The sequence below is a fragment of the Pseudopipra pipra genome, chromosome 3 (assembly GCF_036250125.1).
Source record: "Pseudopipra pipra isolate bDixPip1 chromosome 3, bDixPip1.hap1, whole genome shotgun sequence".
In the NCBI taxonomy this organism is placed as follows: Eukaryota; Metazoa; Chordata; class Aves; order Passeriformes; family Pipridae; genus Pseudopipra; species Pseudopipra pipra.
This window is the reverse complement of record NC_087551.1, coordinates 17,362,308-17,434,396: the sequence shown is the minus strand read 5'-3', so window position 1 is coordinate 17,434,396 and position 72,089 is coordinate 17,362,308. Positions and strand designations below refer to the sequence as shown.

Below are 72,089 nucleotides of genomic sequence, written 5' to 3'. Positions count from 1 at the left end.
TGAGGGAGACACTGAAAGGATAAAGACATTAAGGACTCAATCCTATCTCTCATTCTATATTAAAAAAAGGTTTTTCATTCCTGTGTCAATAAAAGAAGTAATTTTAAAAAGGCAGACAGATGCTATTGTAGGTCTGCTTAATTGCAGAAGCAGTTATTTATCAAATAATTTGCTACCTTTGTTAATTGCTTTACTGCAGTCAAATGCAATTTAAACATTTTCTGTGGAAGTCATACAGTTATATATTGATTACTGATCAATAAGAAATTCTATTTTATGAGGTTATTTTAGAAGACACTGTCAACTCAACTCCTCTGCTCGTTTCCCCTTCTACATTGCAAATTATTTTCTGATTTAAATCCCTTTAAGATCTTCCTCAGTTATTTCCCACTTAGTACTAAGCAGTCAGCTCCTATTTTCAAGTCTGCTTATTATATACTGAAACAAACATCCTCATGTTTTCTTCTGTGTACCCCTCAGTGGGAGAGTTCCACAAAGCCACAGTTTCTCTTGCAGTGTGTATCAGACGATTGTAGAACACTAAGCCACCAGGATCGTGGGACCATTTTCTTTCATACTGGCCAGCAGTTTCACACTATATGCAGACATCAATTGCCTTTTATCTTATACATGTTTTCTAAGTTATAAGCTGCACAGGCCATCTGTTTTGTCCAGAGTGTCCAGTGTTAATGCAATGAGATCCTAGTCCTAAGCAAGACATGGAAAAAAAATAAGCAAGAATGAATTGAAGCTGTGAGGTCCTTTTGTCAGGTACATGCAGTAATGCACTGAAGGTTCCTGTACCAGGCTTTCCAATCACAATCACCACAAAAGTCATCACAGTCTTTGTATAGCCTGGAAACTGTGTTGTAGATTGAGCAACCATAGGTGCATGTCCCACTCACCAGTTCACCACTGAAGAGCAGAATGTGTTTACCTGGAATTGTGTATTGCCTACTGGTCCTCATCAGGAATTTAAAATATCTAGAAAGGGATATGGTAGAGAGAGAGAGAGAGGGATGGTGGTTGGGAGACTTATGCAGAGCTTACTTGGATATTCTCACTTAACAATGCTATTTGCTTCATATTTACCACTGGGGAGGAAGAGGTGTGAAATAATGCTTGCTGTGGGCTGTGAGTATCAAGTTGCAAAATACAGGTCAGAGCTTTTCAATTCCATTGGCTAACTACAGCAAGACTACAAAAAAGGCAAAAAAAAAGAAGGTAACATAGACTTTAATATTAGTCCTTCTAATCACATCCAGTGTCTTGTATCAGAAACATCAGATGTTGTTTGACCCATGCTCTTAGAAATACAAATTCAAATGTTGATACTAATCACTGACCTTGGAAGGTCCCTACAACAGCAACTACTGTTTTGCTGCTAGCTCAGATGTTCTTAAAAAGTCTCTGTTCCAAATGCTGTAGATTATGGATGTAGAAAGTATTTGCAATGTATTTCTGGCTTCTCTTAAAGGAAACCTCCAACCCCACATTCCCCAAATGCATTTAATAAAGGTTACCCCATCTTTATGCCATCCTATGAAAAAATGAAGATTAAAACTACGGTACAGATCAAAACTGCAATCTCATTAATCTTCTGTAGAGACTTTCTAAGAGGTTGAACATTCTTCTCAGTTTTTACTTTGGTCGTGAGAATTTGAACCAACAGAGGAATCATCACGTAGTGGCAGGACAAGCATATCTGAGCTTCATTCATACCCATCGCTATTTCACAAGCCCAATTAAGTTTAAACAGAGTACACAAGACTAACTATTACCTCTTCCTTTTCTTGGAGCATATCTTTCCCCACAGTCTACTGGAATCTTACAAGCTTTGCAGGCTCTCATGATGAATACTGCTGTGTCAATCAAACACACTGTTGATGTGTGATAGGACATTTAAAGTAGTAGCAGACAGAAGAAAATATTACAATATATTTAAACAAAACTTAAAAAAAAAGAGGACAACCACGTGGACAGCTATCACAGAGACACTATTATCCTCTGCCATCAACGCTGTGGATGCAAAATGTCTTAATTTTTTTTATCCCTCATGGGGAGATATCAGTATTGACATGGTATTTACTTTACCTCCATATGATGAGTACAGACAGAAGAAATTTCTAACGTCATAATAATGTAAAAAAATCTTTGCTCTAGAGGTAGATGAAAATTGTCTTGAAAAAGGATTCAAACTATTTAGAATAATTCAAATCTTTCAAAACTAAAGCCAAAGACCAGTCATGACATCTTAAAAATGACTCCCAGTAAGGTTTTTTTTCAATTAGTAAAGAAATAAAAAGCAAACAGGAATGCTTATTTTATGTTGCTAAAAAGCAAGAACTCATGAAGTTTGATTGTTAACAAACAATCATAGAATCATAGAATCAGACGGATTGGAAAGGACCTCTGAGATCATCAAGTCCAACCCTTGATCCAATCAAACTCTTCATCCAGTCAAATACTCCTACTTCAAAATTCAGACAAAACACCTTCCTGCCCATTTAGATCTGTGGTTCCTTCAGCATGAGTCTCGCTTTTTAAAGAACTAACTGTATGACATCTAAGCAAAAAAAAAAAAAACCAAATCAAAACATAAAACACTCTGCCCCAAGGCAAAAAAAAAAAAAAAAAAAAAAGGCAAAAAAAAAACCAACCAAGCAACAAAAAAAACCCCCACAACAAAACAAACTCAAAACCAGAAGGAAGTTTTCAACCTAATCATGTCAGATGGGGCTTTGAGCAATCGGATCTAGTGGAAGGTGTCCCTTCCCATGACGCTTCCTGCCCCCAGCCCTTGTTGGAACTACACTATCTTTAAGGTCCCTTCCAACCCAAACCATTCTAAGATTCTATGAAGTTTTATCAGTGATCCAACAGACTGCTGAATGAGGTGAGCTGATCTATTACAGAGGTACCCATTTTTGGCAAAAGAAAATTGCTTAAAAATTACTCAAATGAGTAAGCGATGATTTAACCTCTAAATACACAATTTCCCTCTCAGAAGGAAGAATGACAATAGAAGAATGAAACGCTATCTCAGTTAAGCTCAAATGACATGAACATCTTTCCAAGAGGAGCTGTTTTTAAGTTGGCTCTGCTGCCTTCCCGTGACTGACAATTTTTACTTATGTCAAGTTGTTTATAGGTGCAGATGATGAAATGGTCTTCATCAGGCAAAATATAATCTGATTCAGTACAATGCTCTATGAAATGGATTCAGTGCCTTAGTGTTTGCAAATAAAAGGATGGTTTATTTATGAAACACTACTTACACATTTTTCTCCTGATCTTACACAATGACAGGGATGATTGAGTTTGGAAGGACTTCTGGAGGTCACCTGCTCCAATCCCTCCACCAGAATCATTTACAGGAGGCTAGAAGGCTAGAAAGCCTTGGAGTACCTCTAAGGACGGAGATCTTACCACCTCACTTGTGCCCATTGCCTCTTGTGCTGTCTCCAGATAATGCTGAAAATAGCCTGGCCCTGTCTTCTCTATGCCTTCCCTTTAGACATTCACTCACAAAGATGAGATCCTCCCTTAGCCTTCTCTTCTCTAGGCTAAATCGCATAGATTCTGTGAAAAGGCTGAACTGAATCACCGGGTTTCAGAATTAAAAATTCTAAACTATAGAAAAAACTATGCCCTTCAGTCAATTCTAGCTTCTTCTCTACAATGTCCAATATTTTATGTGTGACTTTACCCTCTCTCTGTTTTGCTAACCAAGCCAGGAAAAGCTGAGGATCTACAAAACAGTTTAAAAATAAAATCACTGAGATGAAAACGTGCAGTTGTTTTCCCTATGAAGAGCTAGTCATAGGCAGAATAAAACCTTAGTGAAAAATTGGCTGGTCTTCCATGCCAGGAAGCACTGCAGCATAGAAGATACAATAACAACTTCAACACATCCTAGCTTGGGCACTCAGTTATCTAGAGTGTGAAGAGAACATTTCAAGTATGGGCTCCTGAGAACTTCATGGACTGGACATGTGCCTATAAGGAATGGGGCAGGGGAGAGGGGGGTGCTCAGAAAACATTTCAATAAAATGAGTATGTTTTAATACTCTTAAGCTATTGTTTTGTTTTATCACTTGAATGCAAAATTACTTTAAAAAGAACAATTCCACAAAACTACATGTAGTAAGTCAAAAAGAAAGAAAGAAAAAGTTACCTCCGTGGTTTTCCCATTAATCGTCTGATTTTCCCCCACTCCACTCTTGTCAATTTTCTGGTTTTCAAAGTTGGAAAAGATTCTTTCAGGCATATACAGAAGTCATTATCTCCTTCAAATAGTGGCCTGTTGAAACATAATTGGTCCTATCTTAACTGCACTTAGTAAACTTTTGTCACGAGATTCCAAAAAACATCCATCATAAGAAATACATTGAAAACAAATAGTATAAATTAGTTCCATACACAAGACACTCCTAATTCGAAGAACAATTTTAACCTGAAATAAATTCAACTGAAAACAAAACCAGAAAGTTTCCAGGACAATTGGTCTCTTTGAGCATTATCACTGATGTTTAAAAATGTTCCTATCTCGTTACCAAAAGGAAACACATGTATTCATCCTGCTTTGTAACATCCATAAAGGCACCAAAGGAAACTTTAGCAAAGCCAGTGCAGTGTGAGGAGGATACTGCAACACACTGAAGGAAACCATACAGATATAGTGAGGTACTGAGAATAAAGGGGAGAACAATGTGACACTGAGAAAGACCGTACCTTTTTTCATCAATTCATTCAATTGTAACCCAGATTCTCAACAGCTGGTTCCAAAATACAGGAAATAGAACCAACTCTTCATTCTCTGGGGCTGTACAGGTGAGACTTTTATTGTATCATACCATGACTCCACGATGAAGCAGAGGATCGGTATTAGAGAAGTGACAGTTCAGAGAACATACCTACACAACTTACGAATTTCTCTTTGATGCTATGACCTGCCTGTATCTCTGTTTTATGACTGCCTTTTCCTTTGTAGTACCACATCCTTCTTAGGCTGAAGAGACAAGGGAGCAGCAACAGATATGCCCATCTAATAGAAGGTTAATCATTAAAGACTACGTGCAACTGAAATAGATCTCACCCAGAGAGAACAAAAGAATAACTGAATCCTAGATAAAGCCACTTTTCTCCACTCTCTGCTGGGCGCAGGGGTTTGGAGGGGAATATTCCCAAGCACAGAACAAAGAGGATCTTGGAAGCAACACTGCTTTCAAGTGAGTGTCTGGGGTGGCAAGAGAGAGGAAAAGCTCATGGAGATAAGGAGACTTGGGCAAGAATGGAAGAGAATAGTTTTGCAATAGAAGGATCTGCAGCTGTGGCATGAAGTAAAAAGGAAATCACAAAGAATGATCAATGAGACTCAGGAAACAGACAAGGAAGCATATACAAGGGTTTCATTTGATCCATATTTACTGTTGCTACTATAAGATATCTGTATAAAAAACAACTGCTTTGAGTTTTTTCTTCTTTGAGAAACATAATCTTATTTGATTGTTTTTACTATCACTTGTCCCTAAGGAGGCAAACCCACAGCATCCACAAGATTGGAAGCTCCGGAAAATGTGGTGTAAGCAAGGTGTAGGTGCATCTGCTTCCGAGGGCCTATGATCTCACTGCAGTAGTAAGTATGTCCTAAGAAGTCTCTGCATGTCTGAAGTCAATGGAACTTTACAGAAAACAGTCCTTTGCAGCAGTATAGAGAGAATCCTACTGAAACAGCTTGAATAATCTAATACCCACTGATGATAGATGTAGAGATATTATATTTTAAAAACTTACAGTAGACATGGCACTTAAATTGATTATTTCAATTTTGGATTAGACAATTCGATTAAAATATTCTGAGACTTGTACAGTGAGCCATATTTTGTCAGCTGACAGCTCTACGGTTTAAACTTTAAGTTTTTCATTAAGTCTGGATCATATCACTCAAAACAACATATATCAAAGTTTTTCTTCCAAAGATATGAAGTCTCTTAGTAAACAATATTATAATATCTTAACATGGTCATATCTTACAAGTACTACAAGCTGTATTTGGTTTGTGTAGCAAGGTTTTGATACAGGGACACTGCAGGGGTGGCATCTGCCAGAAGCTTCTCCTATATCCAAAAGAACCAATGCCAGCTGGCTCACAGATGGACCCACTGCTGGCCAGGGCTGAACCAATCCGTGATGGTGGTAGAACCTCTGGGATAACAGTTAGGAAGGGGAAAAAAAACCCTGAACAATTGCAGCAGGACAGAGGAGTAAGAATATCTGAGAGAAACAGCTCTGCAGACACCAAGCCAAAGTCAGTGAAGGTGGTGTTCCAGGTGCTGGAGCAGAGAAGACCATGGTGAGGCAGCTGTGCCCCTGCAGCCCATGGAGGTCCACTATGGAGCCACCTGCAGCCCCTGGAGGGCCCCACATCGGAGCAGGTGGATGCCTTAAGGAGGCTGTGAACCCCTGGGAAGCCCACACTAGAGCAGGCTCCTGGCAAAACCTGTGGACCCATGGAGAGGAGCCCACATTGGAGTAGTCCATTACTGAAGAAGTGCACCTCACAGAAGGGGCCTACACTGGAGCAGTTTGTGAAAAACTGCAGCTCGTGGAAAGGACTCACACTGAAGAAGTTTATGAAGAACTGTGAACCATGTGAGGGATGCCACACTGGAACAGGAGAAGAGTGTGAACATTCCTCCCTCTGAGCAGGAAGGAGCAGCAGAGACAGCATGTGATCAACCGCCCACAACCCCCATTCCGTGTTCCCCTGTGCTTCTGGGGGATAGGAGGTAGAGAACTGGGAACAGAGCTTAAGAAGAAGGGAGGAATGGGGGTAAAGTGTTTTAAGATTTGGTTTTATTTCTCATTATCCGACTCTGATTTTATTGGTAATAAACTAATTTCCCCAAGTCGAGTCCACTTTTTACATGACAGTAACTGGTGAGCAATCTCTCCCTGTCCTTATCTCAACCTACGACCTTCCTGTTACAGCTTCTCTCCCCTGTCCACCTGAGGAGGGGAGTGACAGAGCAGCTTTGATGAGCACCTGGCATCCAGCCAAGGTCAACCCACCACACAAGCACGCATTGATAACTCTCAAAGAGGTTTTCAGAATTACCTGCTAAACTCAAATTCTAGTCTACCGACAGGCCTGAAGTTTCACAGACAATTATTTAAGAATAAACTAAAAGTTCTTGGACCGTTGTAAAAATCATAATTAAAAATGTCACATATTAAAATTACTACTAGAAATAAGTAAGGTTTGGGGTTTTTGTTTATTTTTTTCAAATAAGGAGGGAAAATGGCATGCAAAGACTACTTCTTTCAAAGGAATTAAACTCTACAGATGATGAATTTAAAACTAACTAAAATGGACGTGTAATTTTTCCACTTCTGATGAATATATGCCAGAATGTTTTTCTGTTGCTATGACTGCCTTCCCAGTTAAGGAAAACAGCTACAGCAATTGTGATTAAAATAGGAAGGAAAAACAGTAATTATTTTGTTTGTACATTCTGGAAAATAATGCTTGTTAACTCCAAAGCCATTCTTTAGAATATTAATTACTAGTTTTTCATCCATTAGTCAATAAGTGTAAATTTTAAGATTCCATTTAATAATGATTTTTACATTTCAGAATTTTTAGTTTTACTATAATAAATTAAAATGGTTCTTTTAAACAATTTACACCACTGTGCTAGTGCTGTTAAGGTTAAAAATGCCACAGATTCTGATGCACAAATTGCAGAAACAGTCCAGGAAATATATTGAGAGATCCAAGAAGGATGCTGATATCTAGAGAAAAGCTGAATAGTCACAGCCTGGAGCTTTGTTAGTGATCACGGTAAAAACAGGATGATGGGGAAGAAATATCCAATATCAACATTTACCCCTTCTAGGGAAGCAGCACCTTATGAAGAAGCAGACACCTTCCTATCTCCCCTGTATAACACTGATCCAATGGTTCAAAGAAGTCTAAGTGTTCTGATAACTTCGTGCTTCAGATGCTAAAAACATTATGAATAAAATCTTGTATCAGGTAGAGGCAGATGTGACAAAAAAGAAAATTATATCCATGAAGGAAGACTTTCCACAGACAACTTCCCAAAGTTGGTAGTTCCAAAGAACTACCCACATACATTGTTCATGATAAAAAAGATTAAAAAAACCCAACACCAAAACAATGAAATAATTTTCAGTAACTAATAATTTAGAATAAACTTTGAAGTATTTAACCAATATATGGAACTATGCAGCTCAATTTCAGAAAGTGACTTTTTTCTATACTAATAAGAGAGAATTATATAAAGCAGACATACTTATCTATATTTGAATAGAACCATTCATATATGCACCACTTGTGAGCTTTGGGAAGTTTGAGCAGGTTGCGAAGCCGTAAACCAATCTTCTGTGATACTTTCTTTTCTGGTGTTGACATTGTTGTACTAAACTTCTAGGTAGGGGAAAAAAAAAGGAAACGGTTAAACACAGCCTAATATTTTTCAGTATTCAAATAATCAAGCCAGATTTTCTTGATAAAATTTTGCACATTAATAATTGCTACATTTTAATAGCACATATTGTTTCGTGGCAATTTTTCTGTTGCAGATCTATAACAACCCTTACTGCCTTATATCAGCAATGCAATTAAACAGAGCAGAAGCAGACAGCAAACTTCGGCAGGATCAATACAATCAATGATACCTATACAAGGCTCTTTTAATGGAAACATTTTCCAGCACTGAAAACTACATTATTGCTAACAATAGCATGGCACTAAAATACCAGCAGGCTTCCAAACCTTCAGGCACCACTGAACACTGTCTCAGGTGAGCATACATGATGTTGCTCAGATGCCAGCAACAGCAACTGCCTCATTTGCACTGGGGCTTCTACTCTTGTTCGCTCTTCTTAAGCCGAGGGTGAAGCTAGCACAGGAATATAATACAGCCGAAGCTAGCACAGGAATATAATGCAGCCAAAGCTTTGAGTGGAATGTCTGCTTTTTAAAAAACTGCAAGAGAAACTAGCATGGACATAAGAAATCCAGTTCAAACTACATTTGGAAGCTATTTCACAGACTGCAGAAAAGACGCTGTCTTAGATTGCATGCATAATACATAGGTCTGCGTTTAAACAAGACCATAGAAAAATAATTCTGTAGTTTTGTTCCAGCAATGGTTGTCTTAACTGACAGAAAGAAAAACTTATTTGCAAAAAATAACAGCTTTTTGAGACTATCAGTTTAACTGGGTCCCCATGCCAACATCAGTTGTTATTCTTCCCCAAACACTCAAAAGTATTTTGGCCTTTAGTAGCAGCAATGATAGGATAAAGCATAAGGTAGGCACCTTGCTGGCTCCTGCTACACTACATACAGGTCCCCTTTCTCCCACTGGAACTCCAGGAAACAAAGCCTAGTGGGACAGCAAGATCTGCAAACTACGGCAGCTGCAGTCCCTCGCAAATATTTATCCAGCAATCACTGGATCTCCTGAACCAGACATTTAAGCACAAACCAAGTGGGTTTAGAACATTATCCAAGTCCTCCTACTCTTACAAAGTCATGGTAACGAAGAGAAATGTCGTGGTCCTCCTCTATGGTCAAATGGACCCAGCAAAATGGCGAGTGCTAAGTCTTCCCCATTCGACACTGCACACGCAGTCCAGAAGGCAAATAAAACCAGTGTTCAAACAGTGCTTTCTCAGTGAGGTAAATTCAGGCTCATAAGGTGATGGTATAGAGAAGTGATTTGGATGACAAAGGTATTACAGAGCCAATTAATTGAGACTAAGAGATGTTGCCCTGTCTAACATAGCGAATAAAGGCTGAAAGATATTAACAGCTGTTCTTTCATGCTATATCAAGGAGTAGACAATCAAGTGGAGAAGTAGTACAACAAACTGTTTGAACTGGAGTACGTTACCATTACAGGATCCAGAAGGTATAGTAGTATAGACGGCCATAAATACACTTAAGCCATAAATCTACAGCAAGTTCCTAACTGCTGAGATGCATTAAGTCCTACAGCAGCCTTCTAAATGATGTAGTCAGTGCAAGACACATGGTCAGTTTTTAACTGAAGCTGAATAAATTTATGTTGACTACAGGATACGATTGTTTGCAGGAGCATGATGGGCAATTAGTCTGGAATCCTTTCTAGCCCTGCATGTTCATATCCAGGATCACAAAGAACAGGTACTCCCATAAACAAACTGAGGAAACCAGTTGTAAGGAAGAAAAATATCTGTTTTGAATTGCGGCTTACTCCCAGCAATAGCTTTCCTCACAAGAACATTTGTAAGCCAAAAATGTAACTTAAAAAGCAAATCTATTCTAATTTTCAACTAACACAGATAGGCTTGTTCCCTTTTTTGGTAAAAATATCTCCATACATGTAGGTACCTGTGGAACCATCGCAACCTTCTGATTTCTTTTGGGTGACCTTGTGTTTATTTGTCTGTCATCTTCTTCGCAGAAGAGTCGACTCCGTTTTGAATTTCTGAAGGGCTGTATGTATCAAAATTAAGAAAGAATTACAAGGAAGAAAACTTGATTTCTCTGTTCATGCACAGAATTCACAGTGAGGGAGACAAAATGCCTTTTCTCTTGCCACCTATTGGTTTTAAGGCACATGGTACACAACGAATAGTGCCTCCCAGCAGTTAGAGATCTCAGGATTGAGAGAAGGAGTTCAAGACCCCAAGCTTTCCAATGCTAACTATAACCCATTACTATACTGCTGGCCCAGTTTCACAGAAGTATTTAGAACTTAACTCCCACTTGTTTCCATTAGAGTTAGGTGTCTAAACACTTGTGTATACAGGATTGCTTTGGTTATAAGTACATCTGTTTGTTCTAAATTTCAGGTCAAAACCATGGTTTATTCAAACAGTGGATTTGGTTTATATGTTCTCAGTAAAAACATTAGCTGCATGTAACTTTTTGCAAGGATTTCTAATGAGCCTAATAAATTGCTGTGGGTTTCTTGTATTTTTAATTCATTGAAGGTCCCTACACTGCAAAATGTTAAGAAGCTGAAGTCTGAAGAAACCAAAGCTTGAATAAGTTATGTGAAAATATCAGAAAAGAGAAGAATTTAGAATTTAAATTTTGCTAACTGAAATTAACTTGTGTGCTAAGATGTTACAACTCAGAGAGAACTAGAAGGCTGAGTGAAAACAAGAAACCATATTGTAAATGTGCCATAAAAAATATGTTTAGTTATTCCTCAACATTTTACCCTATGACAAAAATCTTGTGCCTTCAGTGAGGACAAAAGAGTAACCTATGACTGGCTGTTAGTGCTGAGGGGAAGCAGCTTTTCCTTCCAGGAGACAGCCACCACTGAAATGGATCTCCTTTACAGAATCCCAAAACTGCACTCTGTGGCATTCCTTGCACTTCAAACTACTTAAAAAGGTGACAAGTAAAGGCAGAACAAATGTAGATTTGACTTCTTTCAATACAGAGGGTGAAAGTGCTGCAAATTGATATGGGGTATGAAAACTGTAACACCAACAAAGTGAAGAATACTGATAACAAATATAAGTCCCTCACAGGAGTCAGAAACAAAATAAATCAACAAAGTGAAATAAAACTTCACTATTAAGCATTTACACTTAAGAAAGATATTTAGTAAGTTTGTAACCAAATCATTATGATCCAGATCAAGCAAACCGTTTTACAACCCTCAACAGGAATTGCCAAATTCTATTCCAATAAACTATCCAAAATGGTAAGAGTGTTTCATCATTCTGGACTGTCAGTGTCTCACACAAGAACATCATTAATGCACTACTAGATGCCACTCAGATATTTTGATTATTTGCAGAGCAGGCAAGCATGACAGTTTTCAAATAAACAAACTGTTAAAAAAATAATTTTAATAAAAACCAGGTGATAGTTAGCAAGTGGGTCTCAAATACTGTAGTAGAAGGTGGCACCAGGAGTATGGGAGAACAATCTGCCTAGCAATTGAGATGGTATTTCATATACTCTCCAGAGTGTAGAAATGAAAGCACGCAGTGTTACACATGTAGACAAACCAGGTGCAATAAAGCTGGTGGCAAAACCAAACCAAAATCCCATAATTTTCTAAGGCAGAGGAGGTTGAGAACAGTCAAGAAAAGCTTGATTGTGATACAGGGAAAGAATATTTCAAAATATTTCAAGAAGAGAGAGGGAAACTGTCAACACAAACACCAGATATGTCCTTGGCAGCTGCAGGTTCATTTCATATCCCCACCCCAAGGCTGTTCTTTAATGTAAGGCCTCCTATGAGACTTCTCAGAACGCCACACACCTCACTGACATTCCTCTACTTTTATTAAAATCTACTCCCCAGAAGGCACAATGATGGAAGTGTATTATGATGTTTCCCCTTCCTTTCCTTTATGTGTCAGTTCCCAGCCGTAATTAGAAGTGAGGTATTTACTGAGACACAAAAATAGTTGATCAGAATTGGTGATTCCTAAGCTCAAGGTGGTACACACGGTACAAATAACTTCACACAGCACTTGCTTTACAAAAAACACAGAAAAGATTATTACGAGCTATCTTGAACAAGGTCAGCAATTTAACTTGTTCAATTATTCATTTATAAAATACGTTTGTCTCTCATATTCAAACTGTGCAGAGTGCTTGTGAAGGACGTAGTGTAACACTTGGACATTATGAAACGATAAATCTCAGCCAAATTTTGTGATTCTTAAATTTCATTCATTCTATGGTATTTTACTAATTCTGAATCTGCCTTTTTTTTACTTCTTACCATTTCCACTGCAGAACCAGCATTCTTGCTTCTCCAAATGTGCATTTTCTGCAGAGGATTGTACTTTTCATTCCACGAACTTGATAAGCTTCCCTCTGTTGTGAAGAAAGTTTGTCATTAATATATGTATAGGTAAGTGTACCTTTCAACATAATCACTATCCAAAAGCTCATATAACATCGACTAATAAAATACTTTTTTTTACTTGCAACATCTTCTTTGAATTCAATTACAAATGGATTCTAGATTTCAATATTTTCATTAAACTGTTCTGAACAATAATTAAAAAAAATGAAGGAGGTTTTCAGTACAAGGAGAAATATGAACAAAACATTTTTTACTTGTGTCTGTGTTTAGATTTGTTGAAACCTCCCTTGCTGGAATCAGTTACTTCCACTGTCAGGTTGACACACATTTAGACAGCTGAATTGTGGCTGTAACAAACCTGCAGAAGGTACAGCTCTACAAGATTTAGCCACCTTCTGGTTCTAGAAATGTATGAAGTGGGTGCAGATCAACAAGTAAAACAAATTTTATTACAACAAACCTATATTACAACATATTCAACAGATCATGCCTTCTTCCTTATGTAACAGAGGTCTTGTAATACATAAAGAAGCTTCTATGATTGGGCAAACTAAAAGTATTCAAAATTTGTATGAATGCTCCTGAAGACAATATCAAAGAAAAAATATAAGCAGCAGTAGATTTTTGATTTAGCCCACAACCTGCTGACAGAGAATACAATGAAATTGTGAAATGCCTTCCTAATGTAAATTCTGTCACATACACAGGTCTTGCTAAGAATCCTTCTCACATCTTGTCCTCAAGAGAGGAAAGATTATCCCAATCTTCTCATCAAACCTGACACCTTGGCAGTACTTAAAAAGAAAAAAACACATTTCAGGAATTTCATCCAGAAGAGCAGTGTCTAAATACACCACAACATATGTAGTTTCAACTGCCAAGGAGTATTAGTCTGGAGAACTAACAAATATCTACAATAAACCAAATCATATTTCAACAAAAAACTTTCTTCAGAGGTATGTTCTCGAACTTTGTGAAGCCAGAAACTAACTACACCTGAAAGTCAGACTGGATACAAGTAAATAACACATTCATTTCTTACCTTTCAAGCTCACAAGTGCTTTTGCTGAAGAACCTGCAATATATCAAGAAGTCAACATAAATCATAAGCTGTTTCAAGCCATACAACCTATGCAGAGTCTACTCATTCTTAATTAATTCTTAGGCAGAAAGTGGAATTTATTTAATCTTTCACAGCTGAATAAGTGAACCCAGTGCGCCTTCCATGGCACTAAGTACAGCATTATATGTTTATTATCACTAAATCTTGAAAGCATATTCATGCTTTGTTTTTTCCTTTAGTTTTACATCAAGAAAAAAACTTGAGATGTTAAGCACTTATATTTAACACAGCAAATTCTGAAAAAGCTTTATGTCCACACTACATACCTCCATTTGGCTGCTTGTCTGCTGCAGTTGCAAATATATTTTACAGCTGACAAGGAAACTACTGAACACTTTTTTACCAATTCAAAATTCTTCAATGCCCAAAATTTCCCCAAAAGGAGTAGCTTATGCTCAGAAGGAGGAAGATGGATAGTTAGTTGCCCCCTGGTGGTACCACTTCATTAAGAAAAGCAACACATTCAGATCTCAAATGCAGACAGGACTGTTAGTTTGCTCAAACTGTTCAAATGGTGCAATAAATACACCATTTATTAAGGGGAATTTCACTATTCCCCTTTCACTGCATCTCTAGGACCTCTGCAATGCTCCTGGGCCAGGAAAAACAAAACTGGGCCTGACAACACTGGCCATTCATGACCTGGAATTTTCAAATCTCTCTCTAGGAATGAGATGTTTGAAGCAGCTGCATTAGCAGAGGGGAAAGATATTTCTGCACGACAATGCAGATTCATGCTTTTCCCTCAAGTCAACTTTACCTTTCCAGTTATGTTCCAGTATGGCAAATGTTTTTTCCTCTCACTTTCTCCACTCCCTCTTTCAGCTCCTGTTTGCTGTTCCAACAACTTTCTGACTTCAAAGGTCCAGAAATTCCTTTTCTTGTGGCTGCCCTTTATCTAGCTCCTAACCCCACTAGTGTCAGAGATATTTGCCTCTTAGAGGATCCCTTCCAGGGAATATCACAGAGCCAAAAGAAGAAATATTGTCCCTTTCCAGGGAACCAAGCATTTTAGGTTGGGCTGGACTGTTGAAGAGAATACAGGAGCAGCAACAGCAAAAAACTCCTCTACATTCCTTATTTCTTCATCATAGTATTTTGTTTGCTGCTATTTTATTATGCCATGTGATACCAAAAAACCCCAAACCAAACTTCAGTTGAAAAAAGAAAGTTTCTATTTTTTTTTCCCCAAAAGATTAAAAAAAGAGTTTAAGATATGAAAGTTTTGACTCCCTGGTGGTTTAGAGGGCCTCCACCCCAGTATCTCCCAAGCTGTTCAAATCTACAGCTAACACATATGGGGTTACACGTCAAAACCAAGATGACACACCTGGGCTATACTGTTGCTCTTCTTGCACATTTCTTTTCTGATGTATCACCTTTGTTGGGCTGGGGACCTATCAGCCACAGGTATGGGAACATGCTTCTATGATGATCTGATTCACAGTGAATTCAGCTCTTGAAACTAAGCTGTATGTTAAAGGTATCACAAGATTTTTTTTTTTAAAAATTTCATGCTAGAAATCCAATACTGTACACCATGCTTGCACATGGGTACTCTGCTATCAACCAAGAATAACGAGCCCTGAACTGTAACAGTAAGAACAATAAAGAACTACTGTGTTCCCCAAATTTATATAGGGGATGGTGGGAAATGTGTGCAGAGATAAGTAAGTACATGCAGTATATGCAGTTTAAGAACAAGGGAAAAGTGCATGCCATTGAGGATGAAGAGGCAGGAGAAGGGTCATCAGGACTGTCAAATGGAGGAGATGTTGCCTTTCCAGAACAGATCACCACTCTGAAAGATCTCAGGCACTTCATTTGTAAGACCAAACATACAGTCATTTTCCTCTTTTTCTCACTATCTTCCTCATGTGAATCAAGTTCAACGAATTCAGTCCAGGGTGAGTATGTCAACAATGCAAAAGAAAAACCTCAGCAACAGGCAGCAAAGCTTTATTTGGGGGTGGTGTCAATCTCACAGCTTTGCTAACCCTGATGCTTCACCTGTGAGGCTGCTGATGGGCCAGCAGAGCAGGGCATGAGACCACTGGCATCAGAAACAACATGTAAAGAGGTGATGAACACAGAAGGTTATGTGCCACTTTAGAGCTTTACAAGATTACCACTCCAAAACAGCTTTAGTTGCCAAGGAGTTTTCCACACACGACCGTTAATCTTCAACAGCCATGCTAGAACAGGGCTGCTCATCTGTTTTCACTTAACCTGCAATTAAAGTAATGTAACCAGGGCATATCTACTTAGGAATACAAGTGTCCAAAAAAGAAATTCCTGATCTATGGAAGTTCAGAAGTTAAACTAAGCTATTTTAATGTAAGAAGGTGCAGAAAATTAACACCAACACTTTTGTAGCTTAAAGCTTTAGGACATCAAAATGACAATGGAGATGTCCAAAAGCTTAATTTTACCAGAAAGGCAATAATATGATACAACATGGCTTTTCTTGTCAAGTTCTTCTACACTGATTTTAGGGGGTATCTGCAACAACACCAAACTTCTAGGAATAGAGTACATCTCCCTACTTTTTCCATTTAGTTTGGCAGTACTGTACATACTACCAGGGCCACAAAACCAGCAAGTAGGATGATGATCTAAGCAATACTGTGTTACAATAAAAAACAACCAATGTTTAATACAGATAGAAGCATTTCAGGAAGTATAAAAGTTGTGATGTGATGCAGGATAGATTTATTAAGCTTACTAAGTTTTATTGTTTATTAAAACTATCCCATATTTTAGTTTAAATAAGGATTACATTTATAATATCTCAGTCTCACATTAAATGCCAATAGTCATGTATACTCCTGTTCTGAATAACAAATATATAATCACAGGCAGTCTTTTTAACCTGCATTTTAATTATAAACAGAGATTAAATTAGAATACAACACGCACACTTGAATGTAAATATCTATTATGACAATGACACAGATTTCATTTCCAGAAACACTTCAAAAAACAAATGGGTGGAAAGGAAGAAATCAGGCCTATAAATCATTTAGGGTATTACAACCAAAATCTAATTCCAGCTCCTCCTGGTTCAAAGGATCTCGGAGGTGACTTTATTAACACTGAGAGTAAAAAAGCCCCTCAACCTAGGGAGGAAGTACAGCCAGCTCAGCACAGCAGTGGCTCAGGAATTAGAAGGCCTGTTTTCAGTAGGCTACACCAGCACACTATTCCAGTGTGAACTGTACAATTGACTTAGTCTCATCTCAGTACCCTACTGAGTATTGCTTGGCATATGTTGTTAGAAAATTAATTACCTGAATACAGTATTCACACTTGACTAAGTCTGAAAAATTAGGAAAGGATTCAGAAGAGATATAAGAAAAAAATTTCAATATCTAAAAACTTGCCCTATTGCAAGACAGTTAAGACGCTCCAATCTTGTTCTTCCCAAAGAAGGTCAAGATTGTCACTGATCAGAAGCATCCACAAAGAAGATAATTCAGATGGGTAAACAGCTCTACACCCTACAGGAAAGGCACAACTAGACCTATTTTTTAAAAAAATCACACTGGATAAGTTCAGGTTAGCAATGAATGCAAAGTTTAACAGATTTCACGTAACTATACCAAGGAAGGGCATGTTGAGCTCCCTATAATTCGAAATCCTAAACACCAATTTCACATATATTTTTAAAGAGAAAACTATAGCTAAAAAGGAAGCGTGGAACTGGTGCACAGAAATTTCAAACAAGTATCGTAGCATGCTTAATGAAGAATCTAAGATGATTATAATGGCCTTTCCTGGCCATTATAAACCCCCCAATGATTCTGTAAAATATGTGCACCACAGATGTGGTGCAATAAAAATAACTGTGCTAGATTATGAGATATTAAATAGTATGATAACAGGAAGCTCATCAGTAAGTAAGAGTCAGGAACAAGTGTATTTATGTGTTTTATAACACTTGCAAGAAGTGATTTTCATGAAGTCCACATAAAACCAAATTGGGGAAAAAAAAAAAATCAACATTAAAATAACCCCAGCTTTGCCAAGCCTAGTGTGAAAAGGGCCCTGATGTTTTCACACTTGGCTAGTTAGAAACCAATGGGCTTCAGCAGCAGCCAGCGTGGGTTCCTGCAGGTGGACAGCTCCTCCAGTCCTGAACCGCCGCTCCCTCCAGCACACACAGTCACCAGGAATCCTTCCTCCAGCCCCAGCCTCCTTCTCCCAGCACAGGGGAGGACGTTCAGAGCATTGCAATGAACAGAACTTAAAAAAACCTAACTGCTCTAGAAGCCTTATGAACAGACTTTAAAAGGATCTCTGATATTTTGCCCTCCAAAAGTATTTCTGATGTGGACATAGACTTGGAGACACGGGAGAAAAGCACAAAAGCTGTTACCTTAAAAGATTAAAGCCAGGTTTAAGTTTAAAAACAAGTACCTATTGCTGTTCATTTGAAAACACCATAACTGAACCACAGAGGAGGAGTTGAACCACAATTCAATATGGGCAGTTGCAGATGCCCTGATGTTTATTTTCAATACTAACATGAAGCAAAGGAATTTAAATACGGCTTCTCAACTGCTGATCTTAAAATCTAAACAGGAACACAGACAAACATATTACATTTTTGAAAATGTTTTCATATTTTTTAATAAGGAACTTGTAACAATTATTATAATTTTGATAATAAATGTTACAAGTAACCACAGGGATATTCCATAGCTACTGATTTTACTAATGTGTGGGGACAAATCTGTATCTAAATCAATACAGAAAATTCTAGGATCCAGATAAGCAATTACATAATGTAAAGCCTTTCCTCTCCAGACCATTACGCTCCTTTGTCTAAATTTGCACAGGTGAGCAGTTATTTTAGCCCTGGTTGCATGACTACCTCAAAACCCTATGTAATTAAAGTACACTGACAGCACGAAAAATGGTGTGACAGAGGAAACTCATGGAGAAGAAGGGAAAAACATGAGTCTTTACTATAGACTGAGTCATTAACCCTCCAAGAGATCATTCATCTACACAAGCACAGCACAAGCTGTTTCAAAAGAGGAAGCATCTCAAATGATTGGGCACTACTAGGATAGCTTATTCAGGAAAACTTAGAAAATAAAAAGCACACATCAGAGGGAAAAGGGGCTTAGGGGAGCTTTAAAAGCTTCCCTGAAACTTTGTGTTTGTTGAAGAGGTAAATAAATGAATAATTTAAATGAATATAACTTTTTGCTTCAAGCATGAGTCAGAATTTCCCTCACATTATGAGCCCACTAATAAACTGACATATGTGTATTTCCAAACCCTGATTTAACAACCGGATGGAAGTAAATTTTTCAACCACACAAACCCTTCTACAGGACTTGTGGAGACAATAACCACAATAACAAAGCCCTCTTTTTGAAACACTGTTCTCATAAGGGACAATCCGCTGATACCATGGTAACATACAATTTTAAAGGTATGCAGCACTGTAAAATATTTGTTTTGGGTACTATATAGGAGTCTCAAAACTAATCTGGAGCCTTCTCCCAAATGTTGGGATCTCACACAGTTCTGCTGACTTTTTACCTCAAACATCCAGAGCACACCAGTGTTAGGCTCATGGCACCTTGGGACTGGAAAACCAAAGTGGCAAGAGGTGTGCCATATCCTTCCTGCAGCTATCCAGGAATGCATCAGAACACAGCCAGAGCACCTGGTTATGTAGGGGCAGGGTGCCTGTGAACCACAGCATAACGTTGTACTGGGGCTAAAGAGAACAACTTCTGCATGAAGTGCCGCTCTTATGCTGCAGTCCCTGCCCATGGGATAAAAGGTCCCCTTCCCTTCTGTCCTAAAACACAGATCCCTAGAACCAGTGATGTCTTAATGGTATTTGGCAATATCCTACTGTTTGCAGTATTTGTACTGTAAAAGTTGAACACTTTGACACCAATCACCTCTGCGGTCTGGCTCCTTTCTCCGATTCACCTGCCGATCGTTGGTGTTTGCCCACACACAGCGCAGACACATTGTACTCCAGTGGTTCACTGCTGGCCCCGTGCTCCTGATCCCTGAGCTGGCTAAGCATCCTTTCATTTCTGTCAAAAATGGTAGCTCATCCTCACTTTCACAGAGCCAATTCCAGGCATCCTCCTCCCTGAGACCAGCTCATGGTGCCAAAGGATGCACCACGACGCAGCTTTGCCTGTGCTGTGTCTGCAGAGCTCGGCCTCCACCGGCACCAGGACAATCTTCCAGTCACATCTGCTTTATCAGAGCCCCACCTCAGCTCCCCTGTGTGAACTTTATAACCAAGTAACCCACAAATAAGATTGCTATTACGAGGAGCAAGAGACAGGGCAATATTATGTACACTCCAATACAATCAACTGTTTCCCTCTTCTGACACAGAGAGAAAAAGCCATCTGGTCTGCAGCAGTAAGGCTGCCCACCATTTACCTCCGCTGAAAAGTTACCAGGAGATAAGAAGAGGGGAAAAAAATGCATTGACTAAAATTAGTCACTCGTTGGGCACCAACCCAACAGTCTGCAGAATCAAATTTTGTCTTCAAAATATGAATCCAATTATTAGTATTGGAAGTACTTCTGCAATTGAGACCTTTAATACAGAGGATTTGCCACAGCATTGTTCTTTCTTCACAGCACTTTGTTGCATCCTGAGTTACTACATCCCTCTTCCTTGGCAGCCCTACTAAGAAAAGGCCTCAACTACAAGAAATGCATGTAAAAATATGCACTGCCATCTTCATTTTTTTAGGCTGTCAGTGTGAACCCTCTTATCATTTCAAAAGGTCAGAATATCAGCTTTAGAGAAGAATGAGACAACAGTAAAGTTGAACACGTTGACACCCATCACCTCTGCAATCTGGCAGAGACAACTATGTGCATTACATTCATCTCCTTCCTCAGTTAAGGAATAGTCACTGCCCAGCTGCATTACAGAACCTGACAAGAGGGCAAGTAGGTGCTATTAAAATACTCTGGGACAAATTCCACTTCATCAGATATCCAATCTGAAAGTGAAACTGCATGGTTCTTACCATAACAGCAAAATTTCAGTTTTCTTATCGCTGAGCATGCTGTGTTTACTTATAATTCTTTTTACATGAAAACTCAGTTATGGTCTACTATAAACTATGCTGGAGAAATTCACAAGTCTGATACGTAAATCTGAAAGTCTGTTAGCTATGAACTATTCTGACTTTTTCAGGAACTTATTTTTACACCACTATAGAAGAGCCCAAAATCAATTTTGCCATGCTTACTGTTACTATCCTGTATAAATTAAGCTGCAGATAGAAGTCAGTGTTAAATCAGTGAGGATTAAGTTTACATCCTCACTTTAAGTATAGGACTGGAAATGAAAGAACTATGTGTGGCAACAGTGTAATCTGAAAACATCCAGATCACCAAAACTGGATAGAATAGGATTGAAATCACGAGGCAAACACATTTCAAAACTTTCACATTTCTAGCAGTTCACTACACTATAGAAAACATGAAGCTCCCTATCTGACAGAAAACATCCCTTACTTGCACCAAACTTGGGTAAATACAAACCTTAGGGCCAAGTCAACACAGCGGAAGCTTATTACCTTCACAAATACACACACTGTCTGCTTCACCTGCCGAGCAGAGACTGTACCAGTGATACTGCTGGCAAGAGTCTCCAGGATAGCCCAATCCTAAGGGAAACTGAGTCACACTATTACAGGATCTACTATAGGTGAAGCAACAGACCTGTCAAATCTTCCTGGTGCCACTGTAGGCAATATAAAGGTGGCAGAGACAAAAAAGTTATTTTTCCTACTTCATGTTAACTTCTTGAAGCAGACAGTGCCTTCCCTGGAAAGCAGGTGGAACAGTAACTTAAACACTGCTCATTCTAGTGAAGAAGGAAACTTCAATAAGCAACAAACTGCTGCTAATTACTATGATCTTGTCAACTGGTCCTTGACTTGTATGCTGTATCACATTTAAAGTCTGATTGATATGTGACTGAGCTACACTAAGTTGAGTGTGTCAGTTCTATCCTTAATTTATTATGATCCTTCATAAATCTGTTCTGTTAACACAACTGCACCAGCCACGTGGGCACACTAACCAATTTTTCTCCTGACAGTTGTTGGAGTTGTAACAAAGACCGCACAGAGTAGCCAGAAGCAAGATTTCCACTCTGAGTCACCTCCCTCTGAGAATCTTTGGATATGGAAAGAGTTGGTATGTTCATGAACTCGCACGGTGATCCACAGAACAGCATCACCAAAAATATGTCTACTCCACTGTGTGCAGTTATTGAAGCTACAAATGCCCTAGTTTTAGCTTGGCACGAGTTGACAGTTTGTAAGAGCACATATCAAGGTAGCACGCACACACATTTTACATTTAATAATTTCCTCTTCTGTAACACTTAAGTGTTATGTGCATGAATCCATATATGCAGCAACACATGTGGTTTTCACCTACACTAAGTTTTTATCTAATCCTCATGCTCATTGAAAACAACATCCACACAAACCCTATGGAGATGATAGAATCAATAAGGTCGTAAAACACCTCTGAGATCACTGAGTCCAACCTATGACTGAACACCACCATGTCAACTAGACCATGGCACCAAGTACCAACTCCAGTCTTTCCTTATACATCTCCAGAGATGGTGACTCCATCACCTCCCTGGGCAGTACATTCCAATGTTCAATCACCCCTTCAGTGAAGAAATTCCTCATAGTGTCCAACCTAAACCTCCCCTGGTGCAGCTTGAGACTGTGTCCTCTCCATCCAGTTGCTGGCTGCCTGGGAGAAGAGACTGACCCCCACCTTGCTACAACCTCCTTTCAGGTAGTTGTGGAGAACAATAAGGACTCCCCTAAGCCTCCTCTGCTCCAGGCTAAAAACCCCCAGTTCCCTCAGCTCCTCCTCATAGGACTTTTGCTCCAGACCCTTCGCCAGCTTCGCTACCCTTCTCTGGACCTGCTCCAGCACCTCCACGTCCCTCCTGAACTGAGGGGCCCAGAACTGGACACAGCACTCGAGGTGCAGATGTACAGATCTGCATGTATGAAAACAAATGTCTATATACCGTCTTCCTATACAGCCAGCTTTCATGTGCTGACACACAACACAGGGTCTCCGAGCTCTTCCCTGCGCATTTATCGGTGACCCCCAGACGCACGCCCGGACCCCCCGCCCCGCGGAGCTGCTCGCACCGTGCACAGCACGGGCTATGAACACAGGAGCCCTCTTGCCCCCGAGGGCGACAGCAGGGGCAGGAGCGGGGGGCCGCTCACCCCTTCCCCGGGGCAGGACGCCCCTTCCCCCGCAGTGCCCCGACCCCCGCGGGCAGGGCGGGCTGTCACCGCGCCCCGCCCGGCTCCCGCTGCCCGCCCCGCACGCCCGGCAGGTGCCGCCCGGGCGGGGCGGGAGGCCCAGCCCCGGCACCCCCGGGGGCAGCGGGGGTCGCACCCTCAGGACGGAGCTCCCCGCCCGCCGCCCGGGCCGGGGCCTCGCCCGGGAGGGGCGGCGGCGGCGGCGGCGGGGGGGCCGGGCCGGCCCGATTTCCAGGGAGGAGGCTCGGGCTCCGGCCCCGCACGGCGCCCGCGGCGGGAGGGAGGGAAGGAGGAGGGCGGGCGGGCGGCGGGGGCGCAGCGCGGGTGTCCCGGCGGGGCGAGGGGGCGGCGGGAGCGGGGGCACCGGTCCCTACTCACTCTCGTCAGGCAGCTGATCCAGCTCCGCCATCTTGAACGAGCCGCGCCGCTTTTTCAAAGGCTGCCTGGCGCGGGGCATTCTGGGGGAGGAGACGGGGCCGGGCGCGCGGCGGGCGCGCGCGCGGGGCGGGGCGGGCAGAGCCGCGCGCTCTGAGGGGAAGGGGCGGCGGGTCCCGCTCGTCCCGCGGCCCCGTCCCGGGGAGCGCTGGGCGGGCGGGAAAGGGGCACAGCGCTTGTCACGGGAACCGTGCGGTACCCCCGCGGGCCGCCTGGAGCCTGGCGGGACCATCGTAGTGAAGGAGTTGGAAATGGACCTTAAGAGATCACCTGACCCCAGCCCCTCCTGCCATGGGCAGGGACACCAGCCAGTAGACCGGGTTGCTCAGAGGCCATCGAACCTGGCTTGAACCCTTCCAGGAATTAGGCATCCACAACCTCTCTGGGCAACGTGTGCCAGTGTGTCTCACCACCCTCACAGTAAAGAATTTCTTCCTCATATCTAACCTAAATTTCCCCTTTCAGTTTTGTACCCATTACTCCTTGTCCTGTCACTAGAGTTCCTGATGACGAGTCCCTCTCCAGCTTCCCTGCAGGCCCCCTTCAGATACTGGAAGCCTGAATATGAGGTCTTCACACAGCCTTCTCTTCTGCAGGCTGAACAACCCCAGCTTTCTCATGGCCTTCCTCTGGACTTGCGCCAACAATTCCATGTCCGTGTTATGATGAAAGATGAAGGGCAATAGGTGACTGGCAGTTCAGGGAGGGTGGGGAGCTAGGCTGTCACAAAGGGTCACCCCAAAGTAGCCATCTTAGCTACATGTCTTTAAGCAATCCCTGTGTTATATCCATCCTCCTTCATTAATAACTTTTTGCTAAACTCTGCCTCTTTTCCTTGTCTATGCTTTTCATAAATGACTGCAAAGCTGAGGTTCCGGGAGGAGTAAGGGATAACAAACCCAGCACAGCCAGCCCTGGCCCTGCTGTCACAGTCTGTGTCACTCTTCCTCCTGGGAGGCAGCTGAAACGCTCACTGAGCCCAAGGCCTGAAGGTCAAGGTCTCACTTGTTCTCACCCAGTGCCAGGGAGAGCCAACAAACCCCTGACTGTGGGTGGCTGTTGCCCAACAAGCTCCTTGTCTTGGCCTGCCCTCTTATCTCACACCCTTGAAAGTTTCCTTTGAGAGGTACCAATTTTTTTTTTGTGCAGCCTCCTTAGATCTCTGCACCACAGTGAATTTTAAAGCTTATCCATCAAGAAATATAAACATGGAGATACTATCATGAACCACAAGTGCCTTAAATGGACCAGATTCTCCATATGTTGAGCTTTGACAACACTACCTACTATTACTTATACCAACCAAATTTCCTTTTTTTTAAAATATATGAAAATGCAAATTGAGCTTCAAAATAAATCAACAGTACATCTTAGTGTCAAGGCTAAGCCTCTGTCACCTCTTAAACATATTGCCAACAGCACAATGGTGTAATGCAAAATGGATGCTATGCCTGTTTGCACCTCTTTAGAAGCACCTAAATGAAACCAAATATTCTACAAAACATAAAAAATATGTATCTTGGGACAAGGAATAGAGTTTAATTTGTGTTTTTAATTTGCTAACGAACTCACTCTGGCAGGTTGAGAGGGGTAGGATATAGGTCATGTTACTAAACAATTTTAAATACATAAATAAATAAAATCCATTGTGCTCAAGAGGGAAAAAGCGAGTTTCTAAGCAAAGAAACAAATTGAGTAAAATCCTTTAGAAATTCCCCCCAGGGCTTTCCATGTACATTGTAGCAGAGTTAAAAAAAAAAAAAAAGAGTAAAAAGAAAAGACAAAGCCTAGCTTGCATTTCAGCCCCTTTTTCAGGTCATTCCGAAAGGCTGTTAAAACAGCCTTCCCTCCCCTTAGCCCCCAAAGGGCTTAAGACATTTCAGTGAGAGCTTTACATACTGCACAGCTCAAAAGAAAGCTGCTACACCAGACAAATGCAAAGCAGCGTAAGCATAAAAATAATTAAACTAATAACAAAAAGCAACAAAAGTAATCTGTGCTACTTCAAACACAAAAAATTACAAAACATTAAACCCTGCACAATTTTCCCCTTTAATAAAACACCTCCACCACCCAAAAGGCCTGACATGGACCAGACCTTCCAGGCTCAGCTAAACAATAACGTGTTAACAACACTAATATTTTTCTGTATTTCAGCTATGCTTGCCTTGTTCCAAGAGTTGTATGTTAATGCTCAGCCAAGAGTGGCGACACTGAGTCTTCCACAGTTGACAGAAGACACTGATCACCAGCAAGGTTTTTACTGCTGTGCTTTGTAAACCTTGTCATCAGGTCTGGCTGGGCTGAAAGCAGCGTTGCCCAGTGCCACCCCGATGCTAGAGCTTTCACTGAGGCTAGGGATTTTCAGGGGAGGGATGAAAAGTTTTCTACAACACAATCGCATTTTGCAAAAAAGTCCTCAAGAGCCTGAATTTCTGAAAGGGAAAGGAAAAAGGAAACCAAAAAATCCAATGCCTTCAGGCATCTCTATAGATGGTGATAAAACCAGAAAACAGATTAAAAAACTAAGAGACATTTCGCCTTGCCCCAAATACCTCCTGCTGATCATCTTAAAATTACCAGGTGAGATGGTAGAATTCAGCTTTCAACAGCATGATGCTGGGTATTCCTCCATTTCATTTCATTCCAACAGCTGCATTTGGAAAATATTTAACAGAAGCTATTGCCATTCACTGTGCTGAAAGGGCAACAATCAACACTGCATTATGACTCCTGCTATAAAGGACCTTTTACATCTTGGCCTTTTATAAATGCTGCGGTATCTCTATGTTCTGGTTTTTAATTTTTCATGTGCAGCCTATTTCTAAGTCACACAAACACGACCCTGTTTGACAAAGCCCTGGCCAGGGCCATTTGACAGTGTGCACACAAATACACCGTGTTTTCAGTGCAGCCTTCTACCATTCTGGCAAATTTGTGGTTTGCACTTGGGTGAGGTGGAAATGGCACAACTCTTCTGACAAACAGGCAGGGTGACCAAAAACACCTGAGCTCATTGCCAACAACCTGCCATTAGGTGCTGCTGACTCACCTGCTTAGCACAGCTGTAGGGAGATCTTTAAACTGGCTTCACTGATGCCATTTGCTTTCACTGAGGGTCATGTTGGGCAACTGCTCCTAATGGTGTGCGCCGAAATGCTGCAGAAAGCACTTCCACACTCCCATTTACCCTTAATTGCTGCAGATGATATTAAGACATGGGTTACACCACCTACTAACCAATGCATTCAGAGTCTTGTCAGCACAGAGCAGGTAGTGCTGCATCCTGGGGATAGGAGACAGATGCTAGGGTGTCATTTTCTCATCTGCCCTAGGCAGGCCCTGGCAGTAGGAAGAAAAGCACAGACAGCTGGTAGAAGAGTGTGCTCTTTAGTCACTGAGGCACCTTCTTCTTGTGAAGTCTGAATCCTGCTGCATTAATCATGTTATGAAATTAGACTTTGTAATGAGGGGGCGGGGGAAGAGCAGTAGTTCCCCCATTCAGTTGTTGGGAAGCCATTCCTTCTTGCCTTCAGATTGTACCTGTGTATCTCACTTTCTGTGGAAGGGACCTGCAATGCCTACATGTCTGCAAGGTACCTTCACACAAATGAAACTCATCACAGCAACTCACCTTGGCTGGGACCTACATCTGCATTGCTTCTCATTGGTGCTGCTGCATCTCCAAAATGACCATTTCTGGAGAAGCAGCCTGGCGTTAATTTGAAAGCAAAACCACACACAAGCTCTTGTTCAGATGCACGTACTCCACAACACTGGAAACTATTTTTCTGTGGGCATAACAGAAGGAGTATGAGTATAATGTACTAAGTTAGGGGCCTCACCACATATTATATAAAAGCAAATTAAGCAAAACACTGAGTGGGATTTAAATTGATTACAATAACACTTCAGTAGACAATTATGCCATTATGTCCCCAGAATTCATAGAGGGAGGTCTGTAACAGTCTTACAGAAAGAAAGCTGAAGCAGAGACCTCAGTAGTTACAAACACTGCATGCCTCATTTAAGAACATAAGTACAACTCTTTATGGTATTGAAAAAGTTTGATCTGTCCAGAGGTCTTTTTGGTATCAAAATTATTTGTTTGGGGTTTTTTCCCCCCACTTCTCTCTAATTAGAATCCAAAGGGGGGTGAGGGCAGAATGTCATTGTTTTATGGCTAAAATACTAGGTTGGGTGACTTAAGCTTTTTTTTTTCTCAGCCACTTCTTTCCTGCATAAGCTCAGGCAAGTCACAAAGAATTTACACTGACTGCCAATCAGTAAGCCTAGGTTGGCTTCCTTCAATTAACTGCATTCATATAAACTGCATGGACTATCTAAATGTTTATGAGCCACTGTACAACAGATCCTCCAGCCATGCTGAATAATGATAAAAAGGTTAAATATTTATAGATTGCTGCTTTTGGTAGTTTAATATTTAGATCAGAAGCCATTCCTTAACATGCCTTCCCTGAAAAAAGAAGGGGATGTCATGGGACCTCATGTCTTGACAACTCCTTCCTTTCAAGTGCTTTTGACAGAAATGGGACTACCTATTCATCCAGCTCCACTCAGTGCAAGTACTCCAAAAGCAACGCCTTCAGTGGTTGTCATTATGCTGCTCTTCTCAGCCTGGCCCTGGGGACAGGCTCCCTGTATGCTGGTTCCAGAAGCACCAGTGCCTTTCAGGAGAGCAGATCCTACTCTGTGGTTGGACAAACTGGCAGGAGAAGCAGTGCCTGAATTCACATTAGATTTCACTGCAGGACAGCCACACCAGGGCTCTCCTACAGACCCCAAAGGGCACCTGCTGCCTCTTCAGAAAGTCCTGTCCCTCTGTATCTTCCCCTGCCATATCTGCGAGGTTAGAGGCAGCTTGGGATGTACTTGCTTGTGCTGCATAACTGAGGACTACATACACAGTGTAAAGCACTCCTTGTGATGTTTGGGTTGGATCAAAAGGCAACTTTGAGCCACCTCCAGTACAGGTAACAGAGGGAGCAACAAAAGCAGCTATCTTTAACTCCTGGTCCCAAACTGAACTGCAAGCTGGTTTTTTTTTTTTTGGGGAAAAAAATAATTATCTACCTCACAACTAAACTCAACCAGTTCTCATGTTCTCCTTCAGAGACTGACAAAATCATACTTTAAGTGCCTGGCCAGAATTTTTTTTTTGGAAGCAAACCAATGATTAGCCACTGGTTAAGCTACTTAAGAGCCAGAAGACATGGGCCACTCTCTTCACTTCCTCTCAAAATCCATTAGCAGCAACCTCAATCAATTCTTTTCTATCGAGCTATCCTCAAGCCATACGACTTACCCAGTCCTTCCACATTTTCTTCTTTCTCTGACAGCATCTTTGTTTTCTATCTATCACTCCTCATCCTCCTCTCCTTCAGGGGGTCCTGGAAAGATCTGTGCCATCAGCAACCACTTTGGATTTGAACTCCTTCTGCAAAAGGTACTGGGACCTGACAATATTTTAGGAAATAGATCTCCTGCTTCCACGCAGGTTACTAAAGACTGAAGCCACAACCATCAGAATGAGTTTGAAGTGTCCCCTTCTTAGGAATTAGGCAACTCTCCCCTCAGGGAAATCAGTAATTTTTGAAGAGAAAGATCTGATGTTGCTCTATAGTTAAGTGCTCCCATATTGCTCAATGACTTACTGAAAGTGAGAAGTAAAAAAAACATTAAACATGGAAATTATCAGTTTATATTGCTGTTTCAAGACTACCCACAGCGTAGCAACAGACCTCACTCCAGGTCTCGATGAATGAAGCTGGAGCCCAAACTCAACTTACAGCTTTGTTAGGACGTCTACAACAACCAACTTACATCATGTTAAAGGTAGGTATTTAAAGGAGGTTTATTGGGGCTAATACTAAATTCAAACAGCCACAAGCTCATTTTCCATGTTTACCACACCAACTGTTGACAGATGAAGTCTCAGCAGAAAGTTCAAATTTTCATTTCACCGTGACTTCCTGAAATGTGACTACAGATTTCAATATTTGGCATTTGATCTTTGAGAGAGATATCACGTTTAGGAACATTCTACGAAATACATTTAAATCATGACTCAAAACCAAAACAATTTGGAAGTTTTGAAACGTAAAGCTGTTAGTATGAAATTAGCTTTTATTTTTTTTTTTTTACCTCAAAATAAATGCACATTTATCGTTTATTCAAATGAAAACTGAAAAAGTGTATCTTAAACAAGGGGGAACCCTAACAGAGCAAATATCATAAACACCATCAAATGCCTTCTCCTGCCGTTGCCCAGCTCTGTTTGGCTAAAAACATCAGCTTAATTTATTTTTCTTTTTTCTTTCTCAGTATGATCAATTAAAAGAAACACTTGAAAGCACCGAAATTAGAAGTGGTATAAAACAAAACCAGATACTCTGTTCCCATCAGAATTCACGTCCATGTATTGCCACACTTTTATATAAAACTTTCACCTAAGTGTTGTACTAAATGGGATTTAGTAACCTCTTCTGCAGTTTAGCTCTTGATATCTTGGTAAGAGAAGTCAATGCATAAGCATGTCAGAAGTCAACGCTATAGTGTAACTACAGTATAACTCTAACAGGGCTTCTAAATACTGTTCACCAGAGTGATGTCTTATAGTTGAATTTCAGTTTCAGCAGGTACTTCAGATTTACCTGAGCAACATCATACACAATATATCTGGGAAGAGTGTTAAGGAATAATTACAGTAATTGATATTAATAACACAGAAAAAACTCAAAACACAGTCGAACTTCACCTTTCAATTTACGTTACTACAGAGATGCCTGTGTGATTAACCAGCTCTAACAGCTCAAATCACAACATTTTAAATCTGACTACTCTTTTAATCTGAAGTGTTTTACACTATAGTTATAAACAAGCAATTAACAGTCGCAAGGAGAACTGACGATGGTGCAGCAGAATCCTGAGTGACAGGCAGGTGAATCGACTTAGATACGGGGCTGTAGTTCTTGCAGATTATTTTTTGTCAGACAGTAACACACATCTCTCTCGCTATCTAAACAGCAGAGTGACGTAGCCTAGATGAGATCTTCAGTTACAGACCCGGCATTTACAATTATAATTGCAGCTCTGTTGCTATTTTCCAGCACCAAGTCATTAATGCCCTCTTAATTTCCCACTAAAAACCCCAAACTGGAATCACAGAGAAGAGCTCTACAATTGTTGGCAGTGCTTGCACATCCTTATTTTTTCACAGAAAGTCTCAGCTCACCTATTTGTTTCTCAGAGCTTTAGGCCTCAAACTTACCTCTGATCCCAAAGTGTAAAACAAAATGAATGCACATTATTTTACCTCAATTAGCAAATATTAATTGTATTATAGTTTATTGTCTGACCAAGACAGATACTATATTTAAGAAAACTCAAGATAAATACAGTATTGCCCTGAGTTGTGTTGCCAAGACTGCTTGTCAGAGGAAAACAGCTCACCAAGAGAGAAGACGGTTTCTACAACCCTGAGGTTGCATTAATGGTTTTCCTGCTTCACTGGCAGTGAAGAGATTGACTCAGGACCTCAGACACCACTTATACATACTCTTATTACCTCCTGTGAACGTTAAGCACACATTTGGAATGAATACCCACTCAAAACCTGCAAAGGGTCTGTGGAACACATGCGATGTGATGACGAACTCCCTAAAGCACAGAGCTGGCTCCCCCTACCCTCCTGGCCATGCTGGCCAGCCACAGCACCATGAGGAAGAAACCAGACTGGATCAATGTGAAACCATAGGCTGCATTCCTTTCTCCTTGTCCTGGCACATCTCTGGGCAAGACACTACTTGGCAGTGTTGCCTGGCCACTCCAACGCCTTCAGGTATTGAGTCCTGTTGGAGCAACAGCTATTGCTACATGTATAGTTTTCTACTTTTACAGAATGACAACTCAAATGCAACAACCATAAAATCACCTCCCTTTCAGAAGGGATTGTCTTCAAATGGTCTCCAAAGCAAATGTGAAAGAAAGTAAACACAGTGCCAAAACTCCTGGCCTGCCTCAGCAAGGTCCTGCTAAACTCACCAACACTCAGACACTGTGTGCAGCCAACATAACAGCAAAGGATACTCATTATACAGGAGACATGTATCATTAATTCCCGTTGAGATCCCATTCCCTAGGGGAACCTCTACACCACCAAGGGTGGTAGTGGCTGTGGGATCAGGTGCAGTTTTGCCCAAGCCTAGAAAGGGAAAAAAACATCAGTTACAAATCTAGAAGGCAAATACAGACTTTGCACATAAAATGACTTAGCCAGCCAAATACTACTTCACATGTACTTTCAAATCAAGTGTAGAAGTACCTTAAAAAGAACACAAGGAATACAGTCTGTTCATTCAATTTAGCATCACCATACTTATGGCAGTTGTGCTCTGCTACATTAGAAGTGACAATTTTAGACTTTTGACTTAATTGTCTAATCTGTATGATCAAAGCTAAAACAAAGATTTATAGCTCTCATATCCCAGCTCCATTAATGAAAACATGCACATTGCAGCATTTTTAGACAAGTATAACAAACCAATTCTTATTCTCTTTAAACTTTTCAATACAAATCTGATTTGACATCATAATAACGTGTGTAGCATGTATTGAAAAAGATGCTAAATCACATTTTATTCTATTTTAGGCAATTGATGTTTTAAGCCTCTCAAAATGAATAGTTTAAGAAAAGCCACTCATTACTGAATGTTACTGTTCTTCAGTCTCCCATCTCGGTACAGAAGGCAGTCATGATTACCATTTCTTTCCCTTGAATTAAAGAGATAAGTCTTTTCTCTCATCTTCTTTTTCAGTGCAATATACTTTTTGCAGATAGAAGTGTAATGAGAACAGCTGTTCCATCTGAACTTTTATTCTTAGCTTTTCCCTTCTCTCCAAGCTTCTAAGGCATTTTGAAAGCTAAACAATTATTCTTGTGATCTATCAAACCTCGCATCTTTCTTCTAAAATACACAGTATTGTTACAATGAAAGCGAGCAAGAAGTTTGAGAATGCACCCTATATTTTTTTTCCTGGGTAATATCAAATAAAAGTTTCCTCCTAAACTTCAGGCACCTTCAATCTTAACACTCCAAGTGTACTAGCTTCCATCTTGAAACAACACATACATATATACTGATGCAACTATAGGGGAACATTATGCAACTTCTTAAAGAAGTCCAGCTCTGAAATGACTACAGTGCCCTTCACTAAGCAGAGCGCCACAACCCAAGTTTGCCACCAATTACAGATTACCAATGACAACTGCTAATGCTCTGCTAATGCTTACCTTTCACACTGTGTTTTCCCTTGGGCAATTTTGTGATGTGAGAAGCGTTCTTTAGCTCATACCTGGACAGCACAAAGAACACACGATAGCATTTTACATTCATCTTAAACTATACTGGTGAAAAAAAAATCATAAATTTTTCAGGCTTCAGTTTATGGTGAGTTAATATAAAGTTAATCTAGTCTTCTGGAACTCAACAGCCTTCCTTGTCTCGGTTACTAATTTTGATGATGTTGGCATTTTGTACAAGATTCTAGCTAGAACAGCAACAATGATTTTCCCCCCCCATCAAATAGCTCTCGTTTTAAGAAAAAACAAATCTTGTTCCTAAAGAAATACCATGTGCTCTCTCCTCACACTGAAGAGAAGGCTTGCAATTTTAGCATCACCTTCTACAAGGATATATTAAGCACACTTGGCAAATACTCTTCATAAGTTACTTACATATTCCCAAGGGCAACTTCTCCCAGTAGTACTAAACCTATGGGATCAGCTTGAGATGTGTGACAGTAGTTGGCACTCTTGGATACCATGTCTGCAAAATAGATGCCCTTCCCAAACATGTAGCCAGTCTGCAAGCAGAAAATAAATAAATAAATAAATAAAACTGGGACAATAACACAAAGGCAGCATTGAATCCACCTGGCTGGGCTCCCAGGAGAGCAAAGCTGCAACTCCAGCTCTTGTGGACACCAGTCAGCAACTCACTTGAGACACACATTGGTGTGTGAATGCTGACAGATAACACAAGGCCCACCCCACACAGAAATTCTCTGATTTAGGTTGCCTGACTGTGGTCATCCCCGGGCACAGGGACGTAGGCAGCCAGAGAAGCTGTTTCACATATGTCCTAGTTAGGACAGCTGAAGACCAGTTCATCATGGTGGGTGTAACCCAAAACTGTGTATTCTATAGCCTTCCATGCCATTTCCCAGAAACTAGACTATTGTTGTCAATAGACTATTCGCACCCTCTGCCCATAGAGCCTGACTCCTCAGGCTATAAACTGGGTGTTAAGAGGCCTGTGAGATAGGAGGATGCTCTTGTCCTCACACCCTTTGTGGAACTCCCCGCCCTGAGGGGAGCACTGAACATTCCTGCCTGAACTGGAGGATATATAATCTTGGAGTCTTGGAACATTTTTTCAACCCCTCGTGGGATCCAGAGGAAGGCTGCAGCTCATCGCTCTCAACCAGACTTAGACCACCACTGGACTGCAATCACTACTTTTGCCCAGACTGCAGCAGCTCTCCCACCAGCAGGTTCTTCCCCTCTCCCTTTACTTTGGACTCAAGCGGGGCCCAAGGAACACCACTTTGTTCATGCCCCAGGGTACTGGGTTATACATTTGGGTTTTGTGGGTTGAGACCAATTGTTTGTTTGTATGATTGTACTTACTGTATTATTTTAATAAATTGTTATTCTGACTTATAATCTCTCCTTTGAATTGAGTTCATTTCCCCTGCTGGTTAACTCTTAAACCAGCACAACATACCACAGGAGCTTCAGGCGGAGCTATCCGGAGACCCTGCGAGAGGATCCCGGCGAAGTTGGTGGTGCGGGAGCCGTGCCACAGCAGCTGGCGGTTGTGAAGCTGCTTAAATGGCTTGTAACGCTGACTCTCCCCTTCACGCTCAATCCTGAAGATCTTCCGTTCACAAAGGGATAGGAGAAAAAGAACAACAAAGCAAGCCAATCGTTACCTTCATGCAACTAATGGGGGGGGGAATCATCCCATCTGAAATACACATTAATCTGCTATGAAAATTGATCTGGATGGTTTTCAGTATTTGTAATTTGCTGTGTCATGCTAGCAAAAAAGATTGGTAGCGTCGATCACATGGTTCTTATTGATTACTTCTCCACCTTTTCTTCTGCATTTTCATGAGGCCCTATTTTCCTGAAAAAATCATTCAATGAACTACAGCTCAATTTCAGATGATTGCTCCTCCACCTCCCCTTTGAGTCCAATTAAATTAAAATAAAAACACAAACACAAAGACACCTCTTTAAGCTTAGATTCATCTCTGCCTACACTTCTGCTGTTCTATTAAATAGGAATTTTTCTACCAAACCACCCCTTCAACAAAAGAAACTGGGCAAGCTACTCAAAAGTAAAAGGAAACTGTGAACAAGTCAACTAAGAAGAGTCCATCTTCACAAAGTTAAACCCCAGTATAGCCCAGCTTACATCCACGACTTTGAGGTCATATGCATTGTGCGTAGCAGCATGAGTATTCTTCACATATTGTTTAATAATCTTGGCTTCTTCTGAGTCTTTGTCAACAACCTGCAGAGAGGCAAACAAGAAGTTTCTTTAGCATCCAAACCACAAGGCTTCTTATAACACAACGACATCTGCCCTATGCTTGCAGCTGCTCAGTTTAAGCCTCCTTTACCATTTAGGTGGAAATATATTCCCATATACAGTTATATAGATAGCACTCAGTCACAGAATGTCTGAGACAGGAAGGCACTGCTTGAAATTGAGATGATTTTTAACTCCACTACTCAGAGCAGGGTAAGCTGGAGGAGGTAGCCAAGGGCTGAGTCCAGTCAAGCTTTGAACACCTCCAAGAATGGAGCCTCCACAGCCTCTCTGGGCAACTTTTTCCAGCGTTTGACCACTGTCAGAGCAAACAAAGAAAAAACCCAAAACCTAACACCATCAACAACAAAATCTTTTTCTTTCGTTTACATATGAATTACAAATTGTATTTCAATTTGTGCCCATTGCCTCTTGTCACTGGGAGCCACTGAGAAAAGTCTGACTGCCTTCTTTCCTCCCTTCCCCCATCAGGTATTCATAAGCATTGATAAAATATCCCTTGAGCCTTCTTTCCTCCATGTCAAAAAGGCCCAGCTCTCTTAGCATGTCCTCATACAACCCATGGCCCAGTCCCCTAACCATCTCAGTAGCAATACATCTGTCCAGTTACAGTTTAGTTGATTTGTTGTACTCCAAAATATTCACAGTCACTCGTTTCCTTTTATTTCCTTTACCTTAATATCAGTTCGAAGTTTTTCATAGTTGATGTCAATTGGGTCTTTATCTCCATCTTCATTTCCACCTCTGAGAAGGCTGTAAGCAACCTCAATGTCAAGCAAGTTGTCCAACATCTGCACTTTAGCCTGAAGAATTCAAATAGGTTTTGTTATGTTAGCTGGGCCTTTGACATGTTCAGAGTAAATCTGGAATACCCCAAATTATAGAAGTATATGACAGTCACTGGCCACATGGTGACATCTAACAACACTGTCTTTTAAATATATATACTTAAATATATTAAAATATACCCAAACCTGTATATATAACATCTCTATCTTCTAATATATCATACATATAATTATTTACACAGACACATGGACATAAACAAAATTGTATTCTTAAAAATACAAGTTTAACCTCATGCTTTCATAAGGTTAAAGTAAGTTAAACTTGTTTTTCTTCAGAATATCTTTCTGTTTGTGAGGTTTGAACGTTTACTTTAACCTCGTGCTTTTAAGAGGTTACAGTAAGTGTTACAACCTCACATATTCTCTGTGTAAGATGTCTGATATCAGACCTACTGCCTGCAAAAAACATACTGTTTCCAGTCAATACCTGAATGTATTCTAAGTTATTTAGGAGAGGTGGTTTCTTCATCCCGAAGTCATGAGGAATCAGAGTATAGAAGCGGTTGGAGAGGTCCAAGATCTGGGATTCTGAACCACTGTCAGAAACTGCCTAGACAAGACAACAAGCACCAAAAAAAAATTACTGAGTAAGACTAAGTCTCCATAGCAATGAACACACAAAAGATACTATAGGACTAACACAGAAGCAGCAATACAAATAGTGCTTATGCTGAAACTCTCACAGGACTAAAAAGTGCAATTCTACTTAATTGTCTTGCATGTAGTAAGTCACAGTATTTGCACAGAGATACACAGAATTTCTCATGTGAGAAAAATCTAATGGGGATTATGGTTCTGGAGGGCAAAATAAAGTCTTCTGGATATGGAAAGGGTGCATATCCTTGTCAAGGCTCTGGTCTGTTCTCGCAACTGAAGTTCTGTTCCTGTACCTATGCTTTGCCAGGGAGCCTACGACAAAAAAATGGGTTATATGCTGGTACACTTTTGCAAGTTGTTCAGGCAATACTATGTAGTGACTCTGGAATGGTTCAGATCACGATGTGTAAATACAATAACGTTATCAAATCAGACCCTTTCCTGTGTCAACTTAACCTTTATGCTCATCCTCTAATAGAATTCTCTGGGGTAGGAACACCAGCTCACTATTAGAACAAGACAATGGCTTCATTTGCTCAACTGCCATTCATGTCTGGCTCAGCCTAAAGTTTGTGCTACCAAAGGGTGAAAGACAGAAGTACTGCCCAAACTGGTACAACAGTGAAGAGACTACCCATGGAAGCCACATCCTCTTCTCCAGAAAGAGTGAAAGTAAGCACAGATTTTTATACGCACGAGTCAACATTCACCCCACTCCAAGCCTAGAACAAATTCAGAATTCCCCTTTTTTTATAACATCTTCCATGCTCACCTGCTGAACCTCATTCAGGATGGAGTACGCACTCTGGATCTGTCGTTTGCTCAGTTTTCCCAATGGCATCTTCTGCAGGTCAATCTGATGAAAATATAAGTGATTAAAACCAAATCTCACTACATTTAAACCACTGCAGCATTCCCTCTCTGGTTTCTAGGGAAACTAATCCCTCCATGTGAGTAGGACTGACCCCTTAAGAATGGAGACATTGGACTGAGGACTCTGTGGACTGAGGAATTATGACAGAAGGACACACCATTGAGAAGACATCCTACAACCAAAGGAATACTTAGCAATAGGAAGCTAAGCACACATGCTAGGGCAATGCCAAATTAGGGTACTAAGTGTCTGGCATGAAGTTTAATATTAACCTGGTGTCAGATGCATTCCTCAATCACTTCAGTAACCCCACACTTCAGCCTGGCAAAGAAGCAAACCGAATGAAGGAATTCTTGTTCATAAGAAATCTGTGACTCTAGGTACAACCCAGACAACCTCTTCCAACTTTACAATTATCAAGGGTCAAATGCAAAGAAGTTATAAGGTGCTTCATATTAATTCATGAAAAATGAACCAAAAAACTCCAACAAAGTTAAAAATGATGTCTTGGTTGCCTGCATTTATCCACTGATTCAACTCAGATGTTGGTTTTCTTTGTGTATTGACGGATTTTGGGAGAGTTTCGGAAATCCTTCATTGTTAAGAACCATCTGAATGCAAAAACATTCAACAAAAATCAAGCCCAATGGAGTCTTTTAGAAAGATCATACATACACCTTCTGGACTCTTGACAATACTCAAGATACACTCTGCAGGTCAAACTAGCTTTTACTTAACTCGATGGGTTTAAGATTTAGCTCATGGACAGAAGATACTATGAAATCATGACTATCACATACCATCTGGCTAAGTTCCACATTATTTATTCCCCATGGAGCTAGGATAGCCAGTTGCATGCAAATCTTCTCTGCAAGCTGAACTCGGAAGACTCTTCCAAGCCACAGAGACTGGTGTGAAAGAAATGGTTTTGCATGGAGATTCCCAGCCTGTACTGGGTTTAGGAGAACTTTACTTTTAGTGACAGCTAAGCATACATAAAGCCAGATACCAAGAAAAGCCAAGATGGGCTGCAGGAGGGAAGACAGGCTTCAAAACCAATCATGTTTTGAGGATGTGAGAGGCACAAAGCCAAGATTAATAATCTAACAAAAAACAACCTGCAATAGATTTTTAGCTCCCAAACTCTTGGGGCCAATACTCTCTTGCTGAGTACCATCTGTACCAACTTGTATTATCTAATTATCAGTTGAAAAATCATTCAGAACATGTAAAAGTAAAATGGGCTATTTAACTGGGATGTGCAGAATAGCTGCAGAAACCTATACCAACCATAAGTTCAATAAATGTATAAAATAACATATATAAGCACTAAAACACTAACACCTATAAAACATCCCCCAGTCATGTGATTTAGGAGTACAACTCTGACAGAGACCACAAACTGCCAAAGGGCTGGAGTTTGTGCCTCCTGCAACTCATGGGAGGTAGTCAGAGCCCTGCAGAGCTAAGCTCTGATATAAAGCTCACCTGCATCCAAAGCTTCATTGTTCGATGTGTCAAAAGAATACAGCAGCCAAGGCAAGGGGCTTGGTCTAAAACAACAGCAGCACTGCAATTACCACCAGATGTACTGAGGTTAACAAGAAGAATTAGCTCCACATCACAGATGTGTGCACCAAGACTGCCATGAGAGGCAAGGAAGATGTTTTGCCTTCCACTCAGGCAAAGGAAGACACAGCATTAGAGTAGACTCAGTCCTCTAACAAGCCCTTTCATGTAAGGCAATGACACAGATAATTGTAATAAACTCCTGTATGCTCGGTCAGGTAAAATTCTTGAAGGCTAAATTAGAAGCAGGAACATAAATGCATCAGATAAACCCATTGTCATGTAACAAACTAAGAATTTGCTGCAGTTTTGGCAGAGCGAGAGCGCCTGGATGGAATGAAATACTCAAGATCAGGCTGATTAAAGGAACCAAGCAGCCATTTCTGGACGATGCACAGAAACCTCTCACTAGGAAAAATATTATTTCCTCTAATGGAACACAGCTGTTCGGCAGCATCAGTACAGGAAGATAAATCTAATAGGAAGACAGGCCCATCTGGAGTCCCAGTTCTACTATAGATCTGCAGATGGTGTGAGTTAACATTGTTTCAACAGAGTTCTACAAAGCCAAATGACATGAGATGATGATCAGTTCAGAGTCTTTAGCCAGTTACACTTACAGAGAATTATTAATATTATTAATATTAAACAAGATTTGGATGTAAAGCACCTCTGAAGATACAGGAGAACACAATTAACTGAAGGTGCTACCAAATGTTGTGCAAAGCTTTCTGCAGAAAACAGTGCAAAGCTTTTCTGAAAGGCAGATACACAAAATACCGCTACAGAGAAAAAAACAGCAACTGCTTAAATAAGAAGTCTTAGGGCAGGATAACTAAGCTGGCTGAAGAAAATCAGAATTTGTTATTTAGAATCAATTCAGTTTGAATGGCTGCATTAAAACAAACAGCAGGATCTCTGAACACCAGTAAAACTGTGTAAGGAGAGACAGATGAAGAGAGAGAACTCTCTGAGAGCTTATTAGAAAGATGGATCAAGAAGTATGGACAAAAGAATGATGGATGAAAATAGAGTATTATTAGAACAAATGAGAAATACAACAATCTCAAGTTTTGCCCTGTTCAGAAGAGGATGTGGACTTTGTCAAGGCACTTAATAAGTTTGTATTAACTGGCAGCATTTCTCAAGTCTGAGCTGTATCTCAATTGCTACCTAAACCAGCGGTAGTTCTGCACCCCCCGAGCCCCAAATGTGGTTCACCACTTAGCAAAAAAAGACGTGTCTCCAGCCTCACATCACCAGCAAATTGCTAATCTGTGTTACTATTTTAAGAGCATTCAGCAAACAGTGGTCACTATGCATGTGTCACTGGAAAAAAAACACAAACAAACAAAAAGACAGAATGATTACTGATCCCAGGACCGGCAGACGACTTTCTCACAGGCTTGTTAAATTGAAGACACTGATAGGCAAAGAATGTATCTGTGTTTTAAGAACTGCATGTATCATAACTAAGTCACTACTTCCAGTGCTTGGCAAATTCCAGCGGGACTCTTGCCTTTATTTTAAGGTTGATCTAAAACTTACACTGACTTTTGGGAAGTATGATGCCCCCCAGATTGCAAAGAACTTGCAAATTCTGTCTGTGCAAGTATGATGGTTAGAAGGGAGAAGTCACCTCAAATTCCACCATCGCTTTCTTCATGCTCTCCACATCAAAGATCATCTTAATAAGATCTTGGATTGGCTTAGCAAGTTTTGATTTTGTCCCAGCACCTACTGTCAGTTTCCTGACAGCTTCTTCATCCTAGGAGGTAAAAATAGTATCAGAATTAGCAAAATCACAAAGGATAAAAGTAACAGGCTGGCTGCCATGGCAACAACTCAAAACCAATTTAGTGTATGCATCCTATGACTAGCCTGAAGTTCATGGGGAGCGTGGGACATTGCTCTGACATTTTGGAACAAAGTGGGCTTAAAAAACCACCTATTCAGTAATTTGGCAGATGTTATTTCAAGAGTTAGCACAGTAAAAAGTAAGCAGAAAAGTAGAACTAGGGGAATAGAAACTCTCTTTGCATCTCTGCTTCACCTCAAGCAACAGTATTAATTACTTTTTCTGCAAGCCTTCTGCTGCACAGAGACTTTGATATGAAAAATAACTGTTTACTTTACTGCTTTTATGACAAAACAGACGTAATAACTAGTTTCACCAAGTTTTTGTAATAAAAATTGTCACAGATGTGTACAAGAATCATCAATTACCCAAAATACCATCTCGATGCCTTCTTGGAGAGAGCATTGTACAAATAAAGCATCTGCCAGGTGCTTTGAGTAACACTGTACATTGCAGTGAAACAGACACTTTGCCACTGAAATATTCAAATTTCCAGAATTCAAGCACCAAAAGATGACATCCATTAATTTGGCCACACAAAAACTCAACAGCTTGAAAACATGTTTTCTGGTAACTTTATAGCTTACTAACAGCATTCAACTACTTCATCCAAAAATAGTTTAAGTTACAGGTATGTCTTTAAATAAACACATAAACCCTCACTGGGCAGAAAGAAGAGAATTCTTATTTGGCTTAGCTGTCTAAATAGCCAAACCTTACTGGCAGCAATAATTTCTCTTTCTCAGACTGCTCAAAATGTGCACTAAGCAGAATGCTGCATAGGAGTTGCTCCTGCATTTGGGAGGATTTTGGAAGCAGAGGACAGATGAGAAGTATCTATTTTAAATAAAAGAAAATCTGGTTTTCAGACAATATGTATGTGAACTGACTGCTGACTTAGGTTCAAATTAACACCCTTGAAACTACAGAGTAAACAAGAACGAGCACTAAAGGGACTTCAGACTTGATAACAGAAAACTCCATAGTTTCCCAACAGTCTGTTTTAATAGATGGCACTCCCTGATCTACAGTTCTCTCCTGTAGCACAGAGATGCAATAGCTGCACTTCATTCCTCTGGTTTGTTAAGTGTAAGCGATCCAACAGTGAGCACAGAACAGAACAGCTGTAGCAAGGCAGCTAAGCAATACTCCACCTGGTACTTGGACATTTCACAGTTACCTGTCCATAATCTATTTCCAGGGGGTAGAATTTTTTTGGATATTTAGTGAAGTTCTTTGAATGCCAAGAATTGCCAGTTTTCTCTTCATACAAATTCAGGAAGTGTTCAACAGCATCTTCTTTTGACGGCATCTGCTCCAGCTTGTTACTCCCAATCACAGTGCCCACACGGCCCCAAGATCTGAACACCCAGTATCTATAGAAATGAAATGTGAGAAGAGAACAGACATAAGACACTCCGGTGCTGGATCTCAGTCCAAATGAGACTGACCCTGCAACACCCAGCACAAACGATGCAATCAGCCCTTTGCATACCATTAATTTTATGGAAGACACTGTCTATCAGTAATTGTTGGAAATCAACAGAGGAGTCACCACAGAGTGTATGTCCAAGAACTGGCAAGAAAAATGCCCAGTGTTAACACACCAGAACTACAGCCCTGAGAATAAACAGGTGCACAGCAGGAAAAGAGAGCCTAGCACCTCTTCAGTCTTAATGGTTTGTAAATAAAAATCTTCAGGCTATTGAGATCATATATTTGAAAAACTAAGACAATGCACCTTTAAGCCTCGAGCCCCAGAGTTCAGTATTTTAGAGAAACCAGAAGCAAATCAAGTATTTGTACTATCTCCACCACCTTGGGTGAGCTCCCATGGTATTTATGGGGATACAATCAGTCAGCCTTTCCAGTGCATCAGGTATGAAATGCAGGCACAGAGATCCCTCCATGTACTGAACCACAGATCTGATACAACCTCACACACAAGCTTATTATGAACATGGTAAAGTGCAATAAATCTGGAGCTGAACCATGGTTACTGATGACAGACATCAGCTACTCTGGATTTCTGTGATACTTTGTTTGGCAGGGGCAGTTTCATATTAAAGCACTCTCACAATTTCTTTATCTCATCAGCAATGCAACCACTGGACAGCTCCGCCATGCACCCAATGGGACTGAAAAGCTAAACACGTGATCAGCCCTGACTATTTCAGTGCATTTTGTTAAGCCTCAGGGCTTAATTCAGGACTACACTGTGGTAGAACAGCCAGAATCTCGTTTTGTTTCCCCAGGTACAACTCTGCAATTAGAAGACAAGATTAAGTTGGAGAATATGGAGAAACCACCCCCCCCTTAGGTTTTGTCAACATCACAAAGAAATGTCTCCATGCAGAGCAGAGATTTCTCCATGGGTGGCTTGTTGTTTGGCAGGTTTGGAGGAGTTCTTTTAGTTTTGGGGTTTTTTTTTGTTTGGGTTGCAGTGGAGTTTTTTAAAAGTATCTCCTCAAAGACATTTAACTCACAAGTGGCTTTCGGAGATGTCAAAAATCCAGAATGTATCAGGGAAAATGTGAACGAAAGTATTTCAAGGGAAAGCTAAACTCACCTGTTCTCTCTGTCATCCTCTAGCAGCTGCAATTTATAGTAGGAATTGGTTCCTTTCACAATATCTACTAGTCCCAGGGTTGCACTGAAAATTTTTCCACCTTTTTCAAAGACATGAGCAGAATCCTCCAAACCTGTAGAGAAGAAACAAATTAAAACACAGAGGAGGTTACTGTTTTAGCTCTCCTTCCTGCATTTGTGCTCACCCAAATGTTTCATGTAGTGTGATTTAACAAAAATACTGCAAAAACAGTGACCATATGCTCATTCAAAACTACCTGAAGCATGTTTTCCTTCTAATGAATTGTGAGCACGCATCTTTAGATAACTGGAGTGAACATCAATCCTAACAAGAGGGGAAAAAATTGTAACCTTTGACAGAGGATGACCTAAAATCTCTTATCTAACACTGCATGACTGGCTGAAGGAATTCTCAAGAGGTGCAGCTCTGCAGGTGTCACATTAGCAAATGGACTGGAAAGCAAAGCTTGGCCTTGGATGCAGTAGGAATTCTCAGAACAACATCCATGCACCATAGGTTTGGAGAGTGGCATCAGCTGCTCCCCAAAAATTCTGGGGGCAGATGTTCATGCCAGACCTGTGGCCTCTGCCGACTGGGCTTTTATTCACCACACTGACAGATGCTCCTGAAGCTGAACAAGCTTTCGTTTAAAAGGTCCTTCTGAAAGCTCCACTAAAAAATCCTACAATATCCAGCTTCAGATGTCAGTCAACATCCTTCCTTTAATAGCAACGAAAAAGGTTTAAAATTCGTGTTCCTTTTATGGAACCCCTATCCTTTCACCAAAACAACACTTTGCAAACAATCACGCATCCTGAAGACTGTGGGTAGTGCAGTTATCACTCACCAGAATCAGGATCTACTGCTGCTCCACCCTTCACTGTTAGCTTCATTTTCTTTTCAGACTTGCTAGGTCCTGCAGTGAAAGACAGTTAATTTCTTTCCTAAGTGAGCAACAGTCTGACTTGAATCAACACTTAAATTTCTCAATTTGCATAATTATCACCCTAAAGTGAATCAGATTACCAATATATGAGCACAATGACTTCAATGGCTTTTTTTTACCTAGCTTTAGCAGTCAAATTACAGCCTCCATCCCACCAAGTAAATGAAAAATAAGATTTCCCAGATTCTCTCTCTCTCCTTCTGGCTCCAAGGGGTGGACCATACCATTTTTTCACCTGCACAGCAGATAAGCACAACCAAGCCTGACAGAGTTCAAGAACTGTTTGGACAATACTCTAGGGCATATGGTGTGATTCTTGGGGATTGTCCTGTGCAGGGTCAGGAGCTGGACTCAATGATCCTTGTGGGTCCCTTCCAACTTGGCATATTCTGTAACCACAAATCCCAAAATGGGATTTAAAAAACTCACAGGGCATGGGGGGTGTTCAGATTCCCTGGAGATGCTACTGCTGTGAGATAGTCTGGCAATCACACACCCAACTGTATGACAGAAACCTCTGCCTTGGAGGATACGGAGGACAGGTTCCAAAGATAAGGGAGCAGACCTGATGTTTTTGTTCACGATCCAAAGTTAATAATGCAAGCTCTCTCTGGCATTGGTGAGCAATGCCACCAGTGGTGGATATTTTTCCTCCTCTGTTAAAACAACGTTATGTTCTTAATCAAGTAGCAGAGACCCAGTGCTCTGGATTCCAATATTTTCTCACTTGCTAACACCCCTCGGGGGTCATGGTAGTCTCTGTCATCTTGATGCCCCAGGACCTCCCTGGAGCTGCAATATTGACCAAAACTGGCAAAGAAGCTGATTTCTTATGAGGAAGAGACTAGACTGATGTCAGGGAAACCTAGGCACGTACAGCACAGATCTCTGAAGCAAGACTGACCTAGGGAAAACAAAAGCCAGCTCAGGAGACAGCTTCACATTTACTTAAAGCCAGTTTTGCCCTAAGGTCTCATTATTTAAACTTATTACAAGAAAGAGGGCAGAGAACTCAAGAAAAGGCCAAGGACAGACCACACCCAGGTTTGCTTTGTGCATGCACAGAATTGAACAGGCCTGTGGATAAACAACTGCTTTGTTCGTCACCTTGTTCTTCTTTGACCTTGCCAGCACTCTTCATACTTGGGGGCTTGCTGCTCTTTCCATCCACAGCCATTTCCTCATGCTCCATTTTCACCTCTGCACCCCAAGGGGAAAGCGCATGGAGAGACACAAGCTCCTGGAAGTCCTTGCTGGAGGATTTCACATCCTGAAGAAACGCCTCTGAGACCACACGGACTTTGGCCTCCTTCACTTCTTCCATCTTCTTGCTCATTTTCTCTACATCCTCTGCAGAGGCAAGGGTAGGAAAAGGGAGGGAAAAAAAAAAACCAACAGTGAGGATTTAGAACTCAGCCTCTCCCTTTGGCCACGACTCAGGGCTCTGTAACACTTTGTGGAAACACAGTTCCACTACATTTTGGATTCAACATGTTCTTTGGGAAGGAAAATTGCCTTCGGCTCAAATCTGCAGCTTGGACTAGAGCAGGAACACTCCTGCTTTACCGGACTGGTCCAGCTCTCACCTTCCCAGAGCTGGGCTGGGGCTGTACAGTTCTTTGGGGACCTCCTGGCAGGTGGGAGAAGATCTATCTCAGCAGTCAGTTTGCACCCCAACTCCAACAGGGAGCAAGAGCAGACCCTAACTTGCCAGTAGAGAAAACAACTGCCCTCAGGCACCCACAGTCAGCTCTGTAGCTTCTCCAAGGCAAGCACAGACACAGCCCCCAGCACCTCTCATCCCAACAAGGGTGGCTTGCATGGCACCACAGTCTGCACACAGATCCCAGCTCCAGCTGCCAGACCCAATAGAGCCTTAAGGCACAACCCACAGGGTTAACCCGCTAAGCAAGTGAAGTCAAACACCACACAGCTGTCTTTAGTTTTCCAAGCACACTAAGGCCATGTGTGCACACAAAACACTCCCCCTAATCCAAACACTGATCCCCAGACGGTTCTGAGGACACATGCCCTCTGTAATCTGCTCAGCTACCAGTACAGTGCTACCAGTAACCGAGGCAGGGCTGCTCACTCTGTGTGCTGATGCACAGGGTGGCCTTGTTAGCTGTTGTGGTCATCTTTCCTCCCAGGTCCTCCACAATGCTCTTCACCTCCTCCTTGTTCTTTGACAGCTTTCCAACAACCAGGATCTTCATGTTGGTCAGTGGTTTGTCTAAGGGGTTTGGAAACAACACAGCATGGTAGCAACAGGCGTAGAGTTCCCCACACAACAAGCACAAAGGGACAGCATCCCCCCCACTCCGTACAATCAGCCCAGCTGGCAGGGGGACAAGGGGCCAAGCAGGTCCCAGCTGTGCTAAGCAAGTGGGAGGAAGTTCCCCTTCACATAGGAAAAGCTACAAAGCCCAGCAGCTGCCAACAAAGAGAAGGGACGGAACACAGGGAAGTGGATATGTAGGCATATTAGTTGCCCTTTTTTTGTTTTGTTAAACAAAAAAAAAAAAAAATCACTCTGCTTCAGTACTGTGCTACTAGAGACTGTGTTCTGCTTCCCTCTTTTTTGATGCCTGAACAGGATGGGAGAAACTCACTGTCACACGAAAGCTCCTGCCTCTTCAAAAGGAAATCTGCTTTTGAGGGGCTGCAGAGAGGATTATCTCTCAAGCAACAGTGTTCCTACATTACAGTATATTTGAGTCTTGATCTTATAGACAGTACAGGGCTGTACCATGCAAACCCCATAACAAGTCAGGAGTAGACTGGTAACCATCTGAGGCACCATCACATTGTGTTAACACTCTGCAGGCGGGTCCATTCAGGACACAGCAAGTATCTAAGAGCATATTTGCACTGCTGAAGATAAAAGCTATCAACTCTGATTGACCAACCGAGGGTTGTGTTTCCTCTGCTCCTCTCAACTCAGATTTGTTTGGTTGCCAGCAAACAAAGCAACCTGGCTTTAAAATCTGGTCAAATTTTTTGAGTTTACTGTCAGGGGGCACTGGGGCTGGAATCAATTTGCTAATCAGAATCAAGACCTGGGTTATTTTGTCTTCATTGCTAAAATAACATGATCTGGCTGAAGTTATCCGTGCAGAATTACTTTCACCCTTTTCACCAAGTAACAATAATGCCTTGCTCCCAAAACTATGATCAGAGCTAGAAAGGCTGAATAAGAAAGAATTCAGCATGGATCTTAATGGACAGGCTATATCACCAAAGCATACAACTCTTCCAACAGCCTACAGGGAGTTTCTGGAGCCTAACCTTTTGCCAGCTTGTGGGCTGGAGACAGCACAACTATTTTGCATAAGGAGAGTCAGTGATTGGTAAAGCCAAATCTCAGTGGATGATTTAAAAACAAACAAACAAATAACCCAAAACCCAACCAAACCAAAACAAAAACCACACCAAAAAAAGAAAAAAAAAAAAAAGAAATCACAGAAACCCCTCTTGCCCTTAAAATCTAAAATGATGTGGAATATTTGGCATTATGCATGTCCCTGGATGTTCACCAAGAAACCAAGCGACAAGGCACTTTGCAGCAGGTCTCCATTGGGACACATTTTGGAACATCGGCATTTTAAGTTTCTGATTCATTGCAAACACATCATTTCCTTACCATCAACAAACACTCAAAATGATTTGTGAGTAAACAACCAGGACCCCAAGTCCATGTCCCCAGGCAACCCACTGTACCAGGGCCCACCTGTGCTAGGAAGATGAAGCACATGAGACTGTTTTTCAGCAGGAGAGCTCTGCCTGCTTGAGGACAGGAGGAGAAGGGCGTGCCTGTTCAGGGTGGCACGTTTGTCTGGCTGGGAGTGGCAGCCTGAGCCTCATTCCAAACTCCACCAGCCCATGCCCAGCCAGACACTTACCTCTGGGTGCAGACACGGCCTCTGACAAAGGAGCAGATGCAGAGGGAGGAGGCGCAGAGTTCACAGCTGCAGCATCTGGAGGGAACACCCTGTCCTGCTTCTTACATTTAAATTTCTTCAGGTAAGGAATTTCCCGAAATTCCTGTGGGATGGAAGCATAAGCAGAATTTAAAACCAACAAAAACTACTGTTAGATTTGAAGGCTAAATTGAGCACTGGCCAAATGTTGGCATTTACTGCAAGTCTTGGAAAGGATTTCCGAGAGATTCGCACTAAGGCAGGCAAACCCCCACTTTACTGACTGTGAAAACAAAGCTGGAAGAGGGTAAGTGATGAGTTTTAAATCAAACCAGCAACATCTCTTTCAATTTAGTGTTACTGGAAATTATATGATTAATTTATGCATCAGCTGCCTGCTCCTGGAGGGATGTGGCTGTGACAGGACTTCCCTGCTGTGATAGCTGCTCAGCACCGCAGCACACTGTTCTCAGGCATCCAACACTCACTGCTGCTTATTCAATTTCCTCACAAGAGGTAACATCAGTTAAGAAATGTGCTTCAGAACATGAAATATGCAGTAAACACCCACCTTTGGGATTACCCAGTCTTTCCTGTTGGGAGTTTGCGTTTTAGCAACGCACTTGGTCCAGGCAGTGATATCCCCTGAGCAGTAATATGCATCGCTCTTGAACACAAACTGCCCCTTACACTGCTCACAGGGAAGCAGAGCTCCAAATGCCATCCCATCTGCTACTCGGTCCAAAATCTAAAGCAACAGAGAAACAACAAAACAGGTCACGGCAGGAGGAGGCTGGAAGCCCACACACTGCACTGCACAGCACACGAAAATAATTGTCGGGCTGTTGGCACGCAGACGTTTCCAGCGCATGTCACGCATAAACTAAACATAAACCACGACTCTTACTCACACTGATTGATATATGATGCCTTAGAGGCATGACACAAAGTTTCTCCAGTCACACCCTATCTGCTCACACTTCTGGCTCACAGTCTCTCCTGTCCAGGAAGAGGGAGGTGATTCTCCCCCTCCACTCCACTCTCCTGAGACCCTACCTGGAGTGCTGCCTCCAGATCTGGGGCTCCCAACATAAGAAGGACATGGACCTGTGGAAATGAGTCCACAGGAGGGCCACAAAAATGAGAAGAGGGTTGGAGCACCTTTCCTGTAAAGACAGGCTGAAGGAGCTGGATTGTGCAGCTTGGAGAAGACAAGGCTCCAGGGAGACCTTATAGGACCTTCCAGAACCTAAATGGGGTCTACAAGAGAGCTAGTCAGACACTTTTTACAGGGGCCTGTAGTGGTAGGACAAGGGAGAATGGCTTTAAACTGAAAGAGGGTAGGTTTAGATTGGATATTAGGAAGAAATCCTTCACTCATCAATGGTAGTGAGGCACTAGTTGCCCAGAGAAATTGTGGATGCTCCATCTGTGGAAGTGCTCAAGGCCAGGCTGGATGGGGCTTTGAGCAACCTGATCTAGGGAGTGACATTCCCTGCCCACAGCAGGGGGTTTGGAACTAAATGATCTTTTCCAACCCAAACCATTCTATAATTCTGTGGTTCAGGAGAACATACCTACCACACAGCACCTGATCAGGCTGCCATGCCAGAACAGCCAAGGAGGAGATGAGCTACTGCCTCTGAGCACATGAGTAGGTAGGTGGGAACGTAGGCTCAGACAAGTCCAGGTTTTCCCGCCTAGAGAGTATTTCATGACCATTTTGAGTCTAGACACTTCCCACATCCCAGCCCACACTCCTTTCAAAGAGTCTTGATAAATACAAATACTTAAAGCAGTATGTGGCTCTGAAAGAGTACAGACTTTCACACCTTACATAGACTGAAACTGGCAGTTTTTAGAAAAGAAACCGGGAAAGAAGTTTTACGGTTTTTGCTTCATTTTCCATAATTGAGGAAGGCAACGTGAAGTGCCTTAACTAACCTGCTCTTAAAGAGACAGCAACAACAACAAAAAAAAAACCACCACCACAAAAAACCATGGACCACTTTGAGCATAGAATAAAGGCACATCACTGCAACCAAGGCGCTGAACTCAGCATCACACACCACCACACTGCCCTTCACAAGAAGCCTAACAGCAGTATCACCAGGGTCCTGGGACAAAGGACTGGGCTTTGCACCAGATTTCTTTCTTATGTGTTACAGGAACGTGCTTCAGATTCATGGACCTTGCAGCAATATTGGGTCGGGTCAGCTTCACTGATTCAAAGAGCCGGTGCACATGCAGAGCAACTACAGATCAACTCACGGCATTCTCCCCTGAAGGAACCTCCTGTTTGTTGGCGATCAGCAGCTCTTTCAGGTCATTAGTGGAGCAGACCTTCCTCAGCTCATCCTTGATGCCCCAGATCAGCTCTGTCTGCTCCTGTTGACAAAACCCAGCAGCTTAGAAAGCAATCAACTGCAAGTACCTGAGAACACTCTTAAAACTGCAGTATGTGGACAAGGTTTTAGCAAGTCCATGCTTGTTAAAACCATCTCACACAGATTGTGAGGTGAAGAGCTTCAAGAACCAGTAGCTTTACCAAAAGGGAGTCACATACTTCAAATTGCAGCATTCTTACTAAGCAAGCTCTCAACAGCCTTTGCAAATACCACCTAACTAATTGACACTGATAATAGCAGGGATGTGGCTGCATTTGAGCCTTTTATCAAAATAAAAAAATCAGAAATGCTGATTGTCACCGTTTTTATTTTAAGGTAACTAAACATAAGAGGAATCTCTACCAGCTCAGTCACTGCAGCAGTACAGAGAAGCATGCACATCCTTTTGGGATCTTCTACAAAAGTTGAAAGGGTTGAAAGCAGCATTCTAAAATATCTCAGTTTTTGAATGCTATTCACTGGCTACAGTCAGAGGTGCAGTCTACCCTAGAAGAACTGGTTAACTGGGTTAAATGGTTTCATTTTCAGTGTTAATGATCATGCTGGATGAAATACTGTTAAAAAAGTAAACCCAAAGTTAACCCTAAGAAGTGCTCATCCATGAAGCGGATTCACAAAGTACCTTGATCTGTCCTGAACATCTGCATTGCAGCAGCAAAACCTTCAAAACCTCTCAGTTAGTTTTTTTTTTTTAATTAAGGTGCTGCCACATGACAAAAAAGAAAACTTTTGTTCAAAGGTGGAGGCACCGTTTCTCTACAGCTCCATTAAGACTTCAATTGCAGCAAAGGCAGCTTGTTAATTTTTTTTCTTGGGAACTTTCAATAAATACAAAATTCCTGAAGCTCTACTGGGAATTCTTCCCACAATATTCTAGAAAGTGGAAGGCAGAAAGCTGTGATCTATCACAATTTGCACCCAAGAACTGAACACATCTCCCCAGAGGGTGAAAAATGTACGATTTCTCATCAATGTAGAGTTGCACTCTTTATCTCTGTTTAATTTTTACAATGAGCTATTTATTGTTTCCCAAGCTCTTCTGCAACAGTGCTTGGGCTCTGAGCACAAGCCACCACCGCCAGATGATACAGGAAGGACGACAGAAACAGCCTCTCTGAGAGAAAAGGCATTTAACCTCATCTATTTAAATCCAATAAGCACAAGTCCTAGACTAGAAACATCCTTCCTGTCTCGAAAGAAAGGGGCAGGGTGAATTGCCTTCAGCAAAGCCTTAGTGACAGGGCACCACCTGTGCCAGGACACAAGGACCAGCTGTGCTGCAACTGCTCCATCTGGGCACAAGGTACTGCCTTCTCCAGGTGCTACAGCTCTTCAGTTAGTGCCTGACACTGCACTGTTCTAACAAAGAAGTTTTTAGGATGTGATCAGCTAAAACTCACCTTCAGCTGTTTTTCCTGCTTCGACTCTTTCTCTTTTTCTTTTTTCTGTTTCTTTTTTGCAGTCACATTTCCATCTACCTCTTCTCCTTTTCTCTTTCTAACAGAGAAAAAAAAAAAACCAAACACATACACATGAAAGGAAGTTATTTAAATGCCTGTCCAGCAGTTACCAGAGCTCAGATTACTGACTGCCGATATCTGCAGAGGCTTGAATATCCTCAGTCTTGGCAGGCAAACCCATTTTTCAAATTCCTCAGTGCTAGATTGTATGCATGTATTTGGCTCCACAACATGAGTTGCCTCAATCAGGTCAGATACATTTAGAGCTTTTCTATGGGGTAATCATATGGTCTGGCAGAAAAGCATGTCAAATACTGCAACATTTCCAGGCATCTTCATATACACCTATATTAGTTACCCTACAGACACAGCTAAGAATCGCTGAATAGCTCTCCAAATCTAAGGTGGTGTAGCAAGGTTAGAAGACCACAGTGTCCTTCAGCCGAATGAACAGCTTGATATTTATTTCAGCTTAGACAGCCCATACTGAAATGAAGGACAGCAAACTAAGTAACTTTAGTAAGCTAACACACTGGGAAACTAGATATTTCCCATCTAGTTTCTCTTCAGACTGGAATATTGGCCTGCCTCTGAAATCAAACAGGTGGAAGTTTCTGCTTGAAAAGCGTTCCCAGGCCGACAGTGGTTTTGTGACGTACTATTGTGAGTTGTGTGTGTGGAAATTTATTGCCATTAGCTGGGGTCCTGGAGCTTCACAGGGAGAAGTTACAAAAAAACACTGCTTGAGAAAGACTAGAAAGAGGAAGCCAAATGAAAACTGGGGGGTTTTTGGCAGACTTCAGAATGACAAGAGACCTCAAAGGAAGATCTTTTGTGTTTCCAGAGTTGTCATCCCCTTCATCTGCATGGTTTCAAAATACATCAATATTAATAAATCAGTGTGTACTCTCCCCATGAGAATACAAAGGGAAATTTTGCCCCAGTTGAGGCAGGATGGGCATGCAGCTCGAGGCAGAGAATGAACACAGCTTCAATCTTGAAATTCATTTTGAGAGAGCTGCTATCATATTGAAACATCAGCCAGGTTTCTTTTTAAGAAAGCATCTGTTTTAACTTTACAAGCCGTGGCTGATGGTTAAGCCATAAAGTTGACATTCTTAACTGCTCTCCTACCTACAATTTTAAACAGTTCACTTTTTAGTATTTTGCTACCGTTAAGACTAACTCTGTATGACAGCTTATTTAGCTATAAAGCTGCAGGAGGATGTCAGAAGGTACTCTTCTCCCAGAGACTCACACGTGAGACCTGTACATTCTAATGACCATCCTGGCCCTATAACTGGGCCAAGTGCTCATTTTAGTTGCAGGGGTCACCACTAGCCCCATCATTAGCACCTCTCACCAAACAGTGGTTCAGAGCACTCTGCAAGTCTTTGAGGGCTGGTTTTGCAGAAGAGTTCATCTTCCAGCTGTGCCCCTGCCAGGTCCCATCAGTGAGCTGGGGCTGTGCACTGCCTTGGGGTGGGAAAACAGCTGCACTGTGCTACCAGCAATTGCTTGAGAAAAACTCCTTATTGTGTTCTAAATCAGGCAAGCAGCAACCAACATGGCAGGACTGGCTCCAGCACACACAGAGCAGTGCCCAGGCCAAGCAAGTCCTCCCTCCTCCCCAGCTGCAGCCTCTGCCAGGGGCAAGACCAGAGTGTTTACTGAGCCCCACTATGAGGGTAGTGACCTCCCTGAGTTTGAACAGAGTCTGGGGTACACAACACAATCTGGGAAAAACATACCAGCTTGAGTACAACACACTCTGCTATAGTATTAAGCCCCCTGGTTTGGGAAGGTGTAAGTGCTTAGGATGGGTGCCCAACCCTGTGTATCTGCAGTGTCTGCTGATGGTCAGGCTGCCTCCAGCAAGCCAGCGCTCACTCCCATAATGTAAGTTGTCTCCTAGTCTCCAAGAGAAGCAAATCCACCACACTAACCACTGGAAGGTGATCACTCTGCTGAGAGGCCCTGTGACCCAGGGAAAGCATCCAAATTCCAGCAGTGACTCAGTTTTGGCAGCTTCTCCTCAGAGTTAAGGGGAGAGCAGTTCCTCTCCCAGACAGAGCGATTACTGTACCTGTTCCAGCCACTGGAAACAAATGGAGCAAGAAGGATCATCCCAACTGCAGAGAGGCATAAAGCTTTTGGTCACCTTCTCCTTTGTGCCTGGCTATGCCCAAGGCTAAAGCAAACACTAATCATTTTATATAGCCTAGAGAAGGGAATGGCAAAGCTGAACTCATCTTGCACCTTCCCAAACCAGCAAATTTTAGAACAATCGACAAAATACATTTTCAATGACACACACATTAATTTTATCTTCCATCCTTGGGACCAAACACTGTGTGCTGCTCACAGCAGCTGGGTGGTACTGTGTACACCCTTTTTCCTGCTGAGAAAAAGACACTCTTCCAATATCCAACAGGTACAGCCCAACAGCTTAGAAGGACTGGTACTTCTCAGGCAACACAAACACCGCTTCTCACCTTCATGGAGGATACACAGCTATAAGACTTATTCCAGCTTTGGAATAAGATGAAGACAGAGGAGAACTGTCCTGTCCCATTCTAGCCTGGCCCCTCTTTACCATCTACTCTTTATTTTTCATGTTCCCTGCCTTACAGTGAGAATGAAGGGGTCGAAAGGACAGTCACAACAACAGCTGGGTAAGGCAAGCAGCCCACGCAGGGAGGAATAAGAACTCCACTTTTCACCTCCTCACAGTAAAGCACTGCCAGACTGTCAGTGACCTGAGTACTTACCATTTGCCTCAGGCAACCTCTGCAGTTAATCCAGTACTGCATGACATCTCCAGAAGGACACATTGCTCCTGTCCTGGACAGAAATTTTACCCAAACAAGAGAGGCAGAAAATACAGGGAAGTCTTACAGCTCAAAGCAGGAGGGTGAAACATATGCTACCAAAAGAATACTGTCCAAGGGTGCTTGCAAGCTGCTATTGCATTTGCTACATCAGCATGTGAGCACTCCTTCCACAGAGAAGCTGCAAGCAAGGACACAAGATCATCCTCCTCCGGGCCTGCAAAATGCTGGTGCGTAGGCAGGACAGCTCCTAGCCCAGGGGAGGGTCAGCATGCCTCACCCAAAGGTGGCTGAGGAAAAAAGAGACAGAATCCTTGCAGGAAACCTTCCCATTTCTGCCCTTCAGAAGAAAAGGATTTTCCAACCTGTTCTTGGTAGCCCTGCTTGGCACCTCACCTCTCTCATCTGCAAGAGACACACCATAATGCCAACCCTACAGAAAGGGCTGACAGGGCAGTCCCAAAGATTCTCCTCAGAGTATGGGCTGGACATGCAGAAGCAGCATTTAAACTTGGATGGGTCACATCTGAATTGTAGAGACTTCTGAGTCAAGATATAATTTAGACACAGCACAATTAGGAATACCTTTGAAGATCATTTTGAGAATCTCACTTGCAATAGATGCTGTAACATCATTTCAGCAAGATGCTGTAGTTTCTGTTGTTAATTCCTGTTATCTGATTGAACACACAGGGTGAATGATTGGAGGCTAAGTGCACCTCATTCAAGCCTCTGGTGTGTTTTTCTTTTGCCTTCTCCATAACTGCAGTGCCTTCTTGGCAGAAAAATCACAGGTAGTTCACACACCACACCTCTCCACCTCATTCTGTTTATCTACACTCTCACTCATTCAGTTTGTTTGACAACTGTTTTTCCAATTGACCCCTGCTATCCTTGGCTCAAGCACACAGCCCAAAGAGCAGAAGGTAGTGGAGCATAAGAGCCAGCTAGCACCTTCAGGGTTGGGGGGCTGTTTCAGGCAGTGATTAGAAAACAGGAAAGATGAGACGACCTCCTGCTTTTCTGGTTCACATTACCCTACATCACCAGTGGAGCTTTTTTCCACTTGCAATTCTAGGCTTTTATTTACACAGTGACTTGGCAAACTACTCTGTGGCCTGTCTTTACAAAGCCTTCATATTTTGCATAGCATCCCAGAAGTGGCCCAGAAAAGCAGAGTCGGGGCAGAAAAGAGAAGCACTTACACAGTCCAATCTCTAGAGCTTTGCTGAGGACATAGGAGAAAACTACAAATAACACCATGAAACTCACACACTGTTCTAGGACAAAGTGGGACACGCAGCTCGGCACAAAAAGCAAAGGACTACTTGAAAGGCTGCAAATGCATTAAAATACTGCACTTCTGCTTACACTCTGTAATGCACACAGAGGTAATATCCCGTGGAATGCATGGAAAGGCAGCAGACTGCCCAACACATGCACACAGCTCCTCTTGGTCTCCACCAGTTTAGCTGAGTGAGGTGAACAGCACAGAACCTGACAGGGCTCCAGTAGCACTGCAGAACCCTCCCCACAGCACTGGCACCACTGCCCAATGCTTCTGGAGCACCTGCTATCCAACCAGGAATAAAGCATGAGGGTTGCAGCCTCTTACCACCACACAGCTCTGTTGATGCAGGCTCCTCTGTCACCTATGCCCAAGGAGGGCATTCACATACACACCAGGCTCTGAACCTACACCACACTCATCAGCTGCATGTCTGGAGGACCAGTATTGATGAAGACCCCACAGATCTGACACGGCCACAGCCTCTCAGAACCAAAATCAGTCTCACTGGACATTTTCATGGTGAGTCTTTGCAAAGGTAAAGTTGAATTCAGTCTAAAATGCACAGAGAAGCCCAATGTTTTCCAACTACATGATCTTTCTTATTTGTAGGATTCAGAAATACCTCAGGTTCCTTCCTCTATAAGTTCCTTGTGTTCACTGGCTTGTGTTATGAAGCATGACTCAAGGCAAAGTCATTTCAAGATCAAGTAACAAAAGCCTTCATTAACAAAGAAAGATCCACCAGCACCAGCAAGTCACCTGGAAACACTTCTCTGTCAGTACAAGTTCTGTCAAGAGCCTCCACTAAAAGTTTCAACGCAAGGCAACGAAATTTCAGACATACCATAAAAGATTCAGCAAATAAAAGCATCCAAGTGTAAGCACTACACGGCCAATAAACACCATTATCAGATTTAGTACCTGTCACAGATCAGCAGCTCATAGATAAGAGATGTCAAATCAATTCTCTAACAAGTGGTTTGAGTGGAGAAACCATCACTGATAACAGTATCACACAAGGAGATGCGGAGCCCAGTACTCAGTCGTATTAAGCTTGCATTATTTTATGGTTGAAAACTCTACTTCAGCCCTCCAAGTCACAGCTGCAGGTCTCTGCATTTCCTCAAGGCAGACATGGGGGGCAATGCTCCCACGGACAGGGAATGTCTGCTGTCATCTGCTTCAGGTCACAGGAAGGACCAAATCCTCCTGTGACCAATGTTGTTTTAACAACGTCACACAACATTTATCATGGATGTATTTGAAGACAATGGCTCCTCTGTACAACGGAATTTCTTACATTGCCCACGTACCCTTCACTCTTGGTAGCTGGGAGCTGCTTCTTCAGAGTTTCTTTATCTTCAGCTTTCAAGATGCTGAAGCCCAGGAGCTGAGTGGCCCCGTACGACGGCAGGAAGCCCAGCTCTGCTCGGCGGCTCACAAAGCAGTCCGGGTGGTACCAGTTATCTATCATTCCCAGCTGCGGCTTTTCAGGATGCACCATCTTCTTGGAAATCCGGATCTGGCCCTGAGGTAGATTAAGGTAACACAAGAGCAATTGTTAGGCCATTCTGCGAAGAGCAGAATGTTAACATGGTGCTTCCTAAACACCTTTAAAACAGCAACAGTTCTCCTATCAAAGTCTGCAACTTTTGTTCAAGCTCTTTCACTATGGTTCCTCTGCTTTCATCAATACTCCTTCTAGGTTGAAAAAGTCACTTTTTCAGGTAGTTTTCTCTTCAAAACCCACTCAAACCAGGTAATCCTGTTGTATTTTCTCCAACTTCCAGTAAGCTTGAACAAGTAAAACTCTCATGAACAAAGCCCATAAAGGTAATTCTAAAAATTAATTTTACGTCCCTACCACTCAAACATCCATGATATACGATCTTACTCTGTCTTACTGCAAATTACTTTTTAGATGTCTAACAAGTAGTTGGTTTAGCTGCATTTAGACTGCAGTACTTTGTGCTCCAACAAGGAAATGTCTGCACAACAGTCACCAGTGTTTCTGCAGATAAAAGCATACCTGCACTGCTGTTTGGCCCTTGCCAGCTTTAGCCAATTGGCAGGCCTATTCACACCCATCAGAGGTTTGCAACTTCATTTTGCCAACTACCCTCAGAAGCAGAGCACCAAGACATGTTCAACTACAAGGCTGCATCGTTAATTAACTTCACTGCTGGTTTTGTCTGCTCTCATGGAGTTAATATGGATACCCTGCACACACACACACACACACAGAGCTGGTCTGGCTGAGGAGGAAGGAGAGGCCAACACCTTTGCAGTGCAGCAACAAGCAGGAAAAGCTGCAGTTGGTGATGGCTCTCTTGCGACAGAAAAGCTGGTGAGCAGCATTTCAGCCTGTTCTAAGACCTCAGTGAAAGGAAAGATCAGCAGGTTTGAAGCCCAGGCTACCACTGCCTGAGGGATGCCTCTACTGTCAGCTGTCCAGGACACAGCTGCTCCTCAGACACAGAAATGCATCTCTGCAAGTGCTTTCCATATGCAGGACAGGCAGGAAGCAATTATAAAAGCCACTGTTTGAATCAAAACTGGTGGGATAAAAGATAAGAGATGGAGAATCAAGAAAAGCTTTTTACCTTTTCTATTTTCTGCTCACAGCCTTTGCAAGTACTTCTGTTAGACTTGGCATATTCTGCAGCAAAGTCATTTAGGCTCTTCTCAGCCTTGCCACCTCCTTCCTGTTCCCCTCCTTTTCCTGGAGAACAAAGCAAATAAATACAGAGTTCGGCTTTAATGCGCATTCCCTTATTTTTTTATTCTCTGTCCCAGATTGTCAGAAGTCTGGATTAATAAATCTCTTGTGTTCCAGCCACTCATTTGAATACAGAGCAAGATAAGCAGTCTGTGCCTAAAAGCATTCTGAAAATAAAAACCAAGTTCTTTAAATAGCCAAGTAGCAATTGCACAGAATTGCTTATTTAATTATTTTAAAACACTTGCAAAGGTGCACACAGCTGACCTGTTCTGTTTCTTTCCTGAAAGCAGTGTAAAATGAGATCTTACTGAAAAACCAACTGGAACAGGAGTCACAAACAGCTCTGCTTCAAAGCAGAATTCCTTTTCCCAACCACAAGTTGCCTTTCACTTTTTGTATTACTACATTTCCAGAAGCAAAGCTCAACCTAAAGCTTCCCAGTATCCTTGGTTTACACTGAGACACAGTGAGTTTAGCCTAGTCTGGACTTCTACCCTTCTTACTTGATTGCCTGACTCACTAGTTCATGGGGTAACAAAGAGCCACCATAACGACCACACTGCAGTGAAGATATCATTAAAACAACATACTACAGCAGCATTTGTTAATGTTAGAGAACTGAAAACAAAATACACCAATCATGATTACAAAAAATACTTTTCAGTATATCTGCCAACTGACTTGGCTTTTTCTCCCTCACTGATTTAACATGCTGGATGATACTGCTGGTGTCCTAGCCCTGGAGTGTGGAGACACTTCAACAGCTCCTCCGACATCACTTGCTGAAGGGACACAGAAATCAAATCACCATGATAACCGCATGAGAAGAAGGAGCAAGTTCCAGCTGAACCTCCAAACACCATAAGGCCTCTGCTTACCTCCTCCAGGGCCTCCAGTTTCAATGGCTTTCTTGATTTTCTCCTGATCTTCCCACCGAAGCTCAGGGAAACCGTCAATGTCTGTGTGGGACACGATTCGAGCCCGCTTCCAGAAGCAGCTGTAGTGGTGCCAATGAGGGACTTTGCCATCAAACATGGGCGACTAGGAATAAAGCACATTAGGCCAAGATGAAGCAATTCAGGTAGAATCGAGGGAGGAAAAAAAAAACAAACCAAAACTCAAGATAAAAAAGAGTATCTGAGCAAACACAAGTGATTTTTTTTTAATTTTATTTTTCTTTTTCTTTAAATTAAGAGATGGATACTATTTAGGACAAAGTCTAAGAAGAAAATCTACTAAGACAGACAAGCTGCTGGAGAGATGTCCCAAAGGGGATAGACGTGGAAGGAGCATTTAGCTAGCTTAACCAGTTCATCTTCCTGCTGCTTAGCCCATCTGTTTTACTGGAAAAAAAACAAAGGTCACAGCCTCAGCATGGCTGCACCAGCCCCTTTGAGACTGCTGATATCGCTCCACTCTGAGCGCAACAACACGATCCCTTTGAGAGCCACTTCTCAAGCAAACTGCCCCTGTCCTGGAGAACCCACATCAGGCACAAGACAAGAAGGGTAGCTCCAAGGACTGAAGAAATCCCTAACTGGGCTGCTGGAGGCAGAGGCAAAATTTAAAGGAAACACCAAAGTCCAACAAAGTCCTGCACCAGAAGTCCAGAGGAGACCACGAAGATGATCAGGGGGCTGGAGCACCTTTCCTGTGAAGACAGGCTGAGCGAGTTTGGCTTGTTCGACTTGGAGAAGAGAAGGCTCCAGGAAGACTTTATAGCACCTTCCAGTACCTGAGGGAGGCCTACAAGAGAGCTGCAGAGGATGTAGTGATAGGACAAGGGGGAACAGCTTTAAAGTGAAAAGGGTAGATTTAGATTGGATATAAGGAAGAAATTCTTTACTGTGAGGGTGGTCTAACGGGTGGCATTCCTGCCCATGGCAGGTCAGTTGGAACTAGATGGTCCTTAGGGTCCCTTGCAGACCACACCATTCTATGACTCTTTAATCAGGACAGAAGCATCACCCAAATCCTCCCTGAAGTGCAGCTCCAGAGTGCCCTGCCCTGCACCACCCTTATCATGCAAGTGCTCCACTTGCTTATGACTCAGACACATTAAGTACCAGTCTGGAATCACTCCGGTTACCCATCAGACAAAATAACTGTATAGTGGTTTGGCCCCAAATAACACACACAAACAACTCAGTGCTGTGTAATTACTACTACTGATGATACGGAATCAACAACCTAGGAAAGCTTTCACTGTATCACTCACAAACAGGAGGGAGATTTCCAAGCTGAAAACAGTAGAGTTTCGTGCATGAGCAAAAAGGAAAGGGCTCTGAAGACCACAGCACGGAACCAGGAGAGCTGGGAGCCCAAAATACAACTAACCATCAACCAAAACTGTAAGATGTTTTTATTTCCAGCTGGACTCTTCCCACAAGTCAGGATTTGGATTACCCAGTTACACTCACAGCACCACAGCAGCAGCCACCCTGCAGTTGCTCTCAACATCTCTGGAAGTCACAAGCACTTTTGGCACCGAAAGTTGGACACATCTGGGCTTGTGTCTAGTTTTCCTGAAGGACTTCTCAGGGCTCTGCCCCCAACAGAAAGATGCTGCGGGCACAAGGCACTGGGGTGTATGAAAGGGAGCAGAGCTGGCTCAATGTACAAGATAGCCACGCATGCAGTGAGTAGATCTCCTCCTCTATATGGAGTTGCAGACTTCCTGAGTTCTCTATGTGAAAAATGAAACCTTCAGGCAAGCTAGGTCTTGTTTACACAACTTCTCTCAGCTCACCTATCTTCAGACCAAAGTTTCCTAAACAAACTAAGGAAAAAAGAGACCGATTCACTTTCACATTGCACATGCAGATAACAGAAAACCCTCAGTTCTAGCTGGAAGCAGAAGGCAAAGCTGTGCTGATCCTGCAGTGCCTGGGTGCCTGCCCTGTTCCAAACATTGAGCACCCCACTGACGACATTCAGAGCTCTTGAGAAACCAAAACAAAAGGGGGGTCACAGCTAACCCAGCTAAGGACTTGGTCTGGGCTTCCCTTTGATTTCTTCTGCACAATTTGCAAAAGAGCTCTGTGCATTGATGGCGGTACAGAGACTGCTCTGCAGGGGATTTCCCCAAGAGGAAGCAAGGGGCCTGCATGCTCTACTGAAATTCGGGAGGGGGGATGCTCAGCAGCAGGGTGTGAGAAGTGCTCTGCTGGTAGAAAAACTGGCAGTGGGAGGAGAGAGCCTTTTGCAGAAAAGATCAAACAAATTCAAGAGATTGTAGGGGAATAAATAAAATTACAAGTGTTTGGTGCAAGACTTGCAGTTTTGGGGAGATGGCTGGCAATAAAAGGCAGTGGCTCCGTGAAGAATGCCACAGTCCCTGCTGTCTCCATCCACCTGCCCTCAGGAGATCGCTCCATAAACCAAACCCTACATAACCAGAACACAGGCACACCGCGGACCCCCAGGCCCCCGTGCTGAGGAAGGGCAGCCCGCCTCGCATCATCTTAAACTGCTGGGGAAGGCAGGAAAGGATAACAAACGCGAGGAAACCGAGGAGCAGCAGCTGGAGCAGGGGAGGAGGAGCAGCTCCAGCGAGCGGCTTAGGGCAGCCGGAGAGACAAAAGGAAAAGGCAGCAGCAGGAACACGTGCGAGCAAACACCGCAGCCTGGCACCGCACGGTCCCACATTTTTCCCAGAGGAAGGAGGCTCTGGGGAACAAAGGCAGAGGCAGGTATTTCCCCTGCGGGGAGCCAGCTGTGCCTCCAAGCCCGGCAGACCTGCCAGCCCTGCCCCGCATGCAGCAGCCCCCGAGGGGGGCCAGGCCCCGGCAGCCCGGGCGAGGAAGGACCAGACCCTTTCCCTCCTGCTTCCAAGTGCTGCCTCTCTCCGGGGCACAAGGAGGTACGTCCTCCAGAACCTGATCCTCAGGGAACCACAGCAGCCATCCATCCGCAAGGCTTTCCTCTGGCGTTCGCACTCCACGTCCTTGCTCGCCTTCCACAGATATACATATATGCCTTTGCTTATCTTTCACGGCAACAACCCCCAACCTGAGCCCGCTGTCCTCCCGCATCCCCAGAATGCTGCAGGTGCCCTCTCCCATTTCCCCTGCTGGAGCCAGGGGAGATCAAGTACCCCCCTCCCGGGAAAGAGGCGTATGCCTCCCCCGCAGAGAGGCGATTCTCTGCCCATCCTCGCACAGCAGTGTGCGATGTCGGCTCCGTGCACGGCCCCCAGCTCTCCAAAGCAGGACAGGGCCCTTCCCACCATTCCGAAGGGAAGCTGAGCAGTTTCTACCCCAAAAGGCAAATAACAACGTGAGGGTGGCTGATAGCAGGACGTGCCTTCGCAGCCAGTTCGCTGATTGCGGTTCGGCTGCTCCACGCCTGCCCTGTGCCAGCTGCTCTACAGGACCATCCGGCCCGCCCGCCCACCCTGCGGTGTTACTGGGAATGTCAGGGGGGTTCGCACGGGGCTGCCCCAGACCTCCCACACCTTCGGGTCGCAGCTCCTCTGTCTCGTATGCAAAGCGCCCACCCGGCGGAGATTCCCCGGCCCCGACACCGGGTGCCCCGAGTGATGACGCTTCCCGGGGCACGGAAAAACCGACCCACGGAGCGAACTCAGCTCCCACCTCGCCCCCTGGGCGGCAACAAAGCGCCTCTGTGCGGGCCCCCGGGCCGCCCCCCCGGCCCTGCCACGGCACCGAGCGGTGAACTTTGTACCGCTTCGCCTCCAGCCGCCCCTGCAGCGCGGGGGGAGCGGATCCCACCCGCGCCGGGGAGCTGCGGGCAGCCTGCTCCGGGCAGGGCTGCCCCGGGCACGGCCCCTGCGGCGGGCACGGCACCGAGCGAAGGAGCCTCCGCTAAAAATAGCCTGCGCTCGCCCCCGCGCCAGCGAGCGGCGCGGCCGGGCGGCTCCGGAGCGCCGCGGCGGGCGGAGGATGCGGAGCCCCGGACTGGCTCCGCCGCTGGCGGCACCGAGCGGAGCGGCTAGCCCAGCCCAGCCCAGTCCGTGTGGGCCCCGCCACGCTGTACCTGCACCATGAGCGCCAGGCGCAGCGAGTCCTTGGCGATGCTCTCCCCGCACTTCTTGCAGGAGGCGCGGCCGCTCTTGGCGTACTCGGCCCGGTACAGCTTCTCCGCCGGCTCCGCCATCGCCGCCGCTCCCGCCGCCGCGGAGCCGCCCCGCGCCGCGCGCCCGCCGCGCCCCCCGCCCGAGGCAGCCACAGCCGAGCGCCGAGCGCCCGGCCCCGCCTCGGCCGCCGGGCGGATCGGCCGCTCGGGCATCGTTTGAGCATGCCTGGCAGGCTCCTCCGGTGTATCAATGGGGGGCGGGGGCGGTGGCGCGTCACGTGGCGCGGGGCCGCGCGGACCCCGGAGGACACGGGTTCGAGACCTTCCGAATCCACGTCGGGTCCCCTGCCGGGACCCTCTACATCGTTCCGCCTCACTCCGCCTCTCTGTCTGCAGCCGCACAGAGCAGGCTCCCCGGCTCTTGGGAGAACCTGTGCTCAGCAGCTCTCCCGCAACCAAACACTGACCGCGTGATGCCGCTCAGTGCTCAGTGGTGCCCAGAGACAGGATGAGGAGCGATACCCATACACTGAAACACAAGAAGTTCTGCCTCAACATGAGGAAGAGCTTCTTTATGTTGAGGGTGGCAGAGCCCTGGGACAGGCTGCCTAGGGAGGTCGTGGAGTCTCTCTCTCTGGAGGTATTCAAAACCGACCTGGATGCACTCCTGTGTCACCTGCTGGAGGTGACCCTGCCTTAGCAGGTGGGTTGGACTGGATGATCTCCAGAGGCCCCTTCCAACCCTAACAATCCTGTGATTCTGTTTTCTCCAGCCTCTGGGGATAACAATGAGACTTCTGACAAAAGCAAAAGAGAGTGATTTGAGAAGTTAAACCTGGACTTTTTTTCTCCCTCACAGGAGGTAATTATCCTCTAGTATCAGCAGAGGGCATTGGCTCTGCAGCTTCTTTGGAGAAAGGAAGAGGAGAGCACTAAAGTTACTCCAAGCCCTTTATAAGTATTTGTCGTGAATTTTATAGAGATTCTGGAAATAAGGTTCAACTAAGGCTGGATGTGCAGCTCCGGCTGAGCTTCAGGCACCTCGCAGGTGTCACTCAGAGTTGCACACCGGCATCTCAGCTAAACCTGCCATGCTGACAGCCCTCTGATCTTGTGCTGCCCATCTCCCCGGCTGTCACACGTCTGCTGTGAACCAACGCAGCGCTGCCCTCACAGCAAGCCCCCCAGCAGCCTCCGGGCTAGCGGCGTGCCAGGGAGGAAGGATGGACCCTGGATACATCACTGCGGACTTGGGGAAGGAATAAGAAAAAAATTTCTGTGCAGCACTAGATGGTGCTGCGAACACACAGTCAGATACACAGGTACTCAATACAGCGGAGCCTTTGCTGTTGCCAGTTACTTCTTAAAGCAGTTTTTTACCCAAACACCAGTGGTTCAGAGGCACATCAGCGCATTTAGTCCCACACTGGGGAAAATTGACAGACCCAGGAGAGCTCATCTGGATGATCCGACGGGCAGCCGGGGGTGGTTACACCCCACACTGTCCAGCACGGCTGCCAGAGGCTTTGCCTGCTTTGAAGGTGACCAGAAGAGAAGTGTGTAGTGGCACTCACCCATTTTAACAAACCTACTGCCACCTTGTTCCATCCAGGGACTTCCAAGAGGAAAGCCAATTACGCACAAATAAGGGTTGACTCGAAAGAGTCATCCTGAGTTAAATCAATGGCCTGGTTAACCCTGATCCTGCCTTTGCCAGGAACTGACATAAGAAAGGCCAAACAAGCACTACTTGATCTCCCAAATATTTCCCATCCTCTTGAGATTTGTAGCTCAGGGATTTCCTGCATGCCATCATCCTGGGGGGAATTTTTCTTCCCAGAAAGTGTCCAGTTTCTCTGAAAATACTCTTTTGTTTATATGTTAGTTATTTATATGAGCAAAAGAGAAATGGCTGCTTGTTAGTGCTTCCTCCAGCTGGGGCCATTTTCACTTCTAAGGAAAGACAGACTTGTCCAAACACCAAAGTGCTGCTCCACAACCTGCAGCCTAGAGACTGGCAAGGGATCTGTAAGATATCACGAGGTAGTCAACAGAACCATACACAGAAGTTCACAGGCATGCGAGCATGAAAACAAGCAAAGAAAGTGCCAGTAACAAATGACTGTTCAAAGTTTAACCTTTTAATTTTTTTTTTAGTTGTGAGTGCATACTACATTAAATACTATTCAAAATGGGGTTTAGTGGGTTTTCTTTTTTAAAAAGAGTAGGTGGTTCTTCTGTTTGAATGAGTACAAAGGCTGGTTGGAAGGATCAGGCACAAGGCTCTGGGCACTTTACCTTTTCAACCTTACTTTGAGAATGTCCACAGGAGTTCATATGGCTATAACCGGTGTCTTGCTTTGAAACAGGAATGTCTACATAGAAGGAATTACATTGTTATGATTCTTCTTATTGCAGTGTAACATCCTCTGTAGGGAAAGTATCATCCTGATTTGTGTTGCTAAGAGTTGCCAAATCATGTTAATCCCTTTCAAAATCTATTTTAAGTCAACAGACCTGCCTCGCTCTGTGTGACATATGGAGCACAGCACATCCCTTCACCTCTCCCAGGGCAGTGGGGAGCCAGTGAGTTAGTGCTCACATGGGGCCCTCAATAACACAAACAGCACCAAGGATACCAAGTTTTGTTACAAAACAGGGAATGCTTTGGCAGCAGCCAAGAGAAAGTGGCATTTGCAAGGCCAATTTCCTGGGGGACTATCCCTTTAAGTAAGTCCAGTGTTTCTTCAAGAGCCCCAGTATTTGGCTGCTGGGTTTTACCAGAGCCTGCATGCAGCAGGAGCAAGGGCAGTTAAAGAGGGAAAGATTTTTATGATCCCATGCGGGCTGTCTACATCCCTTTCTAACATTATTCCCATCTCAGTAGACTAGTGACTTTTGGGATACTGTTGGATGACAAGTGCTGCACTGACGTATGAGACCAATGGTTTGTTTTTCCTCTCTGTTGCCAGAGCAGAACTCATGGTTATCCTTAGAGATAAGTTTTGTTTATCTCCGTATACTGATGCTGAGATGCCAAACTGACTGCTGGTGCTTACAGTGTGGCACTTGCCAGGAAAAACCAAACCATATCACACATGTGACACCATGGGGTCCCATGGCTCGCTGCACTGCAGACAGGAGTGTAGGTGAGGAAGGGGATATAATCAAAGGGTCTGATTTGCAGGCTTCAGCATAAATGTCAGGATATTTGGTATTTTTCTTAAAGCCTCTGTTTCTGCAATCTCACCTTCAAGGATGCCCCCAGCAATTTCTGAGCTCCTGAGGCAAACCCCAGAAAAGCAGTAAAGAAGAAAAGAATGACCCAAGAAATGCCAGCTCTGACAGTTTTGAGTGTCTCAGGATGTGAAACTCAATGCCTTGCATTCAGGTGCCTGTGACTGCAGGGCACCACAAAGAATTATATTTTCTTTTCGGGGCCATTTTGCGTTAGATTCCTCTGGAAGGCAGAGGGAAGTGGGTAAAAATCCTGGTACCAGGAAGACATAAGATATCTCTTCAGTGTCACAGGACCAAATGCTTCCCCTCAGATTGTGCTGACAGTATCCTGAGCAGTAAATTTTCCAGACTGTGTTGCTTTGGGCTCCATTTCTGACACATGCTTGAGATGTCTTCCTACAAGATTTCCACCCTGCTGTGCATCTCACAAAGGGTGAGAACATGTTGGACATATATGGGGAACATGATCTCTTGTAGTGGAACCAGACCTGTTCTTGCTCAAGTCTGGATTTGTTGCTGGGGGAGACTTTATATTATTTGGCTTTGATATCAGACAGCTTGAGAGTTTTGTAACAAAAACCCATTCATTGCTAGGTTATACTGTCTATTTGATGATCCATGTTTTTCATGCCACTGCATATAATCAGTGTGGTTGGTATGACCCTGTTTGCATACAGGAAACAGGCTACAGGCAACAACTGCTCTGGCTCAGCTGTGCCCTCTCACTTATGCGAGTGATCATCCCATTGACACCGGTGAGACAACACCAGTGGGAGAGGGATGGGAGAGCATGCACCCCGCATGCACCTGAGCATCATATCGTCTTTTCTTTCCACGGAATAAATCAGAGGGCTTATCTTCCTCTCTGGGGGTTTTAAAAATTTTTTTGAGTATCTTAATAAATTCCCATGGCCCCTTCTCTACTGGACGATAATTAACACATGCAACCTCATCAGATTAATTTAGAGTGTTCCTAGAGCACAAAGGTGAGTTTTGGTGCCCAGAGCTGGTCTCCTGACCAATTTTGCATTACAGACCAGCACAGAGCTCTCTGGGAAGCAGCTCTGTTAGTTCCTCTGTTCTTTAAAAAACTTCCTTAAGTAAACCTGTTTTTTCAGGTTTCCAGATGCCAAGGATAATAGATGTTGGAAGAGGCAAGTAAGGAGGGATTGAACGAGGAGAAGCATCATTTCAGACTGCCCAAGAGGCTTGACTGATTAGCCTTCTCTCAGTAAATCCAGCAGTAAAATAACAGTGGTATGACTTACACATCCTGAGTCTGGGGAAGATCATATCCGAAGCCAGTGGCAGAGAGCTGAGTGCAGCCACAGTGCTTGCCATAGTTAGTATCTGGGTGCTTGCCAGGCTCTGAGGTTATTCATTCTGACATTATCCCTGTAGAGGAAGGACTGTGCCATTATCCCTGTTTTACTGTCCCCATGAGGCAATCAAGACACAAATGACTATGTGATGAAATTACAGAGTGGGAAATTAAAAAAGGGTAGAAGGAAATTTGTTCTCATGGCAGGTTAATTAAAGCAGAGCCTACAGCCACAGGCAGATGTCGTGGCAAAGTAATGCTGAAAGGAATTGTTTAGAGTTCTCCTAACTGCAAATGTTAAAAGGAACATAAAATATTGAGCTTGGGAGATTAAGCCCATACCTAATTTATGATGCCATGAGGAGACATAATATGGGGAAGAGATGAACCTCAGTCTCACTGTGGGTCCTTCCTTTGAAATGCTCAGCCCACTGAGTTGGAGATGGACAAGCACTTGCTGAATGGGCAGCTGTGGTCCATTCTTGTTTTCTGTTACCTGCCAACAAGAATAAGAAATCACACCCAGGGAAAAAGCAGGTTCCACATCTCCCTAATCCTGAGCTAAGACCACAGCTATTTGGTCAGCCTTGGGCATGAAAAATCATGGCAAACTCCTTGGACTACCTCACTACTTTTTTTGTGTGGATGCTGCCCATAAGCTTTTTCCCCTACCTGAGTTCCCAAGCACCATCTCTACCCCTTGTGGTGCAGCGGGGCTGTTAAGAATCCCACCTATTTGGATTCCACTCATAAAAACCTTTGTCGCCAAAGGAATGAAGCACCAGCTGCAACCCTAAAAACAAATATTCAAGAGCAGGAACCAGGAGAGAGAGCTGGAAAGTTCATGCTTCAAGATCTGTATGTGCCAGTCCCAACCTATAGCGTTATGGAGGAGTTTAAGGATGGAAGTTTCCCCATCTGAAGCTCTAGTCTCAAATACATCACATAGGCTCGAAACTCAGCTGTGACTCCCGACTAGAGCACCACACTACTCTGGCCCCAGGGCAGATCACTGCACCCCTGGGGTGGCAGATACCTGCTCTACCTGTGCCAGCAGTCTGGGTATCCTCTGTCCCAGCACAGCTGCCAAAATACATATTGGGTGGCATGGGATGCCAACTAAAGAGTCTGCATTATGGTTCCCTGTTTGAGTTCCTGAAAATTAATAAATAAAGGCAAAAAAAAGAAAGACCAGAGGGCTAAAAGGGTCAGAGTAGCCAATGACACTTTCAGTAGCATTGTGCTGATGGGCCATAGAAGAAAATGACATTTTCACTATCCCATGCAGTAGATTCTGGCTGCACAGCTGTATAGGCCCTTTCCTGTAAGATACAGATACCACCAACCTCTGAAACAAATCCATCTTTGAAATGGTGAATGCATGCTGTGTTCCGTTTAAAAGCAGTGAAACTGCACAGGGAATTGAAACGTCAAATAAGTGACCCAGCTAGTCCCTAATTTATCCAAAATCTAAATCCCATCTGATTTTGATGGACACAGAAAGTTGAGACCTTGCTTTCCCAGCCCAGCTGAAGATGGACTTTGCTTTGCTTGTACCCACACTGGCTCTTTTTGCCAGGCAAAGGCCCAAGGCATTTGTTCAGGTGCTCTGCAGTTCTGCCCAGGTGAGCAGCAGGATGTTTCTTCTGGTCCTTCAGCATCCATTATGTGACTGATTCCAGTTATTCATTAAATGCAACAAATGAGTGGTGACAGTGGAGGCTACACTACCCCATAATTAATCTCCCATGCTTCTTTGATGAGGAGATTTCCAGTTACACTGGACAGACCTGTCCTTATTGCTCTTCTTACAGGCTCACTTTCATTCTCAGTTGCCTTCAAACACAAATGTGTCTGGTCCCAGAAACTTTGAATGCCCTTTTTCCTCAATTGCCAAAAGATGCTTCTTGTCTATAGGGCCCTGGGTTTCACTAAGAGCTCAACACTCTTTGGAAGAGCTAAATATTTCTGCCTGGGTCATAACTTGCTAAAAAGTCAGTCCAATTCCTTTGTAATCTGCTGGTTCAGAAAACTCTGAACTGCTTTTAAATGCAATAATGAGGAGCATTGACCATTTGTCTAATAAAGTTTGCTTTCTGAAGCATTTCTCAGTTCTGACTGTAACAATCACACAAGTTCATGACAATAAATATCTCTTAAGTATGGATTTTGTCTTGACAGTCTTCTTTTAAATTGTATATTCCTGATAGGGAATCTTAGTCTTCCTTTGTGACTAATGGCTGTTAGAGGATATCCTAATAAAAGGATAATTTGTTTCTTTGTCCTAATTAAAAGGCATCTGATGTATTCACAAATCTACAAAATATTCAGTCCCTAATTCAGGTGCCTTGCATTTATTCAGGTTTCTAATTCTAAAGATCCCATTTACACAATTTACTCTGCAGTGATTGCAAAGAGAGGAAAAGCTGACAGCAGAACCCAGGAGTCCTGATGTCTGCTCCCCTAGTCCTGGAGAACAATGTCGACACTGAGGACCCACACTTCAGCATTGCTCTAATTAGAGCAAACCAGCTACTGACTTTGTTTGCACTGTGTTTGTAGATGAACTATACATAAACCACACCACAGAGCTAAAGCATACAGGTCACTGATAATATATGGCATAAAATAAGGCAAGCAATGACAAAAGTGACTGCTTGACAAACACATCAGCCCAGCCAAAGGCAACACCTTTCAGAGGAAGATGTTTGTTTTCAATAAAGCTGAAACAGTCTCTCCAGCTACTAAGTGAACTTTACAGGGGATTAGCAGTGCTGGAAACTGAAGTCCTCTCTTCACCCAGAGAAAAACTGTACGAGGGCAGTACAAGGCCACTAATACATCTTGTTTCTGGGCACACTGACCTCTTGGTAGAGGTAGGCAGGGATGCACCTCTTTGCTGAGGCTGCAGGCAGCCAGAGCTGGCTGTGCTACCAGTGCTGAGAAGCGGACACATCCTGTCTGGGAGTGAGTTGAGAAAAGGTGCCCACTTGCAGACAGTTGAGCACATGTTCAGCTGCTGACAGCTGATTTTAGATACAATCAACTTTCAATTACCTACGAGGACGTGTCCCTGCCTTCCCGCAACACTGCTGGCTGCGGTCCAGCGCTGTGCTGAGGACAAGCAGCACTCGCCTGCCTTGACGTGCTGGCAGTAGCTGCTGTTGCTGCAGAGAAATGGGCTTTGCCATTTC

At 43.2% G+C, this 72,089-nt stretch overlaps 2 protein-coding genes across 4 annotated transcripts in view; both read right to left on the bottom strand.

Annotated features, from left to right (window-relative positions):
* Positions 1-23,784, bottom strand: part of LIN9 (lin-9 DREAM MuvB core complex component) — a 40,188-nt gene extending 16,404 nt beyond the window's left edge. Inside the window, exons 1-6 of one of the 3 annotated variants that reach the window (XM_064648097.1) lie at positions 23,685-23,784; positions 13,906-13,938; positions 12,777-12,871; positions 10,409-10,513; positions 8,322-8,455; positions 4,178-4,303 (exon numbers count right to left, since the gene is read on the bottom strand). In XM_064648097.1, coding sequence (XP_064504167.1) covers positions 4,178-4,303; positions 8,322-8,455; positions 10,409-10,513; positions 12,777-12,871; positions 13,906-13,938; positions 23,685-23,763 — 572 coding nt within the window. In that variant the 5' untranslated portion in view covers positions 23,764-23,784. Of the gene's footprint in view, positions 1-4,177; positions 4,304-8,321; positions 8,456-8,787; positions 8,897-10,398; positions 10,514-12,776; positions 12,872-13,905; positions 13,939-23,684 lie in introns of those variants that run through there. The other 2 variants (XM_064648098.1, XM_064648099.1) reach the window with 2 other exon arrangements.
* Positions 23,785-29,591: 5,807 nt separating this feature from the next.
* Positions 29,592-64,509, bottom strand: PARP1 (poly(ADP-ribose) polymerase 1). Its single transcript, XM_064648081.1, has 23 exons — positions 64,296-64,509; positions 60,176-60,338; positions 59,179-59,297; positions 57,889-58,103; positions 52,394-52,490; positions 50,857-50,973; positions 49,157-49,333; positions 48,568-48,709; positions 46,758-46,898; positions 45,773-46,015; positions 44,567-44,635; positions 43,699-43,831; positions 42,310-42,505; positions 40,911-41,039; positions 37,601-37,684; positions 36,659-36,781; positions 36,058-36,186; positions 35,246-35,344; positions 34,550-34,702; positions 33,499-33,626; positions 33,055-33,116; positions 31,851-31,965; positions 29,592-30,440 (listed from the first exon to the last, which is right to left on the bottom strand). The coding sequence occupies exons 1-23, from the start codon at positions 64,413-64,415 to the stop codon at positions 30,359-30,361; spliced, it is 3,036 nt and encodes a 1,011-aa protein (XP_064504151.1). The 5' UTR covers positions 64,416-64,509; the 3' UTR covers positions 29,592-30,358.
* Between the last annotated feature and the right edge of the window lie 7,580 nt (positions 64,510-72,089).

Coding starts and splice junctions, on each gene's coding strand:
- PARP1 (XM_064648081.1), bottom strand. CDS start 64,415: ATGGCGGAGCCGGCGGAGAAGCTGTACCGGGCCGAGTACGCCAAGAGC. Junction 46,899..48,567: donor GGCCGTGTCTGCACCCAGAG/GTAAGTGTCTGG, acceptor CAAACCCCTTAG/ACAAACCACTGACCAACATG. Junction 44,636..45,772: donor CAAGGTCAAAGAAGAACAAG/GTGACGAACAAA, acceptor CTTTCACTGCAG/GACCTAGCAAGTCTGAAAAG.